At 44.1% G+C, this 72,089-nt stretch overlaps 1 protein-coding gene and 1 long non-coding RNA gene across 3 annotated transcripts; both read right to left on the bottom strand.

Annotated features, from left to right (window-relative positions):
* Positions 1-27,297: 27,297 nt before the first annotated feature.
* Positions 27,298-29,622, bottom strand: LOC141166244 (uncharacterized). The gene is made up of 2 exons (XR_012251269.1): positions 28,365-29,622; positions 27,298-28,281 (listed from the first exon to the last, which is right to left on the bottom strand). It is a non-coding gene; the product is annotated as an uncharacterized lncRNA (long non-coding RNA).
* A 1,407-nt stretch (positions 29,623-31,029) lies between these two features.
* LOC141166287 (TIR domain-containing adapter molecule 1-like) lies at positions 31,030-37,971 on the bottom strand. 2 transcript variants are annotated; one of them, XM_073652955.1, is made up of 2 exons: positions 37,565-37,730; positions 31,030-32,533 (listed from the first exon to the last, which is right to left on the bottom strand). In XM_073652955.1, exon 2 carries the CDS (start codon positions 32,415-32,417, stop codon positions 31,125-31,127), a length of 1,293 nt encoding a protein of 430 aa, XP_073509056.1. In that variant the 5' UTR covers positions 32,418-32,533; positions 37,565-37,730; the 3' UTR covers positions 31,030-31,124. The 2 variants fall into 2 exon arrangements, with proteins under 2 accessions (XP_073509056.1, XP_073508976.1); XM_073652875.1 differs by lacking the exon at positions 37,565-37,730 and adding an exon at positions 37,855-37,971 and having other exon boundaries at positions 31,031-32,533.
* Positions 37,972-72,089: the final 34,118 nt, after the last annotated feature.

Below are 72,089 nucleotides of genomic sequence, written 5' to 3' on the forward strand. Positions count from 1 at the left end.
TTTTTTTTCCAACCACCGGGACCTAGCAGAGACAACGCAGGACGCCAGAGAGGAGGTAAGTAACGGCGCTTACCTCCCCTTGCGCCTGGAATGCTGCGATCGACTTGGATCACAGCAATTTGGGGGTTAATGTGCTGGGAGCAGTGTGGGGCCACTCCTAGCGGCAATGAATGAAAAACTGGTGCTGCAGATTGTGGAGCCACGTCCTTTGCACCTCATATGTAACAATCCAGAAATCAGTAAGAGCTTGAACTTCTATCATTGACTCCTTTTACCTCTTGGCCTATATACTATATATATACATATATATATATATATATAAATATATGTACAGTTATATCAAAAAGTTTGGGCACCCCTATTAATCTTAAGCTTAATGTTTTATAAAAATTGATGTTTCTGCAACAGCTATTTCAGTTTGATATATGTAATAACTGTTGGACACAGTAATGTTTCTGCCTTGAAATGAGGTTTATTGTACTAACAGAAAATGTGCAATCTGCATTCAAACAAAATTTGACAGGTGCATAAGTATGGGCACCTCACCAGAAAAGTGACATTAATATTTAGTAGATCCTCCTTTTGCAAAAATAACAGCCTCTAGTCGCTTCCTGTAGCTTTTAATGAGTTCCTGGATCCTGGATGAAGGTATTTTTGACCATTCCTCTTTACAAAACAATTCCAGTTCAGTAAAGTTTGATGGTTGCCGAGCATGGACAGCCCTCTTCAAATGATCCCACAGATGTTCAATGATATTCAGGTCTGGGGACTGGGATGGCCATTCCAGAACATTGTAATTGTTCCTCTGCATGAATGCCTGAGTAGATTTGGAGCGGTGTTTTGGATCATTGTCTTGCTGAAAGATCCATCCCCTGCGTAACTTCAACTTAATCACTGATTCTTGAACATTATTGTCAAGAATCTGCTGATACTGAGTGGAATCCATGTGTCCCTCAACTTTAACAAGATTCCCGGTGCCGGCATTGGCCACACACCCCCAAAGCATGATGGAACCTCCACCAAATTTTACTGTGGGTAGCAAGTGTTTTTCTTGGAATGCTGTGTTTTTTTGCCGCCATGCATAACGCCTTTTTGTATGACCAAACAACTCAATCTTGGTTTCATCAGTCCACAGGATCTTCTTCCAAAAAGAAATTGGCTTCTCCAAATGTGTTTTTGCATACCACAGCCGACTCTGTTTGTGGCGTGCTTGCAGAAACGGCTTCTTTCGCATCACTCTCCCATACAGCTTCTCCTTGTGCAAAGTGCGTTGTATAGTTGACCGATGCACAGTGACACCATCTGCAGCAAGTTGATGCTGCAGCTCTCTGGAGGTGGCCTGAGGATTGTCCTTGACTGATCTCACCATTCTTCTTCTCTGCCTTTCTGATGTTTTTCTTGGCCTGCTACTTCTGGCCTTAACAAGAACTGTCCCTGTGTTCTTCCATTTCCTTACGATGTTCCTCACAGTGGAAACTGACAGGTTAAATCTCTGAGACAGCTTTTTGTATCCTTCCCCTGAACAACTATGTTGAATAATCTTTGTTTTCAGATCATTTGACAGTTGTTTTGAGGAGCCCATGATGCCACTCTTCAGAGGAGATTCAAACAGGAGAACAACTTGCAAGTGGCCACTTTAAGTAGCTTTTTTCATGATTGCATACACCTGGCTATGAAGTTCAAAGCTCAATGAGGTTACAAAACCAAAAAAAGTGCTTTAGTAAGTCAGTAAAAAGTAGGTAGGAGTATTTAAAACAAGAAAATGATAAGGGTGCCCATACTTATGCACCTGTCAAATTTTGTTTGAATGCAGATTGCACATTTTCTGTTAGTACAATAAACCTCATTTCAAGGCAGAAACATTACTGTGTCCAACAGTTATTACATATATCAAACTGAAATAGCTGTTGCAAAAACACCAATTTTAAGAAAACATTAAGCTTAAGATTAATAGTGGTGCCCAAACTTTTTCATATAACTGTATATATATGTATATATACATACATACATTGTAAGATTGCATCCGGACAGGTCGTGGACGGGAGGTCTGTGTCCCCGAGGTGCCAAGCTTCAGTGATGTAGGACTAGGAAAAAACAGGCTCCAGCACACATAGTGCTGAGAGGTGTCTAATGGGCCCAGATTAGGGGGTCGGGTTTTACGAGCAGATGAAAGAGCTGGGGGATCAGCTGCTCACTTACCTCCAGTCAAGGTCTTTTTAAGGCCTGATTTAAGACAGCTGCGTCTGTCTCAGTCAGTCTGTGTGTTGAGAAAGGTGAGCAAACCTTGCATGTGCTGCACAGACTCTGCTGGAGGGAGAGAAAAGCACTTCATTTAAATGGCTGAGATCGTGCTGTATGGGCTATTTATTTTGAGTTTTGTTCAGTAATATCTTTTTGTGCCAGAAAGAGGCTGTTATGTTTTGTTTTCCTGGCTGATTTATGGACATTTAATAAACCATCAGTTAGTTTTGCAACCTGCAGGCTGCATTCCTGTGTGAACCTGTGTCTACCCCAGAGCTGATCCTTCACAAATTGGTGGAGAATGCGGGCACAAATCCCAAGGGCCAGTGTGGCTGCTATAAGAAACCGTATATGTCCTGGGTGAAGGCCGCCAGCCAGAAAGGTTCATCCGGCAGCATGGAGGAGCTGAAAAGACAACTGGTGCAGGCGAATATGCTACAGCAGCAAGCTCAACAGGAGACCAACAAATTGTTGATACAGCAATTCCAGCTTCAACAGCAACAAATGCAGCAGCGACAGCAGCAGGAACAGATGACGCTCCTGGCAGAGGCCGTCCATGTCAGAGAAGCCGCACCACCTCCAGGCCGAAGCGACGAGACCCAGGTGAGGAAAACCGTGAGAGGGGCGTTGCAAAAGATGACTCCGGGGGATGACGTCGAGGCCGTGTTTGAGAGGGTGGGGGACCGTGAGAGAATACCACCGGAGCAGTGGGCAGAGGTTCTAGCACCATATCTGAAAGGGGAACCACAGAAGGCGTATTTTGATTTGGCCCTGCAGAACGCTAAGGAGTATAGAAAACTTGAGGCTGAGCGTAACTCTGGCAATCAGAGCTCAACGAGTTCACCTCTGGGACTTCCACATGGACAAATCTCCTCGGTCACAAAATGTTTGACCTTCTGCACCTAGTCCAGAAGTGGCTGCAGCCAGAGACTTGTTCCCCAGCCCAGATGGTCGAGAGAGTGGTCATGGATCGATTTATCCACTCTCTGCTGAAGCCAATTCTGTCCTGGGTTGCCCAGAGAGATCCCGAAAATGCGGACGACCTTGTGGGCCTAGTGGAGAGGTACCGGGCAGCAGAGCGGTCCCTGAATGGTCAAGCGGGGGTTAGGTCACCTTTCTGGGGTTCGTAAAGGGGGGATGGTTCCCAAAAGAAGGGGACTAAATCCTCACTGGGTGGGCGTCCAAAGTCCCAGAAGGCCGTTGAATCACAGCTGGGTAATCAGTCCCATTTCATCCTCTGTTGGAGGTGTCATGCCTCTGGCCAAATAGCCGCCTGGTGTCCCATGAACTCTGAACCAATGGACTGCAACATTGGCCGGCGTTGCTCCTATTTTGCCTACCCCGCCTGCAGCGCGGTTCCTCAACATGGCGAGAGACCTCAAGCATGCTCAGTGTCAGTAAACAGGTTGCAAGTGTCTGGACTGTTGGACTCAGGAAGTTTGGTGACCCTGATAAGGGCCACAATCCCTCATCGGCTGGTGAAGGTGTTGGGGGTCCGGTGTATCCATGGGGACGCTAAAAACTATCCTTTGGCCCGGGTGGATGTAAACACGGACTGTGGCACCACAGCTCAGAAAGTGGGGGTCGTTAAAGGCTTGTTGCACCCGGACGGGACTGTGCATTATTTTGGGATATGTGGGGGAAAGCAGTGACACCTGGTTGCTCGGACGACAGCCAGATCACCTCTAAGGAAACCTCGCCGCAGACCATAGTAGACGAGTTTCCCATGTGTGTGCTTGTTGGCGATGAGGCTGAGGCAGCATCCCCTGAGGCCAATATCCCTGAGCTGGAGGTGTCCGAGGGAAATTTTGGAACTGCACAACTCAGGGATTTAACTCTTAAAGGAGCATGTTACAGTGTTAAATGGGATGCCTCAAGATCCGGGGGCCGATGGTCGGTTCCCTCATTTTGCTGTGAATGGGGATTTGCTGTATAGAGTAACCAAGCCAAGGGGTGAGGTAATAGAGCAGTTGCTGGTGCCAGGGCCATATAGATGCAGGGTGTTAGACATGGCGCATTGCCATGTGTTGGGTGGTCACCTGGGCGCAGATAAGACCCAGGAACGGATCCTCCAGAGATTCTACTGGCCAGGATGCTACAGAGAAATAATGAGATATTGTTGTTCCTACCCCACATGTCAGCTAACTTCCCCGGTGGCCCACTTCCGCAGTGCCCTAGTGCCGCTACCTGTCATCGAGGTCCCATTCGAACGCATAGTGATGGATCTAGTGGGGCCCCTGGTCAAGTCCACCCGAGGGCATCAGTATATCCTGGTGATATTAGATTATGCTACACGGTATCCAGAGGCCGCACCACTATGAACTCTTCCGACAGGTATATAGCCCGGGAGTTGGTCCATATATTTTCCAGAAAGGGGTTGCCTAAGGAGATTCTAACGGACCAAGGGACTCCATTTATGTTGAAGGTCATGAGGGAATTGTGCAAGACACTGCAAATTGCACAACTGAGAACCTCCGTGTACCATCCCCAAACGCATGGATTGATTGAGAGGTTTTTACAAAACCTTTAAGGCCATGTTGAGAAAGCAGTGAAGGATGGCCGAGACTGGGACTGCTTGCTTCCATATGTTGTTCTCCATCGGGGAAGTCCCCCAAGCTTCCACAAGCTTCTCCCCATTTGAACTACTCTATGGCCGACACCCTCGAGGACTCCTGGATGTGGCAAAAGAGTCCTGGGAAGCTGAGTCCACTCCCTATAGGAGCGTGGTGGAGAACATTGCCCAGATGCAAGAGAGGATTGCCAATGTGATGCCCATTGTGAAGGAGCACCTCCTCAAGGCATAAGAGGCACAGTCCAGGGTGTATAATAGGTCAGCCAAGTTGAGACAGTTCAACCCAGGAGATAGAGTACTTCTGCTAGTGTGCAGAGTGGAGAGAAAGTTTATGGCCAAGTGGCAGGGCCCCTATGAGGTGGTAGAGAAAGTTGGGGAAGTCAACTATAAAATCCACCAACCGGGGAAGAGGAACCCCTACCAAATTTACCATATTAACCTGATTAAATCATGGCAGGACAGAGAACCTGTGGAAGCTCCTTAGCTGGTGGCTGAGGCTGATGCCAACATGAAAGAGGTCAAGGTGGCAGAGTCGCTTTCGTGTGCCCAAAAGCAACAGTGCAAAGAGTTGATACATCGGAATAGAAACCTATTCTCAGTGCTACTCAGGTCATAGAGCATGGGGGTCTTGCGGAGCCTCATGTCCGGGTAAACTTGAAGCCATATCGGATTCCCGAAGCCCGCCGAGAGGTGATCTCAAAAGAGGTGAAGCGGATGCTTAGCCTGGGAGTCATTAAAGAGTCCAAGAGTGGCTGGTCCAGTCCCATAATCTTAGTGCCGAAACCAGATGTAAAATGGAGGTTTTACAAAGACTATAGGAAGATGAACGAGGTCTCAAAGTTTGACGGCTACCCAATGCCTAGGGTAGATGAGCTCATTGAAAGGCTAGGTCCCACTCGGTACATCACCACCCTGGACCTCACTAAAGGATACTGGCAAATTCCCCTGTCTAAAGAGGCCAAGGAGAAGACGGACTTCTCAATGCCAGACAGATGTAATCAGTTCGTCAGGATGCCGGTTTGGTTGCAGGGAGCTCTGGCCACTTTCCAGAGAGCCATGGACCAGATCTTAGCACCCCACAAAAAGTATGCAGCGGCCTACCTAGATGACATTGTAATATTCAGCCAGGACTGGGAAAGTCATCTTGGCAAAGTTCAGGCCATACTTGACGCCCTAAGGAAGGCGGGCTTTACCATCAACCCAAAGAAATGTGCTATGGGAATGGAGGAAGCAAAGTATCTGGGCTACATGGTTGGTAGAGGGGAAATAAAACCACAGATAAATAAGGTTGAGGCGATCCTGAACTGGCCACGTACCACTCGAAGAAGGTCAGGGCATTTCTAGGAATTGTGGGCTACTATAGAAGATTTGTCCCTAACTTTGCCCTGATAGCAGCCCCGCTGACAGATCTTCTGAAAGGGACGAAGTCAGCTATGGCTAAGTGGTCCCCGGAAGCTGAAGCGGCCTTCCAGGAATTAAAACTGGTCCTCTGTAAACAGAAAGTCTTGGTGGCGCTCAACTTCTCCAAAGAGTTCGTAACGGGCATGTCAGAAGTGACAGACAGTCGCCCTGCAGTTGGTTGCAGATCTCCACGTTTGGCATTACAGACATCTTCATAGAGGCTGTCTCTAGGACCCAGCGGCTACCTTCCTCTGGCTAATTAACACCCTGCCTGGGTGTATAAATACCTGCTGTGTTTCAGAGGGAGGTGCCGGCGATATTTATTACTACTTGTAGAGGCTTAGCAAGAGCAGTATTTCGTCCTCTCTGGACCTTGAGGACGTATGCACATTTGTCTGGAGTCGTCTAAAGCTAAGCAATTTCACCGTTTGTGTACCCTTGTTGTCTATAGTGTTTAGTGGAGATCAATTAGTGCTCATCTCCTCCCTTCCCTAGCCATAGCCATATGTCAGGGAAAGACAGGGTGAGGCACGCGTGCGGCGATTGGTGAAGAGCCAATACAGGGACGTTAGGGGAGACAGGGTGATGCTAAATCAACCTAGGAGGTCTCCACTTCCCCCCTTTCCCTAGAGTCTGGGCTCCCTTTCCCTCTTCCCTTTGTGTTGCACTAAGTCTTTCCCACACCTTGCGTGACATTATCGCCGGCCAAGCAGATTTTGAAAAGTTAAAAAAAATCTGATACTTTGTTTTTTTTATCCCCTCTGTGTTTTTGGGCGTGGACTTTTTTTTCTTTCTCCCTTGGTATGGGTACTCATGGTCTTGCTTGCTGTGCTTTAGCTGAACCTACTTTCATCTTTGCCATTGACTCGGCGCCACTTGCACAAAAAGCATTTACTCAGATTGCACATTATGTAAAACTGAGGGTAAGGTCAGTTCATTGTGAAATAATCCCTTGCTATGTCCTGGACAATCTTCCCACACCGAGCACTCGCTCCCAGCAGTGTAATGAGCTGCCAGGACCTTCGGTGATGTCAGAGATCAGCTGATCGGTCACGTGAGCGATCAGCTGATCCTCACTTGACCTCCCCGTGGGAACATTCTCAAGAATCTTCAGCTGATCAACCACAGTGACCTCCTGCACCAGCATGTATACTGACAGGTGTGATTTTAAACTCCTGTCAGTATACACTGATGACTTCTACAGCAGTGACATCAGTGATTGCTGATGTCACTGCTGTAGAAGTGACCCGGATCACCGTGGGACAATCATTGGCGGTACGTGGACTGCGTAGTTGAAGGATGACACATCAGGGATTTAGTTTTTTGTTATTTAAATTTTTTTCAGAAGATCGATGGCTTCGCGGACAGAGGGTAATAAAAAAAAAAAATTTATTCTAGCCGTGTTTTTTATTGAAAAAGCGGCAACCATTTTACTACACAGATAGACGCCCTCCATTACTAACCTGGGCTTCACGTCAGCTGCCAATACAAGGCTGACGTGAACCCCAACCCCACTCACCACCGCTACAGGGCAGTGGGAGGAGCGGAGGCTAAGTGCCAGATTTGGCGCATCTTATGGAAGCACCATTTCTGGGGCTGCTGAGGGGTGATATTAATAGCTGTGGATGGGGCTAGTATTCATGGCCCCTTCCCTGGCTATTAATATCAGCTGTCTGTTTAGCCTTTGCTGGTTACATTTTATAAGGGGACCCCACATCAATTTTTTTTAGGGGTCCCCCTGTAATCTAGCCAGTAAAGGCTAAACAAACAACTGTGGGCTGATATTAATAGCCAGGGAATATTGTTGGCTAATGGCCCCTTCCCCGGCTACTAATATCAGCCCCCAGCAGTCGGCTTTCCCTCTGCTGGTTATAAAAATGAAACCCACACCATTTTTTTTTTAATTTTAGGCTCTGTGCCCACAATACGAATGTAGCAGCGCTTTGGACGCATATTTTTGCTGTGTCCAAAAAGTTGCATTCTATTGTTCACTGAACCATGCGGATTTACCGCATTCTATACATTCTACATTCTAGTGGTCAAATTTCTGTTGCGGAGACTAGTAACTCCGCAAGAGAATTTGACATGCTGTGGTACTGAAAGACAGCCTCTGATGCACGCATAGTGGACATGGGATTTCTTGAGATCCCATCCACTATGCTGTAACATCTGGACACTGCAGGTATAAACACGGAGCTTCAAACCTGCAGTGGCTCCTGATCGTGGCCATGTACCCAAACTCACCTGCAGCCTGTCAATTTCTGTAGCAGACACGCCAGTCTGCACTGCAGATTTTGACCCATTGAAGTGTCATTATATGCGTTGGATTCTGTTACGCACACGCCCGGACTGACTGGCGTGAGCATGATTAGTGATCCCACTGGACTATGAACCAAGGAGTGCCTGGAGGGGCATAACTAAGTATCAACTCGGTCCGACCAAGGTCACACGGCGGCTCAGTCAACTCTGTGAACCAGGGAGGAACAAAGCAGAGGGACTAGATGCTACTCCAGGTCAGACCCCGATCACAGCTGTTGACCCACACCGGGGAATGCAGGAACAGGCAGGTTAGGCTGGTATACAGACAGGTGGATACTGGCAGGCACGGCTGGCATGCAGACCGGTGGGTATTAGCAGACACGGCTGGTATGCAGACAGGTGGACACTGGCAGGCACGGATGGCATGCAGACAGGTGGGCACTGGCAGGCGCAGCCAAAAGTATTGGCACTGTTTGAAAAATCATGTGATGCTTCTCTAATTCGTGTAATTAACAGAACCTGTAACTTATCTGTGGCACCTAACAGGTGTTGGCAATAACTAAATCACACTTGCAGCCAGTTAACATGGATTAAAGTTGACTCAACCTCTGTCATGTGTCCTTGTGTGTACCACATTGAGCATGGAGAAAAGAAAGAAGACCAAAGAACTGTCTGAGGACTTGAGAAACCAAATTGTGAGGAAGCATGAGCAATCTCAAGGCTACAAGTCCATCTCCAAAGACCTGAATGTTCCTGTGTCTTCCGTGCGCAGTGTCATCAAGAAGTTTAAAGCCCATGGCACTGTGGCTAACCTCCCTAGATGTGGACGGAAAAGAAAAATTGACAAGAGATTTCCACCAACATTGTGCGGATGGTGGATAAAGAACCTTGACTAACATCCAAACAAGTTCAAGCTGCCCTGCAGTCCGAGGGTTCAACAGTATCAACCCATACTATCCGTCGGCGTCTGAATGAAAAGGGACTGTATGGTAGGATACCCAGGAAAACCCCACTTCTTACCCCGAGACATAAAAAAGCCAGGCTGGAGTTTGCCAAAACTTACCTGAGAAAGCCTAAAACGTTTTGGAAGAATGTTCTCTGGTCAGATGAGACAAAAGTAGAGCTTTTTGGGAAAAAGCATCAACATAGAGTGTACAAGAAAAAAAAAGAGGCATTCAAAGAAAAGAACACGGTCCCTACAGTCAAACATGGCGGAGGTTCCCTGATGTTTTGGGGTTGCTTTGCAGCCTCTGGCACTGGACTGCTTGACCGTGTGCATGGCATTATGAAGTCTGAAGACTACCAACAAATTTTGCAGCATAATGTAGGGCCCAGTGTGAGAAAGCTGCGTCTCCCTCAGAGGTCATGGGTCTTCCAGCAGGACAATGACCCAAAACACACTTCCAAAAGCACTATAAAATGGTTTGAGAGAAAGCACTGGAGACTTCTAAGGTGGCCAGCAATGAGTCCAGACCTGAATCCCATAGAACACCTGTGGAGAGATCTCAAAATGGCAGTTTGGAGAAGGCACCCTTCAAATATCAGGGACCTGGAGCAGTTTGCCAAAGAAGAATGGTCTATAATTCCAGCAGAGCATTGTAAGAAACTCATTGATGGTTACCGGAAGCGGTTTTCGCAGTTATTTTGGCTAAAGGTTGTGCAACCAAGTATTAGGCTGAGGGTGCCAATACTTTCGTCTGGCCCATTTTTGGAGTTTTGTGTGAAATGATCAGTGATTTGATTTTTGCTTCATTCTCTTATATATAAAAAAAACGTATTTTTCGGACTATAAGACGCATTTCTTTCCTCCAAAATTTTGGAGGAAAGTGGGGGGTGCATCTTATAGTCCAAATACTATATACATGGCTGTGCGTGGGTGTGGGGGAGCGGAAGCGGGGGATCAGCGTGGCACAGGAGGCAGCAGCCTATGCTGTGCCCGCTACTAAAGAAAATTAATATTCCCTGCTCCCCACGCCCATGGGCATGGAGAGCAATGAATATTCATTTTTCTTAACAGCCAGCACACTGGAGCCGCAGCGCGGCTCCTGCTGCCGCTCTTCAGTCTGTGTGCCCGCTATTAAAGCTCATGAATATTCCCTACAACCCACTCCCATGGGTTGTAGTGAATATCCATGGTCTTTAATAGCAGGCACACTGACAGCAGAGCGGCAGCAGGAGCCGCACTGCGGTACAGTGTGCTGGCTATTGAACAGACTGAATGGTCACTGCTCCCCACGCACAGAGTCCCGGCGTGGGGAGCAGTGACTATTCCAGCACAGCGTCTCACACTCTGTGAGGGCGCATGGCAGGGACGCCATGCGCGCACTGCCATGCGCGGCTCACACAGTGAGAGTGTCGGCAACAGAGCGGGACAGCGCTGGAGGAGAGAGGAGGTGAGTATGATTGTTTATTTTTTTTGTGGGCAGCGCAATGGGGGCTCAGAGGGTGCAATGCATACCAGGTTGGGGGCTCAAGGGGTGTCATGCATACCAGGATGGGGGCTCAGAGGGTGCCATGCATACCAGGATGGGGGCTCAAGTAGTGCCATGCATACCAGGATGGGGGCTCAAGGGGTGCCATGCATATCAGGATGGGGGTTCAAGGGGTGTCATGCATACCAGGATGGGGGCTCAAGGGGTGCCATGCATACCAGGATGGGGGCTCAAGGGGAGCCATGCATACCAGGAAGGGGGCTCAAGGGGTGCCATGCATACCAGGATGGGGGCTCAGAGGGTGCCATGCATACCAGGATGGGGGCTCAAGGGGTGCCATGCATACCAGGAAGGGGGCTGAGGGTGCCATGCATACCAGGATGGGGGCTCAAGGGGTGTCATGCATACCAGGATGGGGGCTCAGAGGGTGCCATGCATACCAGGATGGGGGCTCAAGTAGTGCCATGCATACCAGGATGGGGGCTCAAGGGGTGCCATGCATATCTGGGGGGGTTCAAGGGGTGTCATGCATACCAGGATGGGGGCTCAAGGGGTGCCATGCATACCAGGATGGGGGCTCAAGGGGAGCCATGCATACCAGGAAGGGGGCTCAAGGGGTGCCATGCATACCAGGATGGGGGCTCAGAGGGTGCCATGCATACCAGGAAGGGGGCTGAGGGTGCCATGCATACCAGGATGGGGGCTCAAGGGGCGCCATGCATACCAGGATGGGGGCTCAAGAAGTGCCATGCATACCAGTATGGGGGCTCAAGGGGTGCCATGAATACCAGGATGGGAGCTCAAGGGGTGCCATGCATACCAGGATGGGGGCTCAAGGGGTGCCATGCATACCATTATGGGGGCTCAAGGGGTGCCATGCATACCAGGATGGGGGATCAAGGGGTGCCATGAATACTAGAATGGGGATCAGGGGGTGATATGCATACCAGGAAGGGGGATCAAGGGGTGCCATGCATACAAGAAAGGGGGATCAAGAAGTGCCATGCATACCAGGATGGGGGCCCAAGGGGTGTCATGCATACCAGGATGGGGGATCAAGGGGTACCATGCATACCAGGATGGGGATGGGGGCCACATATACCAGGAAGGAGGGGCCATATATACCAGGATGGAGGATATTAACAGAATTGGGGGACATTACCCCAATACCAGTGTCAGCAGCAGACCCCCTCCCCCATATCAGGGCATCATGACCACATTTTTTGCTTACATTTTTTTTTCTTATTTTCCTCCTCTAAAACCTAGGTGCGTCTTATAGTCCGGTGCATCTTATAGTCCGAAAAATACGGTATATAATATATATATATATATATATATATATATATATATATATATATATATATAGTACAGACCAAAAGTTTGGACACACCTTCTCATTTAAAGATTTTTCTGTATTTTCATGACAATGAAAATTGTACATTCACACTGAAGGCATCAAAACTATGAATTAAGACATGTGGAATTATATACTTAACAAAAAAGTGTGAAACAACTGAAAATATGTCTTATATTCTAGGTTCTTCAAAGTAGCCACCTTTTGCTTTGATGACTGCTTTTGCACACTCTTGGCATTCTCTTGATGAGCTTCAAGTGGTAGTCACCGGAAATGGTCTTCCAACAATCTTGAAGGAGTTCCCAGAGATGCTTAGCACTTGTTGGCCCTTTTGCCTTCACTCTGAGGTCCAGCTTACCCCAAACCATCTCGATTGGGTTCAGGTCTGGTGACTGTGGAGGCCAGGTCATCTGGCGTAGCACCCCATCACTCTCCCCCTTGGTCAAATAGCCCTTACACAGCCTGGAGGTGTGTTTGGGGTCATTGTCCTGTTGAAAAATAAATGATGGTCCAACTAAACGCAAACCTGATGAAATAGCATGCCGCTGCAAGATGCTGTTGTAGCCATGCTGGTTCAGTATGCCTTCAATTTTGAATAAATCCCCAACAGTGTCACCAGCAAAGCACCCCCACACCATCACACCTCCTCCATGCTTCACGGTGGGAACCAGGCATGTAGAGTCCATACGTTCACCTTTTCTGCGTCGCACAAAGACACGGTGGTTGGAACCAAAGATCTCAAATTTGGACTCATCAGACCAAAGCCCAGATTTCCACTGGTCTAATGTCCATTCCTTGTGTTCTTTAGCCCAAACAAGTCTCTTCTGCTTGTTGCCTGTCCTTAGCAGTGGTTTCCTAGCAGCTATTTTACCATGAAGGCCTGCTGCACAAAGTCTCCTCTTAACAGTTGTTGAACAGATGTGTCTGCTGCTAGAACTCTGTGTGGCATTGACCTGGTCTCTAATCTGAGCTGCTTTTAACCTGCGATTTCTGAGGCTCGTGACTTGGATCAACTTATCCTCAGAAGCAGAGGTGACTCTTGGTCTTCCTTTCCTGGGGCGGTCCTCATGTGAGACAGTTTCTTTGTAGCATTTGACGGTTTTTGCAACTGCACTTGGGGACACTTTCAAAGTTTTCCCAATTTTTCGGACTGACTGACCTTCATTTCTTAAAGTAATGATGGCCACTCGTTTTTCTTTACTTAGCTGCTTTTTTCTTGCCATAATACAAATTCTAACAGTCTATTCAGTAGAACTATCAGCTGTGTATCCACCAGACTTCTGCACAACACAACTGATGGTCCCAACCCCATTTATAAGGCAAGAAATCCCACTTATTAAACCTGACAGGGCACACCTGTGAAGTGAAAACCATTTCCGGTGACTACCACTTGAAGCTCATCAAGAGAATGCCAAGAGTGTGCAAAGCAGTCATCAAAGCAAAAGGTGGCTACTTTGAAAAACCTAGAATATAAGACATATTTTCAGTTGTTTCACACTTTTTTGTTAAGTATATAATTCCACATGTGTTAATTCATAGTTTTGATGCCTTCAGCGTAAATGTACAATTTTCATAGTCATGAAAATACAGAAAAATCTTTAAATGAGAAGGTGTGTCCAAACTTTTGGTCTGTACTGTATATATATATATATATATATATATATATTATACACACTGCTCAAAAAATTAAAGGGAATGCTAAAATACCACTCCTAGGATACCGGTGTTTCTCACAAAGTTAGAATATCATCAAAAAGTTAATTTATTTCAGTTCTTCAATGCAAAAAGTGAAATTCATATTACATAGAGTCATTACAAACAGAGTGATCTATTTCAAGTGTTTATTTCTGTTAATGTTGATGATTATGGCTTACAGCCAATGAAAACACAATAATCATTATCTCAGTAAATTAGAATATTTTATAACACCAGCTTGAAAAATGATTTTAAAATCTGAAATGTTGGCCTACTGAAATGTATGTTTAGTAAATACAGTCAATACTTGATCGGGGCTCCTTTTGCATCAATTACTGCATCAATATGGCGTGGCATGGAGGCTATCAGCCTGTGGCACTGCTGAGGTGTTATGGAAGCCCAGGTTGCTTTGATAGCAGCCTTCAGCTGGTCTGCATTGTTGGGTCTGGTGTCTCTCATCTTCCTCTTGACAATATCCCATAGATTCTCTATGGGGTTAAGGTCAAGCGAGTTTGCTGGCCAATCAAGCACAGTGATACTGTTGTTTTTAAACCAGGTATTGGTACTTTTGGCAGTGTGGACAGGTGTCAAGTGCTGCTGGAGAATGAAATTTCCATCTCCAAAAAGCTTGTCGGCAGAGGGAAGCATGAAGTGCTCTAAAATTTCCTGGTAGACGGCTGCGCTGACTTTGGTCTTGATAAACCACAGTGGACCTACACCAGCAGATGATATGGCTCCCCAAACCATCACTGATTGTGGAAACTTCACACTAGACCTCAAACTGCTTGGATTGTGTGCCTCTCCACTCTTCCTCCAGACTCTGGGACCTTGATTTCCAAATGAAATGCAAAATTTACTTTCATCTGAAAACAACACCTTGGACCACTGAGCAATAGTCCAGGTCTTTTTTTCCTTGGCCCAGGTAAGACGCTTCTGGCATTGTCTATTGGTCATGAGTGGCTTGACACAAGGAATGCGACACTTGTAGCACATGTCCTGGATACGTCTGTGTGTGGTGGATCTTGAAACAATGACTCCAGCAGCAGTCCACTCCTTGTGAATCTCCCCCAAATTTTTGAATGGCTTTTTCTTAACAATCCTTTCAAGGATGCGGTTATCCTGGTTGCTTGTGCACCTTTTTCTACCACACTTTTTCCTTCCACTCAACTTTCCATTAATATGCTTGGATATAGCACTCTGTGAACAGCCAGCTTCTTTAGCAATGACCTTTTGTGGCTTTCCCTCCTTGTGAAGTGTGTAAATGACTGCCTTCTGGACATCTGTCAAGTCAGCAATCTTCCCCATGATTGTGGAACCTACTGAAACAGACTAAGGTACCTTTGCATGTGTTTTTTGTTAATTATTCTAATTTACTGAAATATTGACTTTTGTAAGCCATAATCATCAACATTAACCTAAATTAACACTTGAAATAGAGCACTCTGTTTGCAATGATTCTAATATATTAGTTTCACTTTTTGTATTGAAGAACTGAAATAAATTAACATTTTGATGTTATTCTAATTTTGTGAGAAGCACCTGTATCACTGAATGAAATGTTCCAGTTGCAAATCTTTATTCCTTACAAAGTGGAATGCATTGAGAACAATAAAACATAAAAATGATTAATGTAAATCAAAATTAATATCCCATGGAAGTCTGGATTTGGAATGATACTCAAAATCAAAGTGGAAAATCAAATTACAGGCTGATCCAACTGCAGTCTAAATGCCTCAAGACAATGATGCTCAGTAGTGTGTATGACCTCCCTACAACGCCTGGGCATGCTCCTGATGAGGCGGCGGATGTTCTCCTGAGGGATCTCTTCCCAGGCCTGGATTAAAGCATCAGTCAACTCCTGGAAAGTCTGTGATGCAATGTGGCTTTGGTGTATGGAATGAGACACTATGTCCCAGATGATCTCGATTGGATTCTGGTCCTGGGAACGGACAGGCCAGTGCAAATCATCAATGCCTTCATCTTGCAGGAACTGCTGACACACTTCAGCCACATGAGGCCTAGCATTGTCATGCATCAGAAGGAACCCAGGGCCCACTGCACCTGCATAAGGTCTCACAATGGGTCTGAGGATCTCATCCCGGTGCCAAATGGCACTCAGTGTACCCCTGGCTAGCACATGGAGGGCTGTGCGGCCCTCCAAAGAAATGCCTCCCCACGCCATTACTGACCCACTGCCAAACCGGTCATGCTGGAAAATGTAGCAGGCAGAACGTTCTCCACAGTGTGTCCAGACTATGACATGTCTGTCACGTGTGCTCGGTGTGAACCTGCTCTCATCCGTGAAGAGCACAGGGCCCCAATGTCGAATCTGCCAATATTGGTATCCTCTGCCAAATGGCAACCGCCCTGCATGGTGTTGGGCTGTAAACACAACATCCACTTGTGGACGTACGGCCCTCATGGAGTCTGACAGTTTGAGCAGACACATGGATATTAGTGGCCTTCTGGAGGTAATTTTGCAGGGCTCTGGCACTGTTCTTCCTTGTGCAAAGGAGGAGATAGCGATCCTGCTCCTGAGTTGTTGCCCTCCTACGGCCCCCTCCACGTTTCCTGGTGTACTGGCTTGTCTCCTGGTACAGTATCTCCCTCATGCACTGGACACTGTGCTGACAGACACAGCTACCCTTCTTGCAACAGCTCTCATTGATGTGCCATCCTGGATGAGCTGCCCTACTTGAGCTACTTCTGTGGGCTGTAGACACCACCTCATGCTACGGTACCTCTAGCGGTGACAGCAATGACAAAATGCAAAAGTGACAAAAACAAAAGCATAAAAGGATGAGAACAGGGAAATGGTCTGTGGTCACCACCTGCAGAACCACTCCTTTTATAGGGGTTGTCTTGCTAATTGCCTATCATTTCTACCAGTTGTCTGTTCCATTTGCACAACAGCAGGAGAAATTGATTCACAATCAGTGTTGCTTCATAACTGGCAGGTTTATTTCGCACAGTAAAACAAGTTAAAGATGAAATCATCTCATCTCCAGAAGGCCTAAAGTTAAAGATGACACACATTCTTTGTATTTTAGGCAAAAATATAGTCATTCTTTAAATTTTAAAAATTACAAAAAGGAGATTTGTGTGCTCAGATAACTTCGACCAAAGTTTCAGACCTTAATTAGCATGTTAGGGTTATGGCTTGTTCACTATCATCGTTAGGAAACGCCAGGTGATGCAAATTTCCTAGCTTTATAAAAAAAACAGCATCCTCTAACCCCGCCCACAGCCCAGCATCCACTGCGGGGAGCAGTCATTGACTCATGCCGGGGGTCACGTGGTGCCTGTGAGTGGTCAGCGATAGAGCCGCTCACAGGCAATAAAGACAACTAAAGTATTTGCAATAACACTTATTGGCACAGGTTAAATACATTGGGTGGCATTGGGGCCATTCTAAAAAGTAGTGGACAACTTCTTTTAGAAATGGCAGTTAACAGGAACAGTGGAGGTCAAGATAAGTTCTGGAAGGCCAAGCAAAATGTCAGTGAGAAATGCTCATGGTGGGTGTGTGTGTGTATATATAATATATATTAGGAAGCAACACTGATTGACAATCAATTTCACATGCTGTTGTGCAAATGGAATAGACAATAAATAGAAATTATTGCCAATTATGAAGACACACTCAATAAAAGGAGTGGTTCTGCAGGTGGGGACCACAGACCACATCTCAGTACCCATGCTTTCTGACTGATGTTTTGGTCACTTTTGAATGTTGGTTGTGCTTTCACACTCGTGGTAGCATGAGACGAACTCTACAACCCACAGAAGTTGCTCAGGTAGTGTAGCTCATCCAGGATGGCACATCAATGCGAGCTGTGGCAAGAGGGTTAGCTGTGTCTGTCAGCGTAGTGTCCAGAGGCTGGATGCGCTACCAGGAGACAGGCCAGTACACCAGGAGATGTGGAGGGGGCCGCAGGAGGGCAACAACCCAGCAGCAGGACCGCTACCTCCGCCTTTGTGCAAGGAGGAACAGGAAGAGCACTGCCAGAGCCCTGCAAAATGACCTTCAGCAGGCCACAAATGTGCATGTGTCTGCACAAACGGTTAGAAACTGACTCCATGAGGATGGTATGAGGGCCCAACGTCCACAGATGGGGGTTGTGCTCACAGCCCAACACGGTGCAGGATGCTTGGCATTTGCCACAGAACACCAGCACTGGCAAAAGTCGCCACTGGCGCCCTACGCTCTTCACCTCCATCTGGGACATCATGTCTCGCTCCATCCACCACAGACTGTCCAGGAGTTGGCGGATGCTTTAGTCCGGGTCTGGGAGGAGATCCCACAGGAGACCATCCGTAACCTCATCAGGAGCATGCCCAGGCGTTGTGGGGAGGTCATACAGGCACATGGAGGCCACACACAATACTGAGCCTCATTTTGACTTGTTTTAAGGACATTACATCAAAGTTGGATCAGCCTGTAGTGTGTTTTTCCACTTTAATTTTGGGGGTGACTCCAAATCCAGGCCTCCATTGGTTAATACATTTGATTTCCATTGATGATTTTTGTGATTTTGTTGTCAGCACATTCAACTTTGTACAGAATAAAGTATTCAATGAGAATATTTAATTCATTCAGAACTAGGATGTGTTATTTGAGTGTTCCCTTTATTTTTTTAAGCAGTGTATATACAGTAGATATATAGATATCTATAATATAACCTGGGATGTGTCCTTCTGTCCGAAGCCTCTATAGACTGAATATGGTCATATGGTCAGAATGGCGCTATGCCGACAATATGTCCAGGACAAGATTGAGAGAAAGAGAGAGACAAATTTGTGAGTACATCCCCATATTATCAGTACATTATATATACAGCAGTCAGCATAAGTGTGTACACCCCCCTATATTCTCAGCACGTTATACATACAGCGTTCAGCCTGAGTACACCCCTCTGTATTCTCAGTACATTATATATACCGAGCTCAGTGTGAGTGCACCCCCTGTATTCTCAGTACGTTACATCTACAGCGGTCAGTGTGAGAACACCCCCTGTATTCTCAGAACATTATATAAACAGCGCTCAGCATAAGTGAGTACATCCCCTTGTATTCTCAGTACATTATACAGTGGGTACAGAAAGTATTCAGACCCCTTTAAATTTTTCACTATGTTTCATTGAAGCCATTTGGTAAATTCTAAAAAGTTCATTTTTTTCTCATTAAAGTACACTCTGCACCTCATCTTGACTGAAAAAAAACAGAAATGTAGAAATTTTTCCAAATTTATTAAAAATGAAAAACTGAAATCTCACGGTCATAAGTATTCAGATCCTTTGCTCAATATTGAGTAGAAGCACCCTTTTGAGCTAGTACAGCCATGAGTCTTCTTGGGAATGATGCACCAAGTTTTTCACACCTGGATTTGGGGATCCTCTGCCATTCTTCCTTGCAGACCCTCTCCACTTACGTCACGTTGGATGGTGAACGTTGGTGGACAGCCATTTTCAGTTCTCTCCAGAGATGCTCAATTGGGTTTAGGTCAGGCCTCTGGCTGGGCCAGTCAAGAATGGTCACAGAGTTGTTCTGAAGCCACTCCTTTCTTATTTTAGCTGTGTGCTTAGGGTCATTGTCTTGTTGGAAGGTGAACCTTCGGCCAAGTCTGAGGTCCAGAGCACTCTGCAACAGGTTTTCATCCAGGATATCTCTGTACTTGGCCGCATTCATGTTTCCTTCAATTGCAACCAGTCATCCTGTCCTTGCAGCTGAAAAACACCCCCATAGTATGATGCTGCCACCACCATGTTTCACTGTTGGGATTGTATTAGGCAGGTGATGAGGAGTGCCTGGTTTTCTCCACACATACCGCTTAGAATTATCACCAAAAAGTTCTATCTTTGTCTCATCAGACCAGAGAATCTTGTTTTTCTTAGTCTGGGAGTCCTTCATGTGTTTTTGAGCGAACTCTATGCAGGCTTTCATATGTCTTGCACTGAGGAGAGGCTTCCGTCGGGTCACTCTGCCATAAAGTCCCAACTGGTGGAGGGCTGCAGTGATAGTTGACTTTGTGGAACTTTCTCCCATCTCCCTACTGCATCTTTGGAGCTCAGCCACATTGATCTTGGGGTTCTTCTTTACCTCTCTCACCCAGGCTCTTCTCCCATGATTGCTCAGTTTGGCTGGATAGCCAGGTCTAGGAAGACTTCTGGTGGTCCCAAACTTCTTCCATTTAAGGATTATGGAGGCCACTGTGCTCTTAGGAACCTTGAGTAATGCACAAATTCTTTTGTAACCTTGGCCAGATCTGTGCCTTGCCACAATTCTGTCTCTGAGCTCCTTGGCCAGTTCCTTTGAGCTCATGATTCTCATTTGGTCTGATATGCACTGTGAGGTCTTATATAGACAGGTGTGTGCCTTTCCAAATCAAGTCCTATCAGTTTAATTAAACAACGCTGGACTCCAATGAAGGAGTAGAACCATCTCAAGGATCACAAGGAAATGGACAGCATGTGACCTAAATTTGAGTGTCTGAGCAAAGGGTCTGAATACTTATGACCATGTGATATTTCGGGTGTTTTTTTTTTTTTTTTTAATTTGCAAAAATGTCTACATTTCTGGTTATTTTCAGTCAAGATGGTGTGCAGAGTGTACTTTAATGAGGAAAAAATGAACTTTTTAGAATTTACCGAATGGCTGCAATGAAACAAAGAGTGAAAAATTTAAAGGGGTCTGAATACTTTCTGTACCCACTGTACATACAGTGCTCAGCGTGAGTAGACCGCACTGTATTCTCAGTATGTTATACATACAGCAGTCAGCATAAGTGAGTACACCCCCCTGTATTCTCAGTACATTATACATACAGCGCTCAGTGTGAGTACCCCCACGTATTCTCAGTACGTTATACAAACAGCGCTCAGTGTGAGTATCCCCCTGTATTCTCAGTACGTTATACATACAGCGCTCAGCGTGAGTACACCCCCCCGTATTCTCAGTACATTATATATACAGCGCTCAGCATAAGTGAGTAGAACCCCCTGTATTGTCAGTACATTATACAAACAGCACTGAGCGTGAGTACACTTCCCTGTATTCTCAATACATTATACAAACAGCGCTCAGTCTGAGTACAACCCCCTGTATTCTCAGTATGTTATATATACAGCACTCAGCATCAGTGAGTACACCCCCCTGTATTCTCAGTGCATCTCATATATGCTGGACGAAGTCGGGATGGGTGGTGCAAGCGCAGTGAGGCGCCGGAGTCAGCACGTGTGCATACCACACTACGGCGCCATTTTATTGAAGACACTGTATAAGCGAATTCACAGACAATGTCTTTACCCCCTTAGCAACCTTGGGTTTTTCAGTTTTTGCTCCCCTTCTTCCCAGAGCCATAGCCTTTTTATTTTTCGGTCAATATGGCCATGTGAGGGCTTATTTTTTACGGGGCAAGTTGTACTTTTAAACGCCATCACTGGTTTTACCATATCGTGTACTGGAAAACGGGAAGAAAAATTCCAAGAACGGTGAAATTGCAAAAAAAATGCAATTCCACGATTGTTTTTTTTTTTAACACGTTCACTGAATTCTAAAACTGATCTGCGATTATTATTTTCCAGGTCATTACAAGTTTGTAGACACCAAAGATGTATAGGTTATTTTTTATTTAAGTGGTGAAAAAAAATACAAAGTTTGCTTAAAAAAAAAAAAAAAAAATGCGCCATTTTCCGAGACCTGCAGCGATGTTTTGGTCGCCCGTTATTGCATTTTATTGCAATGTTGCGAAGACCATAAAAAACGTAATTCTGGCGTTTAGAATTTTTTTCTCGTTGCGCTGTTTATCGATCGGACTAATTATTTTCTTATTTTGATAGATCAGGCGATTCTGAACGCGGCGATACCAAATATGTGTATCTGAGTTTTTTTTAAATTATTTTATTTTGAATGGGGCGAAACGGGGGGTGATTTAAACTTTTAGATTTTTTAAATATTTTTAAAAACATTTTTTTTACACATTTTGCTTGCTTCTATAGTCTCCATAGGACACTAGAAGCAGCAGTTTTCTGATTGCTTCTACTGCATACAAGCAATGAGCAGATCGCCTGTATGAAGTAGAAATGCTCACTGGCTATGAGCGCCGACCACTGGGTGGCGTTCATAGCAAGTGAGACATGACAACCACAGAGGTCTGCTGCAGACCCCGGGTTGTCATGCCAACCCATTGGTGACTCACGATCATGTTTCAGGGTCACAGATGGGCGGGGCCTAGGACGCACTTCCCAGAAGTGCGAGTTAAATGCCGCTGTAAGAGATTGACAGCGGCATTTAACTGGTTAACAGCCACGGGTGGATAGCGATTCCACCTGCGGCTGTTGCAGGCACATGTCAGTTGTAAGAATCAGCTGACATGTGCCCGGTTCAGTACGGGCTCAGTGCCGGAGCCCGCGCTGAATCGGGGGTGATAGCCTATAGCGTACTAATACATCATAGGCTATTAAGGGGTTAAAGAAAATGGCACAAGATAACGCAGTATGCTCAAATGCTGACTCCGGCGCCATTAATAAAATTAAAAATGTACCAATAAAAATGCTCGCCACCCAGGTGTAGAACGGGTTCAATAGCTAGTATTATATAAATATTATGCACAATTCTAGTATAATATTATATGTTGTATTATTATGTGATACTAATGATATCACCTGCCCAATATCTGCAAAAGGGGCTTATAGACATGAGCCTCAAATGTTTGTTTCTGAGATGTTTTATAGAGTCTTTGATTTATGTCCTCGTGTCCTTCAACCCCAGGATTATCTCTTCTATGTGATGGACTACATGGCCGTAGGAGACCTCAATCATCTCATTAAGAACAAGGCCCCATTTGACATTGAGAACACCAGGTAAGATTATACAATATACAATAGTTATAGAACGACTCTGCCTCACATATACACTTGTTTGGCCGGGAAGATTGATGGCGTCAAATATGGTAGTCACTGTCATCCACCTGGCAAGCAATACGCAAGACCAGCGTTAGGGGAAATAGACTGGGCAATTGCTCAGGGCCCCCAAGCATCAACAGCAGGAGCTACACTGATAATAGCTTTATCAGTGTAGCTTCCGACCATTGGTGACATCACGATCATGTGACCAGTCATGTGACCGTGATGTCACTACAGGTCTTGTACTCTGCGGGACTTCAGGACCTTTGGTGACATCACAGTAATTTGACCTGCACTCTGCGGGAGTTGGAAGAACAAAGAGATGAATTGGTGATAAGTCCTCTGTTGTATCGATCTGTGTGTGTGGTTGAGCCTAGAATGTATGGGCTCCTGGTGGTATATGTTAGTGGGGATATCACAATGTATGGGTTCCTGGTGGTAGTATGATGTCAGGGTGTAACTTTTTTTAGTGTTCTCATTTTAACATTGGAGGTTTATATTATTATATTTCAAGTTTAAATTGCATGCCACCATGTGTTAGCGTTATGTACTTTTACCTTATTTATTTGCATTGACACTTGACCTCACAATGCTAGTGTGTAACCCTTTTCTCTCCTTTTTTAGCTATTTAACCCCTTTACGACATGTCGGAAGGTGTATGGAGCGAGCTCATGGGCCAGCTCTAATCAACAGGTGATGGCTGTGTGTTACAGCCAGGACCTGTCTTTAACAATCACAGGTGAAGCAGAGCTCCGCCACGATTTTTAGGCTAAGTGCCCACGTTGCGGAACTGAAGCATATTTTTTACGCTTCTCCCTGGCGGGAAAATCGCATGCGGATTTTACATGCGGTTTTCCCGCCAGGTAGAAGCGTTTGTGAGGTGTCTTTGCAGCGTCTTTGCATGCATTTCCGCATGCGGGTTATCAAGCACTTCTCCAAGTGATTAAAGCATCACTTGGAAAAGTGCTTGACAACTTGTTCACACTATATAAATCCATGCAACCGGCATGGATTTATATAGTGTGACCAAGTAATAGTTAAAAAAAAAAGAATCAGAATAGTAAAAATAAAAAAATAAAGTTTATACTCACCTTCCGATGCATTCTCTGCCCCGTCCGGACTCTTGAGCGGCTCACGCTGTTGTGTGCAGGACCTGCGGTGAAGTCATTGAGTCATGTGATGGGTCACATGACTCAATGACGTGGCAGGTCCTTCACACAACAGCGCAACGGAGGGAAAATATCAGAAGATAAGTATAAACTTTATTTTATTCTTTTTTTTACAGCTTCTTTGGTACCCAGGTCTGGATGAGAGTCTCCTCTCATCCAGACTTGGGTACCATCCGCACATTGATTCCGCTGCGCTTCCGCAAAATTAATGAACATGCTGCGGATTTTTGACTGCAGCATATACGCTGCGGAAAAATCCGCAGCATGGGCATTGACATTGCGGAATGCCATTGGGGACCATGGGGTGCGGATATACATGCGTTTTACAAGCGTTTACGCTGCGGAAATTCCGCAGCATATACGCTTGTAATACGCAACGTGGGCACGCAGCCTTAGCCTATTAAATGCCGCTGTGATGGGAGGGGGGGGGATGTCATCCATGCGCAGATTGGCTCGCTCGTGACTTGATCGCAGGACCTCAATGGATTGATATGACAGCTGGGGGCTTGTTGAAGACCTTTGTGCTTGTCATTACTGAGCTCCCTTGAAACCCTGCCTGTGGCTACGCTTCAAAGGAGACCGTCATTTTCACTATATACAGCAATGCTGTGGCATCGCTATAATATAGCACAAGCTATCAGACTATAACAGCTTCAAGTTCCCTTAAGAACAATGAAAAGTAAAAAAAAATGTTTTAAAAGGTAAAAAAAGTTCAAATCACCCACCTTTTCCCCCATTAAAAACAAAGGCAATAAAAAAAATTCACATATGTGGTATCACCGAGTTCAGAAAAGTATGATCTATCAATATATAAAAATAATTAGCCCAATCGGTAAACACCGTAAATTAAGAAAAATTCAGGAATGGCAAAATTACGTTTTTTGGTCACTGCAATACTACAAAAAAATTTAACTTGCGATCAAAACATCATATCTATCCCAATATGATATCAATAAAAAGTCATCTTGCCCTGCAAACAATAAGCCGTCTCACAGTTCCATCAACTGAAAAATCAAAATGTTAAGGGTCTTGGAAAATGGCAACACAGCCCCAGATTTTTTTTCTGCAAACCTCAATGTTCTTTTCACCACTAAAATAATAAAAAATCTGGACGCTTGGCATCGCCGTAATCATACTGATGAACAGAATCATTGCAAGGTTATTTGCACCACAAAATGTACACCATAAAAACAATTCCCAAAAATCAATGTCAGAATTGCATTTTTTTTTCACAATCTCTCCCTACTTGGAATATTTTTCTCACTTTTTCCAGTACACTGTGTGGTAAAATGAATGGTGTCATTCAAAAGTACAACTCGTCCGTAAACAAAAAACAAAAAACCCTCATATGTCTATGCGGACAGAAAGATAAAAAAGTTATGGCTCTGGGCATAAAGGGAGGAAAAAACGAAAATGTAAAAACAGAAATTGGCTGCTTCGTGAAGGGGTTAAACTCTATCAGTTAAACATACATGTCTAACAAATAAAGTAGCACTCTGTAGCGCTATAGCATTTAGCATACAAACATGAAATTTGAATTGAATTACTGGTCTTACAATAGGAAAAATTGAGAATAATTAGTGCATAAATTGGCCAATTCATTTGTTCCCGGCAGCCACGATAAGGCAATTCTCTCTGCTGGGAACCTATCACAAAAGACGTGTGTACGGGTGTTTACAAAGAGTAGCCATCTCCATATATAACTAATAAATAAAGTAGTACTCTGTAGAGCTATAGCATGCAAACCTGAAATATATGTAATTTGAATTGCATCCATCCCTCAGCCTCTGGCGGGTTTTAATCACCCCAGGATCCTACCTTCCCATATAAATGTAGGCTTCAGCCTAAGAGAGGATGCACACTAGATAGGTTTCCAGGATAGAGAATTGCCTTATTGAGGCTACCGGGTACACATGATTTGGCCAATTTCTGCACTAAGTATTCTCATTTTTTCCTATTTTCTAGAGCAGTAATTCAATTCAAATTTCATATTTGCATGCTATAGCTCTACAGAGTGCTACTTTATTTGTTAGTTATATGTGGAGATGGCTACTCTTAATAAGTACCTGTACACATCAGTTTTCTGTTAGGAAGTGACGGTCAGTCATTTGTTTACTTTTCACGTAATTTGTGATAGAAAAATTTGGCACTCCAAAATTACATTCAATTTGTATTTTATTTGTGTAGGAAATCCACAGTAAATACAATAATTTCGGTCTTGATATTTGTAAACATACATGCCTGGCATGAGGAAGACATTTGTCCAATGTACGCAGAGCACTGTATTTATTTAATAAAATCTTATGTAGATATTAACTCACTGTCGGTCATGCTAAGCAGCGCTTAGATCACCTGCTTTTCATGGTTTTTAAACTATTTATCTGATACATAGTGGTTCCTGCATGGGACCATCATCTGGTACAAGCTACAGCTGATTCCTTCCATCTCTGATTTTGAGATAAGGTTGTGTCTGGTATATACACATTCCTCCAAGGTGAGTATTCTACCATATACTTCTTCTGTCAGCCCTCACCATCTCCATTTTTTAAAGGGGTTGTCCAATCTTAAACCAGGGCTGTGGAGTCGGTAACCCAAACCTCCAACTCCGATTCCTCAATTTCCATGACACCAACTCCCTCATACATGGCTCATGTTTAAGTGATGAATTTACTGTAGCACAGATTCACCTCAACTAAATGTCTAGACTCTTAGATCAGGAATAAGACAGACATTTATAGGACATTTCATAACTTTCCCAAATTCTTATGAAAAAATATTCCCCACAAACTGCATTGAACTATTGTACCCAATTTATTCTATATTTTAGGAGTTGGAGTTGGTCCATTTTATACCCACTCCAATTCCGACTCCACCAAAATGGACCCGACTCCGACTCCACAGCCCTGCCTTAAACTACAAGTCTGTAGTCACTCTATGTAACTGCAGACCTGGGAAACCTCACATCGCAACATACTGCGCGCTGTGAGGATTCTCTGGGAGTGGAGGTGACTGCAAGTATGTGATATGTATTACACATGACTCCTCAAACGAAATGTCACAGAAAGTACAATATAGAAACACATTTAGGGATTAGCAGAATAGGGAAAAGTGTAGGGTGTTGTGTAATAAAGCAAATTACAAAAGTGGTTAGGGTGTAAGGATAGTAAGTAAATACATTTTAGGTGCCGGTCCACCCCTTTAATATCTCAATGTTTGCTCTCCTTTTATGTATTTTATTTGACATTTTCTGTACTTCTTAGGGGGAACACAATTTACATTATCATAGGCATTTTATTATAAAATTATTGCTCTACATTTCAATAAAAACAACAATTAAGATAATAGAACATGTTCAGCAAAGATTAACATTGAAAATCAATCTACTCAGATCTGTTCTTCTTGACAATCCACCTATCCGGACTGGGAGAGGAAAAACTCTGCGAGAATCCGTCATCCAATTGAGGCAACTGTACTTCTTGGCTATGAGTCTGGGTTGCCTCCTATTGGTAACATTGTATGCTCTTTATCAAACATGAGGGGCTCCTTGTACAGAAGGAAGTTACGCAGAACACCACAAGTCCATATGACACCATCAACCATCTCTGTTTTAAGCTGAATTGTTCTCTTAAAAATCCTCAATTTTCTAGCCATAATCCCAAAGGCACACTCCATGCGTCGTGCTCTGGTCAACCTGTAGTTGTAAATATGCCTGCTGTAGTTTAGTGCATGCCTTGAGTAATGCTTTTTAAATTGTTGCCACACATCCGAAATGCCTCATCCCCAACATTAAGAAATGGCATCTTAGGTCCATTTGTACCAGGAAAAGCCTTTGGTGCTGATAGTCCAAAATCCCCAAAATAAAGCCTGCGACCCATGGCTGAAGTTTTAAAGGTCCGGTAGTCATTTGTTCGCCAATAGGCCCCAATATTCACAGCAATAAAACGATACTGTGCATCCATTATGGCCATCAAAAGAACAGAGAAATATTTCTTATTCTTATTGATCTGGTACTCTGGTTAAATGCAAATGTGCTTTCCATCTACAGCACCAACACCGTTTGGAAATTGGGTTATTTCCCAAAACTTGTCAGCAATTTCTTTTCTTTCCATTGCTGCCTGCAGGGATGTTGAACATATTCATCATGAAGATCATCCCACAGAGTCTTGCAAGTGTCCTGCACTGTTTGAAAATGTAGATTTTTCATGTTGGTACTAGTAATGCAGCGAGGAATAACTTTCTCCCATTGCTAAAAAATCTGTGCATTGTGTGAAAATAAATAGGTAACAATTAAACAAAGAAAACATAGACTGACACAACATTTTAATTTGGGAACCTTACCTTAAGGTCAGGATTAAACGCTCTTCTGGTGCGACACTACATCTATCTTACAGTGTCCAAATGTTGAATCCATCGGTGATATATGATGCAGCAGGTTATCAAAGTTGGCAAAAGACATCAAGTAATCCTTAAACTTTGCTGGGTGAAGATGAAGTTCATGGTACAGGGTGGTGTACACACCAGGGGGCATCCTGGCAGCCGCCATTGGGTGAATCCAAGTTCATCTTTGTTTACGATGCTCTCTCGCCTCCCGCCTCCATTTCTCCTTCAGTAATATCAAGTTCAACATAATCGATGCGGCTAGGATTTTACGAGCTGTACAAAATGCTATCTGGACCCGTTGAATTGTTGGTTAGATGCAAAACAGCCGTTGTCCTACTGGTGACCTGCTCCCCTGCATCCATGTTTTAACTTGTCTAAATAAAGAGTGCCCACCTGTTCATCTTTTCCTCGATTTTACAAAGACTTTGTCTCTTTTGGGTGGAGCACCTGTCAATCCCGAAGCCAGTAAGCTGCAATCAGTTCCACAGGTTTGAGTGGTGCCAGTGATTTTCTTACATTTTTACAAAACGGTATTATACTCTTTAAAAGATTGCTCACATATTCAAGTGTGTCCTGTTGTCACTTTCTGATATATTTATACGATTTGGTTAAAGACAGATTCCTTAAAAGCATATTGAAATGAACAGAAAAAAGGAATCTTTTTTACAAGCCATTCGATTTAAATGCTAACAGATCTGTTAAAATGCGTTCATTTGCAGTTAGTTTTTAACAGATCCGGTTTAAATGTAGGATTTACTGGACATGTGAATAGAGCCAAAAGGTTGTGCTCTGGTTTCAGCATTTCATTTGTAAACCCGCCTGATGAAGGAGCCTCCGTGCTCTTAAAGCTGGCGAATATAATTTTTTTGATAAGCCAATAAAGGTATCACTCCTATAATACTTTTGTCTTTTTGGGCATAAAAAATATTTACAAAGATAAGCCATCAAATTTAAATGGCTAGATAACCCCTTATCAATGGAAAATATTTCCCAGAAAGTCTGTTAGTGGCACCATGGAAAATACAGGATGCTTCCCGGTGTAACTATAATTTAACTGAAGTAAAATTGTGAGTAGTTTACAGTCAAGTCGGGATTGCTAGAAGTGAAAAAATTAAAAAAAATCAGTTTATACAGTACAGACCAAAAGTTTGGACACATCTTCTCATTTAAAGATTTTTCTGTATTTTCATGACTTTAAAAATTGTACATTCACACTGAAGGCATCAAAACTATGAATTAACACATGTGGAATTATATACTTAACAAAAAAGTGTGAAACAACTGAAAATATGTCTTATATTCTAGGTTCTTCAAAGTAGCCACCTTTTGCTTTGATGACTGCTTTGCACACTCTTGGCATTCTCTTGATGAGCTTCAAGAGGTAGTCACCGGAAATGGTCTTCCAACAATCTTGAAGGAGTTCTCAGAGATGCTTAGCACTTGTTGGCCCTTTTGCCTTCACTCTGCAGTCCAGCTCACCCCAAACCATCTCGATTGGGTTCAGGTCTGGTGACTGTGGAGGCCAGGTCATCTGGCGTATCACCCCATCACTCTCTTTCTTGGTCAAATAGCCCTTACACAGCCTGGAGGTGTGTTTGGGGTCATTGTCCTGTTGAAAAATAAATGATGGTCTAACTAAACGCAAACCGGATGGAATAGCATGCCGCTGCAAGATGCTGTGGTAGCCATGCTGGTTCAGTATGCCTTCAATTTTGAATAAATCCCCAACAGTGTCACCAGCAAAGCACCCCCACACCATCACACCTCCTCCTCCATGCTTCACGGTGGGAACCAGGCATGTAGAGCCCATCCGTTCACCTTTTCTGCGTCGCACAAAGACACGGTGGTTGGAACCAAAGATCTCAAATTTGGACTCATCAGACCAAAGCACAGATTTACACTGGTCTAATGTCCATTCCTTGTGTTCTTCAGCCCAAACAAGTCTCTTCTGCCTGTTGCCTGTCCTTAGCAGTGGTTTACTAGCAGTTGTTGTAGAGATGTGTCTGCTGCTAGAACTCTGTGTGGCATTGACCTGGTCTCTAATTTGAGTTGCTGTTAACCTGCGATTTCTGAGGCTGGTGACTCGGATAAACTTATCCTCAGAAGCAGAGGTGACTCTTGGTCTTCCTTTCCTGGGGCGGTCCTCATGTGAGCCAGTTTCTTTGTAGCGCTTGATGGTTTTTGCAACTGCACTTGGGGACACTTTCAAAGTTTTCCCAATTTTTCGGATTGACTGACCTTCATTTCTTAAAGTAATGATGGCCACTCGTTTTTCTTTACTTAGCTGCTTTTTTCTTGCCATAATACAAATTCTAACAGTCTATTCAGTAGGACTATCAGCTGTGTATCCACCTGACTTCTGCACAACACAACTGATGGTCCCAACCCCATTTATAAGGCAAGAAATCCCACTTATTAAACCTGACAGGGCACACCTGTGAAGTGAAAACCATTTCCGGTGACTACTTCTTGAAGCTCATCAAGAGAATGCCAAGAGTGTGCAAAGCAGTCATCAAAGCAAAAGGTGGCTACATATTTTCAGTTGTTTCACACTTTTTTGTTAAGTATATAATTCCACATGTGTTAATCCATAGTTTTGATGCCTTCAGTGTGAATGTACAATTTTCAAAGTCATGAAAATACAGAAAAATCTTTAAATGAGAAGGTGTGTCCAAATTTTTGGTCTGTACTGTATGTCAGATTTTTCAATACCTAAAGTTAGCTTTGAAAATCCCTGTGACATCCTTGATCATATTCCGTCTGTGGCACATTTGTAGTTTGCTGAACATTCATGCTATTTTGGTTGCCTATCTGAACATTAGTTGCATTGTTTATTTGAATAACTTGTCCCGGGATTAGTTGCTGTAGCATATTGGATAGCAATGTTGATATATCCACTGTGAAATGTTGTTGCATTGCATGAGCGTTAGATACTTCTTTAGCATCTTCTACATTCCTTTTTAATGCTCTTAAATGCTGTTCTCGTTGCCAGCGTCCTTGTTGTCTTCTGATTATATCCCGTTTGAATGTGTTCCTCACTTGTTTCTCAAAGAGATGGGATTTCTCATTCAGTGGAATTAATGATTTAAGAGTCAAAGGTATTTTACCTACTGGTGTTTTAAATCTTGGAATAAAAGGAATGATAGTGCCTGATTTATTTGCATCTTCAATTGAGTTCATAAGAACTGTATTGGTCTGAAACTCACCCCACTTGGATAGAAAACCAGTAGTGAGCAGAAGAACAATATAGGCAGAATTTTCCACTGCATCTTCTAGACATTTGAGAGGACTTACTCCTGCAGTCTCAAATCCTTCACAAAACGTTGTGCCTTCTCCAATTTCAAGCTTGTTTAGTATTTCACATACCCTCCCAGCTTCATCTTGATCTTCTGGGACATGCAGTATGACAAAGCTGAAAAACTTGGTTTCCGAGAAGGCAGTTGGAGATGGCGTTACAAATTCCGGAGGCTTGAAATCAATGTTTAAAAAAGGAGAACATGAAAAATTGTTCTCATTATGGGATGATGTTCTATAAAGGGGCTCAGTGTATGAATTTCTAGGCAGACAGGGGTCAATATTAGGGTCTTCTAGGGGTGGTGACACTTCCTGTTCTTGCTCCTTAACTTGCGCATCTCCTTTGTTTTCGGAAGTATGCATCTCTTTCCCCATCCTTTTTATCTCAGCAATAGTGTTTGATGCTGATCCAGTCTGACTTGCGGTATGCGAAAGCTCAGATGCATCCAAAGGAAGTGACCTGCAATTTGATTCTTCATTCTGAAGGTTAGAATTCATTATGAAAGTCTGCATGGCTGGCACTCTGCTCTGACTCTTGTGCTGTTCCTGTGTTACAAAACCTCTTGTCGGGGATTGACTAATTTGCAACGGATTGGATTGAAGAGACAGAGAAGTAATGTCTGATGATCTGCCAATTGAAATCCCATTAGTAGATAAGTCAGAACATAAAGTGTGGGGTTCATCTTGAAAGTCTACATTTGGATTGTTCTTCAACATGTTTGGCGTTTCGGTAATTTACTTCATTAAACATTGTTTATATTCCAGAGCTTCCCCAAAATGTTAGCTGGAATGCTACATCACAGGAACTCCTTACAGTACATAGTGCCTTCAACCTAAGTAATAAAAAGAGAAAAACAGGAAGTGTTTATGCACTGATGTTCTGTAATACATGTTCAAAAAAAGGCCAAACCAAATTAAAAAAAACCCTTTCCCACTGGAAGCTTCCTGCGCTAAAATAGCCAGTACATATTTTTTGCACATACTGGTCTTATTAACCTACAGAGAATTGCACAAACTGGAGTACTATATTCACAGTTGTTAAAAAATACAATGTTTTATTTTGTTAAACAATTACAATAACCCCTTTACCCCCGAGGGTGGTTTGCACCTTAATGACCAGGCCAATTTTTACAATTCTGACCACTGTCACTTTATGAAGTAATTACTCTGGAACGCTTCAACGGATCCCACTGATTCTGAGACTGTTTTTTCATGACATATTGTACTTCATGATAGTGGTAAAATTTCTTCGATGTCACTGGCGTTTATTTGTGATAAAATCTGAAATTTGAATTTCCATGCTCTTAAATCAGAGAGATATGTCACACAAAATAGTTAATAAATAACATTTCCCACATGTCTATTTCACATCAGCACAATTTTGGAACCAGCATTTATTTTTTTGTTAGGAAGTTATAAGGGTTAAAAGTTGACCAGCGATTTCTCATTTTTCCAACAAAATTTGCAAAACCATTTTTTTAGGGACCACATCACATTTGAAGTCACTTTGAGGGGTCTTTATGACAGAAAATACCCAAAAGTGACACCATTCTAAAAACTGCACCCCTCAAGGTGCTCAAAACCACATTCAAGAACTTTATTAACCCTTCAGGTGTTTCACAGGAATTTTTAATTTTTGGAATGTGGAAGAAAAAAATTAACATTTTTTTCACAAAAATGTTACTTTAGACCAATTTTTTTTATTTTTGCAATAGTAACAGGAAAAAATGGACCCCAAAATCTGTTGCGCAATTTCTCCTGAGTACACCAATACTCCATATGTTGGGAAAATACAGTGTTTGGGCACTCGGCAGAGTTCAGAAGGGAAGGAGCACTGTGTGACTTTTTAAATGCAAAATGGTCTGGAATCGAGAGCGGACGCCATGTCGCGTTTGGAGAGCCCCTGATGTGCCTAAATAGTGGAACCCCCCCACAAGTGACATCATTTTGGAAACTACAACCCTCAAGGATTTTATTAAGGGGTATAGTGAACATTTTGAACCCAGAGGTAGGACACAGAATTTGTTTACATTAGGTCATCATATTGAATAAGTTGTCATTAGTCTTCAGCGCAAGTGCTTGCTACTTGAGTTCGGTTACTCAGGTATGCACCATGTATGCTTGTGCATGGCAGGCAATCCCCGCAAGGTTTATTGTGGCTGTATAACAGCCACGTAACATATGGGGCGGAGACTCTAGCATGTCACTCCAGCACCCACGATACTCAGTGCATATCCGAACACCCGATGCAAACTCAAGTAGCGAGCACTTGCGCTCAACACTGGTCGCCATATCGTCATCCTTTTTTTTTTACTTTTGAAAAAATCCCAACCCAACCCTAACACAACCCTAACCCTAGAGTTTATTTTTTACACCGTTCCTCATGCAGTATAAGTGATTAGACGAGTGTATTCTTTGGGTCGGTGCGATTACAGCGATACCAGAATCATATCGGGTTTTTATGTTTGGCAGCTGTCACACACTAAGACGCATTTTTTTGCAATCATTTTTCCGTATTTCGGCTGACAGAGTCATGTAAGGGCTTGTTTTGTTTTGTTTTTTATGCTGTTCCGCATGTGGTAAAATTGATAAGGCAGCTTTATTCTTCGGGTCAGTACGTTTACAGTGATACTACATTTATATAGTTTATTATGTTTTTGGCGCTTTTACACAAACTATTTTATAAAAAAAAATATTTTTTTTGTATCGCTTTATTCTAAGAGCTATAACTTTTTTATTTTTCGGCTGATGGAGCTGTATTGCGGCATGTTTTTTTGCAGGACAAGATGACGTTTTCAGCGGTACCATTTTTATATACATTAGTCTTTTTGATCCCGTTTTATTCCACTTTTTGTTAGGCGGTATGATGATAAAGCACCATTTTTTGCGTTGTGTGTTTAATTTTGTATGGTGCTCACTAAAGGGGTTAACTAGTGGGACAGTTTTATAGGTCAGGTCGTTCCGGACACGGTGATGCCAACTATGTGTACTTATTATTGTTTTTTTTCATTACAGTGTACCCATAAATAAATATTCATAGGTGTGTGTGTGTGTGTGTGTGTGTGTGTGTGTGTGTGTGTGTGTGTTTTTTCACTTAGTCCCACTATGGGACTTTCACTTTCTGCAGTCTGATCACAGTTAAAAAGTCACAGAAGTAAATCCAGCTCACCACCTGCAGTTCCACACTTCTGGAGCATGGATAGCACCTGGGCAGGGCGCAACATCCAATAGAGAAAGCAGAAAAATCCAGCTCACAAATGAAGTCCAAAAAGGTGCATTTTATTTTCCAAAGTACATGAAGCAAAGATTAAAATTGTGTGTTCACAAAAAAGAGAATACAGGCATCTTCTGATGCGTTTCGAGAGGCAAGCGCTCTTTGTCAAGAGTTCTTCTGTGTGGGCTCGATCGCCTGTGCATAATAATACGCACCTGGTCTATGAGGCACAGGGATGTATTATTACTCACAATGTCAGAAAGGGGTTAAAGGGACAAAAAATATTAATTTTTTAAAAAAAGTTTAGTTTTTCTATAGGTAAATACTTACATACTCCATAAAATAATTCAGGAATATATTTTCCTGTAATGGTCTTTTTAGACTTTCTTTACACATATAATTTTGTACTTGGAAGGAAGTAAACACTGCAATCCGCAAAGTAGCCTTTACGTCCCTATACACATGATATTGTCAGGATCAAGTCTAATGTGTGTGAGGGTCTGTAGACTCTCCAACAGATGATTTTGGGGAAGAGAAGGATCCAATATATCAAACTTCAGACTGGCGAGCCTTTTGCTCTCTGGGAATATGCAAATTGCCTCTTCAGAGAGGAAGAGGACTAGAACTCTATTGCCACCTATAGGACGTAGCAATATAAAAGTCAATATTGACTCTTTAATGAGCCTTATCATATGACTTAGGGTAAAAGCAAAACCAGTATTTCAATTGTGCTGCCCCTCTTGAATTTTACAAAAAATATAGCCTTCCCCAAATCCAAATTTTTTTGTGATTCATTTCTGGCGAATCCAGCAAAATGGTAGCCAAATGCCATTTTAATGTTTTCCTGTGAGCTAGGAAATAGGGTATATGAGATAGACCTGAGGAAGGCGTTGAACCAACTCTGAAAACTGTTGTTTCAATAAATTGTTTTCATCCAATAGCGGTGTCATTATTGGCAGCACCTGGACACCACCACGGATCCTTCTCCTATAGCTTGTATTATCCTCTCCACCCAGGCGGCTGGGAGTGCAGCTGCAGGAGCAGCAGACATCCAGTGTATGGTTTCAAACCTGTAACGGAGTTGTGCCGCACACAAGGTGAGCGACTCTCATTCCATCACTCTCGCAATTATTCTGCATTTTTACACAGTGAAAGCCTCTTTTCTGTGCTAGGAATAGGTTCAAAAAAATGATACTCAACTTGTCGCTCACCGTTCCTGCCCCCGTAGCTGCCATGTCTCCCTTTTTTTTTTTTTCAGGTGTGCTGATGGACATCCTTTTGCCTTCGCCGGCACTTCTGTTGCCAACTAGACCAGACCTTTGTGACTATTGTCATGATGTTCTGGTGTCAGGACTTTACAACATGCATTGCGGGTGTCAACAGAGGCGTTGGTGAAGACTTGTAAGATAACATCCTTCGCCACACCAGATGAAAAGATGATACTAGAAGACATCCACAGGGAGAGATCAGATGACTGTTTTTTTTATCTTTTTGAGAGTCCTCAGTGGTTGATACCTTTTAATGGCTAACTGAAAAGATGGTGACAGATTGCAAGCTTTCCAGATTACTCAGGTCTCTTCATCAGGCATAGTATACCACAAAATCTGAAGAGACACACGTTTTTTTTCCCATAACTCTGTTTATTATGTTCTGTGGACTCGAGAGACCCCGAAGCATAATAAATCACACTGAATGTGAATCTAATTTACTGGACATACGAGAGAAATGCCAATTTCAGGTTGCTGTAGATTTGATCATTAGTTCCTGTTAATCTGCCTAAGTATGGATGACTAAAGTGAGAAATGGATGCTACTAATACCCCTGGTAACAGCTGTTATCACAGGGAACGTCGTGTCTGGAAGCCATTCCCCCTGTAGTGACCACTGCAAAGAAATGCAGAATGTCAATAGCGGCCACGATGTGAAGGGAAGCGGTTGGTAAGATCACCCACCACATCTGAGTTAAGGGCATGCAGGGACTTGATTTGAACGCCTAAATCCATTGACACCTGTATATCATCTGTTGCTGCCTTTCCAGGAAAATCAGAGTTAGCACCTCGTTTGCATGTGAATTATACAGTACAGACCAAAAGTTTGGACACACCTTCTCATTTAAAGATTTTTCTGTATTTTCATGACTATGAAAATTGTACATTCACACTGAAGGCATCAAAACTATGAATTAACACATGTGGAATTATATACTTAACAAAAACGTGTGAAAGAACTGAAAATATGTCTTATATTCTAGGTTCTTCAAAGTAGCCACCTTTTGCTTTGATGACTGCTTTGCACACTCTTGGCACTGGGCGTGAGAGAGCACTTCCCAAGCCTCCGCCTCCCAGAGGTTGCTTGCATACCTAGCAACAGCCTCTTTCCCTTGGCTGATAGCCCAATGTCTGTGGGTGTAGTCAGGAGCCAGGCAAGGAAATCAGCCAATGAGGTGATAGAGGCTGGTGATGGGTGGGAAACAAGCTCAGGGGGCAGTGGCTGGGGAAGTGCCCAGAGCACTTAACACCTAATTTGCATCTGCATGAAAACATTGATTTTTCGGAAATGCAACAGCAGATAGAAGATATAAAGGTGTGGATGAATGTAGGCTTTCATAGACCTGCATGCCCTTGTGTGCCGTTTGGTAAGATGGATCTTACCGCGATTCCCTACATGCACAGGTCACAGCCACCACAGTAAAGCCATCATCCTTCCCGAACTCCACCAGCCCTGACAGGGGGCTTAGCCCTATAAGAGAGCGTAGGTCCACTATGGGTGCGACCTCTACGTCAGTCCTCACTGTGCGGATATACTGCACGTCCTAACATGGCGGCTGAGGCGGAAGTGAAGCACCAGTACCCACAGGACTGACCGGAGCAGCGAGGACAGTGCGCCCCTGCACGTCTCCCCAAGCCCTACATCGTTGATAGAGAAAAGAACTAATCCTTACTTCAGATGACAGGGGAGCGCAGCGGACGGAAGCAGCGGCACGCTGACGTCACTGCAGTCACCTGACCGGGCGTCACTGCAATCACGTGACGCTGCACGGGGTAGAGCCCGCACTGCCGCTAGTACAGAGCTGTGTGCCAGTAGCGTGAGCCGGCAGGACAGGCTGGGATGCGCGAGCTTCCGCCTGACATAGCGCTGTTAGCATAGTATGGCTCCTAGGGAAGCAGCTACTACCTCACACACTAATGAAGCCATAAAGCCCAGTACACTAGGCAGACTGAGAGCCTGTCCTTTCTCCCTGCATGCCATAGCCCTATTCCATAGTCATGTAGTGAAAGATGGCTCATGTGTGGTAAGGTGCAGGGTTAGCACCCGACCCTGGAGCTAAGGGCTTATATAGTCCACTACTTAGGCTAAGTGCCCACGATGCAGAAATGCTGCAGATTTTTTCCGCATCTCCCTGGCAGGAAAAACAAATGCGGATTGTACATGCGTTTTTCCTGCCAGGTAGAAGCATCACTTGGAAAAGTGCTTGACAACTTGTTCAGAATGGTAAAATAAACTTTATACTCACCTTCTGATGCATTCTCTGCCCCGTCCGGAGTCTTGAGCGGCTCACGCTGTTGTGTGCAGGACCTGCGGTGACGTCATTGAGTCATGTGGTGGGTCACATGACTCAATGACGTGGCAGGTCCTTCTGACAACAGCGCGACGGAGGGAAAACATCAGAAGATAAGTATAAACTTTATTTTATTCTTTTTTTTACAGGTTCTTTGGTACCCAGGTCTGGATGAGAGTCTCCTCTCATCCAGACTTGGGTACCATCCGCACATTGATTCCGCTGCGCTTCCGCAAAATTAATGAACATGCTGCGGATTTTTGACCGCAGCATATACGCTGCGGAAAAATCCGCAGCATGGGCATTGACATTGCGGAATGCCATTGGGGACCATGGGGTGCGGATATACATGCGTTTTTCAAGCGTTTACGCTGCGGAAATTCCGCAGCATATACGCTTGAAAAACGCTACGTGGGCACACAGCCTATCAAGCGCTTTTGCAGGCGATTTTAGGCTATGTGCCCACGTTGCATTTATGAAGCAGAAAATTTCTGCTGCATAAATGCAAGTCCTCTCCCGGAAAAACGCATGCGGAATTCCGCACGCGTTTATCGCGCGTTTATCACGCGTTTTCCACACGCGGAATTGCCTTGCGTTTTTTATGCATTGGACAAAGGCAATTCCGCTTGCGGAAACGCAAAATGAAATGACATGCTGTGGATTTTTGAACGCGGCATAAACGCTGTGGAAAAATCCGCAGCATGTGCATAGAACTTGCGGAATCCCATTGGGGACCATGGGGTGCGGATATACATGCGTTTTTCAAGCGTTTACGCTGCGGAAATTCCGCAGCATATACGCTTGAAAAATGCTACGTGGGCACACAGCCTAAGCATCACTTGTAAAAGTGCTTGACAACTTGGTCACACTATATAAATCCATGCAACCGGCATATATAGTGTGACCAAGTTAGTTTAAAAAAAGAAGAAGAAGAAGAATGGTAAAAAAAATAAAGATGATACTCACCTCCAATGTCCTCCTGGTGTTTCCTCCGCTGTGTTCGTTGTCTTGGGCGGCTCGCGGTGGTGTGAAGGACCTGCGGTGACGTCATTGAGTCATGTGACAGGTCACATGACTCAATGACGTCATGGCAGGTCCTTCACAACACCGCGACCCATACAGCAGACCAGACAGAGGGGAAAAAACCCCGGGGGACATCGGAAGGTAAGTATAATCTTTATTTTTTATTTTAAATTCTTTTTTTTACAGTTTCTATGGCACCTGGGTCTGGATGAGAGTCTCCTCTCCTCCAGACCTGGGTACCATCTGCACATTGAACCGTGTGATATCCGCTTGTGCAGATGCAGTGATGCAGATGTCACGCGGTCCAATGCAAGTCAATGGCGGCGATTACGCCGCATGTCCGCAAAATTAATGCACATGCTGCGGATTTTTCCACAATGATAATGTGGAAATTTCCACAGCATGTGCACATTGGGGCACGTATCACCAAGCGTTTTCGCCGCGGAAATTCCACGGCAAAAACACTTGAAAATCGCATAGTTGGCACACACAGCCTTATGTATTTTTTTCCCCTTTTTTTTTTTGGGGGGGGGGGGGTTGCCATCATATTAACTTTTTTCTATATATATATATATATATATATATATATATACAGTACAGACCAAAACTTTGGACACACCTTCTCTTTTAAAGATTTTTCTGTATTTTCAGGAGTATGAAAATTGTACATTCACACTGAAGGCATCAAAACTATGAATTAACACATGTGGAATTATATGCTTAACAAAAAAGTGTGAAACAACTGAAAATATGTCTTATATTCTAGGTTCTTCAAAGTAGCCACCTTTTGCTTTGATGACTGCTTTGCACACTCTTGGCATTCTCTTGATGAGCTTCAAGAGGTAGTCACCGGAAATGGTCTTCCAACAATCTTGAAGGAGTTCCCAGAGATGCTTAGCACTTGTTGGCCCTTTTGCATTCACTCTGCGGTCCAGCTCACCCCAAACCATCTCGATTGGGTTCAGGTCTGGTGACTGTGGAGGCCAGGTCATCTGGCGTAGCCCCCCATCACTCTCCTCCTAGGTCAAATAGCCCTTACACAGCCTGGAGGTGTGTTTGGGGTCATTGTCCTGTTGAAAAATAAATGATGGTTCAACTAAACGCAAACCGGATGGAATAGCATGCCGCTGCAAGATGTTGTGGTAGCCATGCTGGTTCAGTATGCCTTCGATTTTGAATAAATCCCCAACAGTGTCACCAGCAAAGCACCCCCACACCATCACACCTCCTCCTCCATGCTTCACGGTGGGAACCAGGCATGTAGAGTCCATCCTCTCACCTTTTCTGCGTCGCACAAAGACACGGTGGTTGGAACCAAAGATCTCAAATTTGGACTCATCAGACCAAAGCACAGATTTCCACTGGTCTAATGTCCATTCCTTGTGTTATTTAGCCCAAACAAGTCTCTTCTGCTTGTTGCCTGTCCTTAGCAGTGGTTTCCTAGCAGCTATTTTACCATGAAGGCCTGCTGAACAAAGTCTCCTCTTACCAGCTGTTGTAGAGATGTGTCTGCTGCTAGAACTCTGTGTGGCATTGACCTGGTCTCTAATCTGAGCTGCTGTTAACCTGCGATTTCTGAGGCTGGTGACTCGGATAAACTTATCCTCAGAAGCAGAGGTGACTCTTGGTCTTCCTTTCCTGGGGCGGTCCTCATGTGAGCCAGTTTCTTTGTAGCGCTTGATGGTTTTTGCAACTGCACTTGGAGACACTTTCAAAGTTTTCCCAATTTTTCGGACTGACTGACCTTCATCTCTTAAAGTAATGATGGCCACTCGTTTTTCTTTACTTAGCTGCTTTTTTCTTGCTATAATACAAATTCTAACAGTCTGTTCAGTGGGACTATCATGTGTGTATCCTTCAGACTTCTGCACAACACAACTGATGGTCCCAACCCCATTTATAAGGCAAGAAATCCCACTTATTAAACCTGACAGGGCACACCTGTGAAGTGAAAACCATTTCCGGTGACTACTTCTTGAAGTTCATCAAGAGAATGCCAAGAGTGTGCAAAGTAGTCATCAAAACAAAAGGTGGCTACTTTGAAGAACCTAGAATATAAGACATATTTTCAGTTGTTTCACACTTTTTTTGTTAAGTATATAATTCCACATGTGTTAATTCATAGTTTTGATGCCTTCAGTGTGAATGTACAATTTTCATAGTCATGAAAATACAGAAAAATCTTTAAAATGAGAAGGTGTGTCCAAACTTTTGGTCTGTACTATATATATATATATTTTTTTTTTTACTGCCCCCAAAATAATTTATTTTACTGTCCTTTTTTTTTGTTTTTTTTTCATTGGTGGCCAGTGGCTACCTAGAAAAAAAAATAGTCCTTACATTACCTGTCCCCGCCGATCGCCACCTAAAATAAAATTAAAAATAAAAAAATACACCTATACTCACCTATACACCTAATTCCCCAAAGCCATCGATCTCCTGTAATAAAAAATAAAATAAAAAACCACAACCTTATCTTTACCCCTCCGTAGTAGTCCACGAGTGTCCCACGAAGATCTCCAGTTTAGAGCGACCACATAAAATGTGACCGCTCTAAACGAGCGCCGCCGCTACAATGACGGGACCGTAAAGTGGCCCCGTCATTGCATAAGCGAGTTAACCGGAGTTCAGGCAGCGCTGCTCCGGTGACCTCCTTTACGGCCCCGGTGACCGTGATAAATTCCCACGGTACAGCAGGGCCGTAAATGAGGTCACCGGAGCTGCGCTGACTGAATGCACTCCGGTGACCTCAGTCAGGGGCTCACGCTGCTGGGAGCTGATGTTTTCCCGGCAGCGTACGCTGACATGAACCCAACCACTATTACCCCCTGCCACCGCACCAGGGCAGCGTCGAAGAGCGAGGCTGGCGCACAAATATGATGCGCCAAATCTGGGGCAGCTGAGGGCTGATATTATAGCCTGGTAGGGGGCCTATAACCATGGCCCCTTTCTAGGCTATTAATATCAGGTCGCAGCTGTCCGCCTAGCCTTTGCTGGCTTCAATTTATAGGGGGACCCCACGTTTCTTTTTTGTGGTGGTCCCCCTGTATAATGGCCAGTAAAGGCTAAGCTTACTGCTACGGCCTGGTATTAATAGCAAGGGAAGGGGCCATGATTATTGGCTACTTCCCAGACTATAACATCAGCCCTCTACCGTCTGCTTTCCCTCTGCTAGTTATTAAAATTATACGAGAGCCCACTTTTTTTTTTTTTTTTTTAATTATTTATTGAAATGAAAGATTATTGGACATCATATGTAGGTTCATTCACTGAAAGCTCCTGCATACGCTGTAAGGCCAATTTCTCACGTCCACATATCCACGTTACTGCAGATATGTGTGACCGAGCATGCTTCAGAATGGGTCTATGAGTGGAAAATGTCATCACCACTCGTCCTGGAGATTCAGACGTGTGAAAGAGCCGTACAATATAGGTGAGGGGTTGCGGTGTGTTTGTGTGTGTGTGTGCGTGTGTGGGCGCATGTATACACACATAGATATCTCCATATGTATTGCGTGTGTGTATGTATTTTTTTTTTAATTTTTTACTCTTTTATTCCACCCTTTTTTTAAAGAAAATATATTCACAAACGTTATATTATTCACTCTAGATTGAAAAATATCCCGAAATCTGTGACAGAGCAAGTGATCTATATAAAGATAAACAGAAGAAAAAGGACGCCTGGGCCTCTGTGTTGAGGGAAATCTATCCCCAGTGGGTGGATGCGGAACCACATGCCCAAGATGAAATTAGTAAGTTTTGATTTTTGCATTTATTTTTACAATATTTTTATATCTATTTGTAATTGCATTTTTGTTGTTAAAGCAGTACATAAATTGTTTTTTGTTTTGTTATTGCAGTGTCTGATATAAAAAGCCGTTGGCGATCGGTCACCAACCGGCTGGTGAAGTATCACCAGTCGGTGAAAAGTGGCGCATCGCCACGGAAACGAAAGGTTCCATTTGCGGACGAGCTGTCCTTTATGCTAAGCAGCAGGAGTTTGCGGAGGTAATTTCCCAATAAATATTATTAATTGAAATGTTTACAAAAATGTTGTATTTACATTACTTTTTACCTTTTATTTTATACAGAACTGAAGGCAACATCAGGGCCCCAACACCAGGTCCACAAGAGGACACAACTACTGATCATGCAGCGGAGGAATCCGAGGACTTGTTTCAGATTTCCTCGCCGGATCGATCAGCTTGTGCGTCCACTTCAACGTCTGTTTGGGCCGCTGCCGGTTGTCCCGCACCTTCTTGTTCAACTCCAGCGGACGTCGTGCCGGGTTTGGGTACTTCTGCTCCCGCTACAAGCGCTGCCGGTAGCTCTACTGGTGATGTGTCGAGGCCCACTGGGAGGGGGTCTGCTTCTGCTCGTCCCGTGGCATCGAGAAGGGCGGCCCAAAAAAAGTCAAAAAGCCACGAGGGTGCGACTAGTGTGTTTAAAGCCCTCACTAATCATACCCTCAGTCTTGTGGACAGGACATCACAGGAAGATGACCTGGATAAATTTGGGTTATCCATAGCTGGCCGCAACAGATCCATGCCACGAGATAAGCAGAACATGTACATGACTGCAGCAAACGCTCTGGTCATGGCGATTGATGGCACATCAGTTATGCCCTCGCCCCCAGCCGTACTTCATGGGATATTTAATCTGTTCAATCCCAGTGGGCCTCCACCACCACCAGCAGCTGCAACCCAGCGTTTTGGGCAGGTTGCAGCATACCGGCCTGAAGATACGCAAGGCAATTATGCTCGACAACCGGCCCCTGGTGCATCATCAGTTCTCCAAGGACCATCACCAAACTCCAGATTTTCGCAAGAACTGTTTCCTGGGTACGGCTACGAACAAGAATTTCATAATGTTTAGTTCAATGATTTCACCCCTCCCTGTCATCATTTTTGGACCATAGCAAATACAGACAGCACCTGTAGGTCGTTAGATACACAATTTTTTAGAGAATGAGACAATGAGTTAACAAACACCTTTTCTTATGGTCACCTATACCAGGCTTCAGGCATAGGGGACTGTAAGCAAAGGTGTTTAGTTTTATATAATTAAACAACCTACAGGTGCTACCCGTATTTTATGGCCCTAAACTGATGACAGGTCTGCCGTACACAATGTGTCATTTATTCCCAAGTTATGGGCAATGTTTGTCCGAAAAAAATTTCTACAAGTTTGTTGTTTTTTGGTTTTAAAAAATGTAAAAAGTTTTTCTATATTATGTATTAAAAAAAAATTAGTTAAACTATTTGTATTCATTTTACTTTTCAAGTGTATGTGTCGTTGGATTGGGTTTAAATGAAAAAGTGTTACCCTGATCTGCGCTGACCATAGCGCAGGTCAGGGGAACTCTAAATTTTGAAAGTTATTCAGCTACTCTACGTGTGTGGTCGGCTGTATACAGTCGTTTTTAAATTAGAAATATACTTTGATATTTTTGTCCACAACTAAGTTTTGGATGGATACTACTCTCAACATTGTTCTTTGTTAGTGCTGCTCTTAGCGCAAGCAAATAACAATGGTGAGTGATGACTTTAGCAGACAGTACTTGGGAAGAGCGCTCTAGGTAGTAGCGCCAATTTCCAGGCACTGATACGTGTAGGTTGTTCACTTTAGTGTTGACGTATGGTCCTAAAACAATACGTAGAAGGTGACAATTGAAGAAATATTGGAGACAAGATTAAAAATTAAACAAAATTTATTTAATTTATTTTTTATGAAAAAAAAACAAAAAAAGGAAGTTCTTCTTTTATTGGTCATCAGATCTTCTCTGCTGGTCAGGCTGCTCAACACGAGCACAGGAGTATTGCCAGTGCACGGCACCTTGAGGACTCATGAAGTAGTCAGCGAAGGTTTCTCGCACCCTGGCACCAGAGTTGGATTCCCTGACCCGAGTTGACAACTGGAATTAATTCAGACAGCTGTGACTCCTCATATATGTCTGTGCTGTATTCACGAGCATAGTTGTGGAGTACACAGCATGCCTTAATTACATTGTCAACGGTCTCCGTATCCAACTGGATGGCAGTGTGAAAGATCCTCCACTGACTACACATGATTCCGAAGGTGCATTTGACACGCCCAGGGGATGGGGACGACTCGGCGCCCGGGCTTTTTTGTTTGATTTTGGGGGATGCCGCGGTGGCCGGCTCCCGGGGCCGTACCCTGGGGTCACTCTTAAAAAGCAAGGAATTGGGAAAGTTCGTGACGCTACCCGTGGTGTCTGGTGAGGATCACCAGTGCTGCTACATTCCTCTGAGGCTGGTGATCAGGCAGCTTATATGGTGCGGCTCCCCACAGGTGGAGCGGGGCCTCAGGACAGCGTAGGAGAAGGGATGCAGGACAGAGGGGACCCAGCCGGGTCAGAAGAAGAATAGGCACACACACGACAGTTCACTTCAGTACCTTTACTGGTGGTGTTTCAGGCACGATCCAGGGCACTGTAGGGTGAAGGGTGCATTTCAGGACTCTCCTCAGTGAGCGGGTGTGGGGCCTCCTGTTTCTTGCCTTTTCCTGATAAGTTTATGACCTGCCTGAAGCTAGGCCTAACTTGGTCTCTGTCTTGCACCTGCTGACCTGGTGGTAGGGCCTTCTGTTGGAGATCACACTCCCCAGTCTCTTGGGCCTCAGTGACTCCTGACCCTGGTATGACAGTCAGCTTTTGGTGTTCCTGAGACATGTAGTTCGCCAGGGGTTCCGGTTGTTTCTGCTGGTCCTAGAGATCCTTGCAGACACGGACCCGGTGTCCGGTTAATGGTCTTGTGGTGAGCTGGCTAAGCTCCTCTGTACCCTATGTAGCTCACTTACTCCACTTGCCTTCGGCCACGCTCGGGGCCCTCACTAGGCTTCACACTGGCAGTAGGCCTCGCTACTCTTCACCGCTCTTATGGCGTCAGCACGCCTTGGGCTCACTAACCTGAGCTCCTGAGTCTGGGCTGGGCTGACAACCCAGGTGGAGGTGTGTGTATGCTGTGAGGGCCTCTTGTGGAGGAATCCGTCCATGCACCCCTCTAGGATCTGTGGCACCAATGCACAGCAGGGCGCCACACATTCCACATATCTGCGTGCACAACTCAGCTGATAATTAAAAATCCTCCGCCGGTCATTCAGTGCCCTTCGTGGGTATGGGCGCAGCAGGTTGGTCTGTAAGGGAAATGCCTCATCCGATACCATCACAAAAGGAACTGGATGTGTGGAACCCGGCAAAGGTCTTGGGGCTGGGAGCGTTCCGCCATCTTGAAGAATTTGCAGCCCAATCTGTGATGATCTAAACACCCGAGAGTCCCCTGTACTGCCATAAGCACCAACGTCAATGGCAACAAATTTGTAATGTGCGTCAGCCACCGCCATCAGGACCACAGAAAAATACTTCTTATAATTAAAGAAGCGTGTTCCTGATCGTGGTGGCTGCTGAACTCTCACATGTTTGCCAACAACAGCACCTATGCAGTTGGGGAAATTGGCCACAGTTTGAAAGCCTGCAGCAACCTGCAGCCAAGTCTCCTCGGTTGGGGAAGGCATCACGATGGGCTACAACTTCTGCCAGATGACTGTACATGTGCACCTTACAATTCTGGAAATGGTGGATTTACCAACCCTAAATTGGAGGTGCAGTGATGTATAGCTCTCTCCTGTGGCCAAAAACCTGAAAAGGAAAAATATATAATTAGAAAAGCCACAAAAAGAAAAGAAATACAAGCCAACAGTAATTCTCCATTATTGATTACTCTGGAAAAAATTACGACTTTATTACAAAATACTATTCCAGCACTGAGCGCCTTTTTTTTTGGGGGGGGGGGGGTTGGTTACACATTTTGTAGTTGTTTTTTCATCTTTTGTTTGCTCTTTAGTTCACCCATCAATTCTATTCTGTTTTCATTTTGGGTCTGTGTTTGCCTACAATGTTTGCTCTAGAGTTCACACATCTGTGACCTTTTCAATCTGATCTCTCTGCATGGTGATATCATGGTCAAGCCAAAAATAGGTACACAAAGACAGACACAGTGGAGCCGTCACCACAGGGTGGCTAACAAAACCAGGTACACCTGACGGGAGGGGTGAGCTGCTGTGCCCATTCATGGGTGGTGGAACTACTGTCATTGTTCCTATGTGATTATTAAAATACAAAACCTCACAAGGGCTCTTTCACACGTCAGTTTCTCCGGTATGAGTGGTGACAGTTTCCAGACATACAGGAGACAAGAGACATAATGATTGCTATTAACTTTATTCTTAATTTTTACAGGTGGGGACACACTACTAACCCCTTCATCATGGTCCCTGCTGGTGCTGAGCACAGTGCCAGCAGAGAACCATGATGAGGGCAGTGTTCAGCACAGACTCCTGGGATAGCGATTGTAGTGCTGACTCCCAGAAGTCCGTCCATGTGATCCAGGTGCAGCACACGTAACGCACACAACTACAACACGGAAAACACACGGCACATGGGGAACGGATATCTCTGGAACATTTTTTTGGTAAGGTGCTGGAGATATGTGTACATGTGAAACCGGCCATGGATTGAGAACAATAAAATTACATTTTATGCTTAGTGATAGTTAATTAATCCAGGGATTTAATCTGACTGCCAGATTGGAGTCGGGAAGTGAATTTTTCCTCAATGATGTAAATTGGCCTATATCGCATGGTTTTTTTTTGCCTTCCCCTGGATCAACGCTGCGGAATAGCTGCAGTGCACAAGAAATAGGCTGAACTGGATGGACGCTTGTCTTTTTTCGGCCTTATAAACTATGTAACTATATATATAACTATGGATGATAAATGCAGAATTGGTGAGGTGTTTCTATTTTAAAAATTTATTATAGTCCTAAATTGGAGAAAAAAAACACGTGCTGAACAAGATAATGTGGAAATACTGAATCAATTATTCTGGCCATGGCAGCATATGTTGTTTAGATTTAAAAAATATATATATATATAACATTCAACTTACCACGAGGTGATGAGCAGCCTTTCCTCAGCAGAGATGGCCCTTCGCATTATGGTGTCACTGTAGTCCAGGTCAGGAGAAATAAGGCTTAGCAAACGCAGCAATGGTCAGACGGCAAAACTGCTGACATTTTTCTGGAAAACTTTAGTAAACAGAAAAAACAAAACACGGATTAAAATATAATTTTGTAATATGGCATACAAAACCTCCTTCAAAAAGAAAAAAGGTTCACACGGGTGACATTATACTTTATTCCCATATATCTTACCTCCTTAAATCCTGATAAAGAACATTGAAGTGGCCCTTGTCCACCCGCTCCTGCAAGATAGGGTGCACCCACATCTTTTTTGGTCTTCTTCTCCTCCTTAAACACTCCTATGGAACAATAATAGGCTAGTACACACTACATAAAAATAATGTAACCCAAAAAACCATCTACTTTATATTACCTGCTCAACGTAGTAGTGCAGGAGGTTTATGGCAGTCAGCAGCAAAAGGTTTATGCATGGTCTGCTGAGCCGCAGGGGCTGCAGTTCCTGTGGCATCCTGTCTATTGCAAAAACCAAAATGGTGAAGAGGGGTTGAACTAGGAAATTACATCAGAATTTTCCCTTTTTTTTTTTTTTTCCACTAACTTTATTTGTGCTCAAAAATGCTTGAAATATGCTTACAAAAATACAATTAAAATCCGCATGCAAAAACGCATCAAAAACGCACCTAAGGCTATGTGCTCACGATGCAGAAATGAAAAACATGTGGATTTTACATGCGTTTTTCCCGCCAGGTAGAAGCGTTTATCAAGCGTTTTTGCATGCATTTCTGCATGCGGGTTATCAAGCGCTTTTCCAAGCGATTTTAGCATCATTTGGAAAAGTGCTTGATAACTTGTTAACACTATATAAATCCATGTAACCGGCATGAATTTATAGTAGTGTGACCAAGTTAGTTAAAAAAAAAAGAATAAGAATGGTAAAAAATAAAGATTATACTTACCTTCCGATGTCCTCCCGGTGTTTTCTCCGCTGTGTCCGGTGTCTTGGGCGACTCGCGGTGGTGTGAAGGACCTGCGGTGACGTCATTGAGTCATGTGACAGGTCACATGACTCAATAACGTCATGGCAGGTCCTTCACAACACCGCGACCCATACAGCAGACCAGACGAAGGGGAGAAAACATCGGGAGAACATCGGAAGGTAAGTATAATCTTTATTTTTTATTTTGAATTCTTTTTTTTACAGTTTCTATGGTACCCAGGTCTGGAGGAGAGGAGACTCTCCTCCAGACCCGGGTACCATCCGCACATTGAACCGTGTGATATCCGCATGTGCAGATGCAGTGATGCGGATGTCACGCGGTCCAATGCAAGTCAATGGCGGCGATTATGCTGCGTGTCCGCAAAATTAATGGACATGCTGCGGATTTTTGAGCACAGCATAGATGCTGCGGAAAAATCGCAGCATGGGCATTGACATTGCGGCTTGTCATTGGGGACCATGGGGGGCGGATTACCAAGCGTTTCCCAAGATTTTACGCTGCGTAAATTCCGCAGCATAAACGCTTGGAAAATGATTCGTAGGCACGCAGCCTTAAAAACGCATGCGTTTTTCTGGCAAGGGAGATGCAGAAATGCTCAGGAAAATTTCTGCTTCATTTCTGCATCGTGGGCACATAGCCTTACAGCTATTATTAGTGACCTAGAATCCTTATCTGCAAAAACTGTGTCTATTGAAGAGATCACTGCCTCTTTGTCAGAGAGGGTCCTAGCCCTTGAAAAAGAAATTTCTCAGTCTCAATCCCACATACAGTCTCTCACAATGTCGTTAGATGACCAGGAGAACAGAGGGAGGCGAAATAACATTAGAGATCCCTGAAAGCATAAAATCTTCTGCAAAATTTAACTTCTGTTTTTAACCAAATTACCCAGAGACCCCTTGAGGCTACATGTACAATAGATAGAATACATAGGGTCTCCTGCCAGGGCCCTCTGGACCCCGTTAAACCTTGTGATGTCTTGTGCAGATTGCATTATTTTACTGATAAGGAGACTATACTTAGACAAGCTTGGTTTTATGGAAGAATTTCTAATAAGGGAGATGAAATTTGTTTGTTTCCTGACATTATTAGCCGCACTCTATATATGAGGAGACAACTCCAACCCGTCCTTCTTAAGATTAAAGACAGTGGGGCCACATATCGTGGGGGCATCCCTTTCACCTTATTGTAAGGAAAAATGGTTCATTTTACTTCTTGAAAAAAAAAAATGGAGGACCTTGATGGACTATTTAAATTTTTGTGAATCTTTACTTTTACTTTCCCGAATTGGCTTATCACAGACAGATACCTTTAACTTCCCCAAAGGAGGAAAAGGAAAGATCTTCAGAATTCCATGCCCACTCCAGATATTCAAAGATACAAAGAGGATTTCTCGAGAGATGTGTCTCCCTTCCGCTAATTACAACCCTAGGCGGGACTAATGGTAAACTATTGATCTGTTTCTTCTCTTACAGGACTGTTTCGCCTTAAGTAGTTTCCTTATAATCAGGGAGCTGTGTTGTGGACATAGGCCCTACTGTTGGGCTACCCCCTTCTATTAGATTCTGATACATTACAAACCTTGGAGGATATGTTTACTCACCTGTGACGGGTGTGTCAGAAGTGACAGACAGTCGCCCTGCAGTTGGTTGCAGGAGATCTCTACGTTTGGCATTGCAGACAACTTCTTAAAGGCAGTCTCTCTAGGACCCAGTGGCTACCTTCCTCTGGCTAATTAACTCTCTGGCCTGGGTGTATAAATACCTGCTGCTTGCTAGTGGTAGGTGCCGGCGATACTCACATTACCCTTTGTGAAGGCTCGGAGAAAGTGCATTACTTCATCCTCTCTGGAGCTATGAGGACGGGTGTTCATCTCTCTGAAGTCGACTAAAAGCTAAGCTATCTTCCCTTGTTTGTTCCCCCTTGTTGTCTTTAGTGGTCAGTGGGGATCGACTAGCACTCATCCCCCTCCCTTCCCTAGCCAGGGCCCAACGCCAGGAAAAGACAAGGCGAGGTTCGCGTGCTGCGATTGGTGAAGAGCCAATACAGGGACGTTAGAGGAAACAGGGTGATATTAGATCAGCCTAGGAGGTCTCCACTCCCCCCTTTCCCTTGAGTCTGGGCTCCCTTTCCCTCTTCCCTTTTTGCTGCACTAAGGCTATGTGCCCACGATGCAGAAATGCTCCGGATTTTTCCTGAGCGTTTCTGCATCTCCCTGGCAGAAAAAACGCATGTGGATTGTACATGCAGATTGTACATGCGTTTTCCTGCCAGGGACAAGCAGATGTGAAGCGTTCTTCACATGCATTTCCGCGTGCGGGTTGACAAGCGCTTTCCAAGCGATTTTAGCATCACTTGGAAAGTGCTTGTCAACTTGGTCACACTATATAAATCCATGGATTTATATAGTGTGACCCCCAAAGAATGGTTAAAAATAAAAAAATAAATCTATACTTACCTTCTGATGGCCCCCGCAGTCTTTATTCGCTCCGTCCTGGCTGCCGGCAGCTCGCGATGCACTACACTGAAGGACCTGCCGTCACATGACTATGACGTCAGCGCAGGTCCTTCAGTCCATCGCGAGCTGCCGGCATGGGAGGACGAGCGCAGCGGGGGCCATCAGAAGGTAAATATAACATTTATTTTTTATTTTATTCTTTTTTTCACAGGTTCTATTGTGCCCTGGTCCGGAAGAGAGTCTCCTCTCCTCCACACCCGGGTACCATCCGCACATTGAAACGCATGTAATCCGCATGTACAGATGCAGTGATGTGGAATTCATGAGTTCCAATGCAAGTCAATGGCGGCGAAAACGCAGCGCTTCTGCAAAATAATTGGTAATGCTGCATTTTTTTCCGCAATGATAATTCCGCGATGAAATTTCTGCAGCATGTGCATCACCGGCCGAGCACATTTTGAAAAGGAAAAAAAAACTAACACTTTGGTTTCTTTTTTGTGTGTGTGTTTTTTGGGTGTGTTTTTTTTTCCTTTCTCCTTGGTATGGGTTCAGTTGCAGAGCTCACAGAGCGGCTGCGCAGTCTGTCTCTGGAGGTGAATGACCTCCGCTGTGAGGTTCAGTAGCAGCATCAGCGGCTACAGGTCGCCAATGTGGGGGTCTCTGCAGGTAGGCCTGTCCAGCCTGAATCCAAGGTTGCCCTCCCGGACAGGTTTTCAGGAGGTAGGGATAAGTTTTTTGTATTCAAGGAGGCCTGCAAACTGTATTTTAAACTGCGTCCTCACTCCTCTGGATATGAGGAGCAACGGGTTGGAATTGTGATCTCTCTACTGCAGGGAGATCCTCAGTCGTGGGCGTTTTCTTTTCCGCAGGATTTGGTTTGTCTCCAGTCTGTAGAGGGGTTTTTCGGGGCTCTGGTCCTCATCTATGATGACCCTGATTCAGTCGCCTTGGCTCAGTCTAGGCTACATCGCCTTCAGCAGGGAAATCGGTCAGTGGACACGTACAGTTCTGAATTCCGTAGGTGGGCAACGGATTCCAAATGGAATGACTCAGCCCTTAGAAGTCAATTTTGTGAGGGTCTTACTGAAAGGTTGAAAGATGACTTGGCAGTATATGAAAGCCCTCAGTCCTTGGAGGCTGCCATGTCGTTGGCCATACATCTTGATAGACGCGTTCGGGATAGACGGGTGAGACCACCTTCTCCGGGCCTTCTTGTCGGGGTTGTGTACCTCTGCCGGGGGAGTGGTCTGGGGGTGAACCAGTACTGGGGGCGGTGGGGGAACTCATTCAGTTGGGGGTGTCTCTGCATCATACATTTACCCAGAGATTTGCAAGAAAAAAGGCTTATTTTTTTGTGGAAAAAGGGACATTTTGTTGGGACCTGTCCTTCAATTCCTAAACAGAAGGAGACTCAATTAGCTCTTGGTAGTCTGGAGTTGGATAAACAAGGGGTACATTTGTTGCCAACCTGCAGTTCCTGGATTGTCCTGACAGCAGAGGTGGTTCTACAGAGCAAAACCGAGAAAATGTCTGTGTTTGTTGACAGTGGAGCCGGAGTCAGCATGGTTGATGCTGAGTTTGTGAAAACTCATGGTCTTGCTTGCTGTATTTTAACTAAACCTATTTCCATCTTCGCCATCGACTTGGCGCCACTTGAACAGAAAGCATTTACTCAGATTGGACATAATTTAAAACTGAGGGTGGAGTCAGTTCATTGTGAAATAATCTCCTTTCTATGTCCTTGACAATCTTCCTACACCTATTGTTTTGGGTATTCCTTGGCTTGTTAAACATAATCCGTTGGTGAACTAGCGGACACAGTCAGGAAAGAACCCCTGTGCAAGAACAATATATGGGCCCTTTTTACTTTAATAGCTCATCAAAAGACACAATTCCACCTGGTTTGAAGATAAAAATGGGCCCCTCACCTCTTGGTGCACCAATGATATGTCCACCCCTGCGTTGGTGGATTGGCAAATCGGGGAGATTACTGCCATGAGAACTGTTTAGATATTTCTCTTGCTACTGTCTCTATGAAAATATTACCTGCTTTTCTGTCTGGATTTGAGGACGTTTTTTCTGAGAGGGGATGCCTCCTCATCGTGCATATGACTGTCCTATTAATCTGACCCCTGGAGCTAAACTACCGAAGTCAAGACTGTATAATCTTTCTGGCCCTGAGAGACAAACCATGAAGGATTTCATTGTGGAAAGTCTGGAGAAGGGACATATCAGACCCTCCTCTTTGCCTGTGGCGGCAGGGTTCTTCTTTGTGAAGAAAAAAGATGGCGGTCTACGTTCCTGTTTAGATTTCCGGGAATTAACTCAAATTACCATCCGTGATCCATACCCTCTTCCTTTGATTCTTGATTTGTTCAGCCAGGTTGTAGGAGCTAAGGTATTCTCCAAGTTAGATTTAAGGAGAGCCTACAATCTGGTTAGAATCAAGGAAGGGGACGAATGGAAAATAGTGTTCAATACCCCTGAAGGGCATTTCGAGAGTCTGGTTATGCCTTTCGGTTTGACCAATGCACCTGTGGCATTCCAGCATTTCATAAATTATATTTTCCATCATTTGGTGGGGAGGTTTGTGGTGGTCTATCTGGACGATATTTTGGTTTACTCACCTGATTTTGAGACACATCGGGGCATGTTAAGCAGGTGGTCCAGATATTAAGGGATAACAAACATTATGCCAAACTGTAAAAATGTGTTTTCGTTGTTCAGGAGGTACAGTTTTTGGGGTACTTGTTGCCATCTTTGGGTTTTCGGATGGATCTGGAGAAGATCCGGGAAGTCTTGATTGGGACCGTCCTGAGAACCTGAAGGCTCTACAACGTTTTCTGGGCTTTACTAATTTTTACCAGAAATTCATCCAAAATTACTCAGTAACTGTGAAACCCCTTACTGACATGACTAAGAAGGGGACTGATTTTTCCAAATAGTCGGATGCATCCCTCTAGGCTTTTTCTTCCTTAAAGAATCATTTTGCCACTGCACCTATACTCAGTCAACCCGATGTTTCCCAACCCTTTATTGTGGAGGTTGATGCTTCGGATGTGGTGGTTGGGGCTGTGTTGTCTCAAGGTTCGTCCCCTGGTAAATGGCGTCCATGCACCTTCTTTTCTAAAAAATTGTCTTCAGCTTAAAGAAATTATGACGTGGGTAATAGGGAACTTTCAGCGATCAAATTGGCTTTCGAAGAATGGTGATATTGGTTGGAGGGGGCTTCCATCCTATTACTGTTATTACTGACCATAAGAACTTGTCATATCTCCAGTCAGCTAAACGTCTTAACTCTAGGCAAGCCAGATGGTTCCTGTTTTTTATTAGGTTCAATTTTGTTGTCACTTTTCGTCCAAGGGTCAAAAATGTCAAGGCTGATGCTTTGTCCCGGAGCTTCCCTGGTTGTGGTAACCAGGGGCTGGCCGGCAAATTTTAGCCTGGGGGGCAAGCACACAACGGTGGCTCATGAGTCGCGGCTCATCAGTATCATATTTACCTTTGGTTGCTTCATAAATTAGAGATAACAAGGCTTTAAAAAAACGAGAACTGGTGTGTTATTGAGATGGCACACACCTGTGCAATTACAGATAGTTTGCTGTCTGTAAGTCTATGTTCACACATTGCGTTTTTTTTATGTAAATTTTGTGCTGCATTTTACAGTACCAGCAAAGTTGATGAGATTCCAGAAATCTCATGCACACACATTGTTTTTTGTTTCACCAATATTTTGTGCGTTGCATGTTTTTTTGCACAATAGAGCATGTCACTTCTTTCAGCGTTTTGCGTTTTTCACCCATTGGAAGTAATGGGTGGTGAAAAAACACACCAAAAAATGCAGGTATCAGGTTTTGCAGCGCTTTTTGTAACAAAACCTGATGAAATAGAATGAGATTTTTTTTTCACTGAATTTTATGTACATGCATAAGGAGACAAAAGAATAGTGAAAAAACCGCAACAAAACCGCAGCAAAAAAACAAGCAAAATCACGAACAAATCTTCCTGGCAAGAGATTAGGTTTGTGCTGCAGAAAAAAAACTGCTGAAAAAACACTTAGTGTGAACATAGCCCAACATGAATAAAACCACTTTTCTGTAGTATGCAGAGGCACCTAGGAGGGTGTAAAGGGGCTGTAGGAAACCTGTTTACATGCATTTAAAGGTGATTGGCAGGGTTTATAAGGTATAAAACTGGTGACAGGTTCTCTTTGTTTCTAGGAACCCTCATTCATATTTGACCACTGTAAATGGACTATAAAGAAGGTCATCCTCAAAACTCAATTTAAACTATTTAAACAGCCATAGAAGGACTTGGTCCCATATAAAGAAAATCAGACCTGTAGTGTAGATTTCACTTCTTTTTTTTTATTTCGTATGCAAATGAGGCCTCCTCAGTGTACTGTTGGTGTGACCAAGGGCTCACACACTGTTCCGCCCTCTCGATTAGCATGTCTCATACCTCCTCCTAGCTTGATTGACAGCACGCGTCTGCCCAGAGCGATCGCTACCTGAGTTGAATCCTTTTCCCTCCATGTCTGCATTGACACTGCAAGTGCCCAGCTTGTGCGCACACCACGTCAGTGCAGGTGTGTTTTCATCCCCCTCTCCCGTCTGCAGTTCCCATTCACTGCACTCAAGAATCATATAGTAGCGGGTGGTTGATGAAGAGAGAAGAGAGGGATGAGCGTGCATCTGCACTGACCCTGTGTGCACAGGGCCAGAGATTAAAGTCAGACAGCACTCGCTGTAGGTAAGTGAACTTTGTCAATCGAGCTAAGAAGAGGTGTTCAGCATGGTGATTGAGGGGGTGGAATAGTGCAATGAGCCATTGGCCATGCCAAGGGTGCACCGAGGAGCCCTCATTTACAAAAAAATCATTTTTTTCTGGAAAAACTAAAAAAGTGAAATCTATACAGCAGGTTTTATAGGGGCTATGTACCCTGTAGGAATTTAAACCAAAAAATAATGAGTACATAATGGCCCTAATAAGAACATCAAGAATGTCCATGCTAGTGCTCAAAATGCAATTCCGTTTATTAATTGGTTACATTGTGGACAGCTTATACAAATCTTGGAGGCAATAACGGGATAAACAAAGGATTTTTTGGTTTAAATTTGTATATGGAGCAGAAGGCCCTTCCTTAACTATGTTGATGTCCTGGTTGTGTCCTTTTATTTATTATAGTACTCTGTAGGAATGTATAAGTAGCTTAAATTGTGTTTTGGGGGTGGTAGATTTCCTTTAAGCAGGGTATATCTTTTTTTAAGTGTAGTAAAGCATGGTACGCTGTGCTTTTCTACACTTCTAAAATGTATTAAAAATAATACATGTACTTAGTGTAAAGGTGGTGAAAAAATCTAAGACTATTAATTGACAGTTTAAGAAGAGATCTATGATAATGTAAAACTTTTCATTAACTGTGACTTAATAGTCTTAGATTTTTTCTTTCCTATGCATTAATGAAATGTGATGTTTAAAGGGAATGTGTCACTCCCTGGGCGATATCAGACCTCTACTATGGACATACAGGGTATAGAAAAGTAAATCTATACTTACCTGTATGGCCCATAGCAGAGGTTTGATTGCAGAGAAAAGCACCTTAATCAGTTCTTTTTTCCACAGGCTTGGAGTCCGGGGGACACCAAGCAATCCCCGCCTATGTGCTTATTATTCCCCTAAATCTCCGCCTCTCTGCTTAATTATCATATCCCCCCTCCCCTGCATGTCACAGGGTCCTGTGACAGGCCCCGTGACGTGCACTGTGTTCCCTGACTTCCGGGCATGCGCATTAACGCCGCTCACATGGAGCTTCATCCCGGCCACGTCTCTCCATGCTCTGCGCCGCTGGTTTCTATTGCGCAGGCGTCGGGGAGTCACTGTCACTTCCCGGCGCCTGCGCAATAGATTCCTGTGGCACAGAGCACAGGCAGACGGGGCCGAGATGAAGCAAAGCGCGCTCTATGTGAGCGGCACTTTGCACATGCCTGGGAAGTCAGGGAGCACAGTGCACGTCATGGGGCCTGCCACAGGACCCTGTGACATGCAGGGGAGGGGGATATGATAATTAAGCAGAGAGGCGGGGATTTAGGGGAATAATAAGTAGATAGGCGGGGATTGCTCGGCATCCCCTGGACACCAAACCTGTGAAAAAAATAATTGATTAAAGTGCTTTTCTCTGCAATCAAACCTCTACTATGGGACCATACAGGTATGTACAGATTTAATTTTCTATACCCTGTATGCCCATAGTAGAGGTCTGATATCGCCCAGGGGGTGACACATTCCCTTTAAATTTGGGGACATATAGTTATAAAAACATAAGTATAGGTCTACTGCATCTGACCATTGTAGAATGACTCTGCAAAGCGGTAACTCTGAATAACCTGTCCTGTATGACATGATGTCTGTATATATAGTATAGGATATATAAGTCATATTATCCTGTATATATACCTCATGTCTGTGCACATAGTATACCACATACAGTATACAGGATAATATATGACTAGAATATGATAAAGTGTGAGGCACACATCAGACACCAGCTGCATATTATCCTGTATATAACATCTGATGTCTGTGTATATAGTATATTACATACAGTATATAGGATATATGTCAGTATATATTATAGTATGACTACAGACATCACACCAGCTGTACATAGTATATACATCCAGTATATATGAGAATGTGACAGGTGTATGATATACTGTGACTAAAGTCACCCAATGTCATGTATAGGATGTGACAGTTATATACTACACTATGACAACAGACATTTGATATTACACCAGCCAGATATTATCCTGTATATTACATCAGATGTTTGTACACATCCAGTACACAGGATCACTGGCGGACACAGACAGAAGAGGGTCCTTTTGCAGGAGCAATATATGGGCCCTTTACAGTCCAGTAGCTCATCATAATGCATAATTCCACATATTTTGGAAGTGGAAATGGGCCTCCTTACCTCTTGGGTCCCTGTGCGACTGCACATGTTGCACCAATGGTATGTCCGCCCCTGCACAGGGTAATATGTGACTGGTATATGATACACAGTGATACAGACATCAGATGTTACAGTTATATGAAAAAGTTTGGGCACCCCTATTAATCTTAAGCTTAATGTTTTATAAAAATTGGTGTTTTTGCAACAGCTATTTCAGTTTGATATATGTAATAACTGTTGGACACAGTAATGTTTCTGCCTTGAAATGAGGTTTATTGTACTAACAGAAAATGTGCAATCTGCATTCAAACAAAATTTGACAGGTGCATAAGTATGGGCACCTCACCAGAAAAGTGACATTAATATTTAGTAGATCCTCCTTTTGCAAAAATAACAGCCTCTAGTTGCTTCCTGTAGCTTTTAATGATTTCCTGGATCCTGGATGAAGGTATTTTTGACCATTCCTCGTTACAGAACAATTCCAGTTCAGTTAAGTTTGATGGTCGCCGAGCATGGACAGCCCTCTTCAAATGATCCCACAGATGTTCAATGATATTCAGGTCTGGGGACTGGGATGGCCATTCCAGAACATTGTAATTGTTCATCTGCATGAATGCCTGAGTAGATTTGGAGCGGTGTTTTGGATCATTGTCTTGCTGAAAGATCCATCCCCTGCGTAACTTCAACTTTGTCACTGATTCTTGAACATTATTGTCAAGAATCTGCTGATACTGAGTGGAATCCATGCGTCCCTCAACTTTAACAAGATTCCCGGTGCCGGCATTGGCCACACAGCCCCAAAGCATGATGGAACCTCCACCAAATTTTACTGTGGGTAGCAAGTGTTTTTCTTGGAATGCTGTGTTTTTTTGCCGCCATGCATAACGCCTTTTTGTATGACCAAACAACTCAATCTTGGTTTCATCAGTCCACAGGACCTTCTTCCAAAAAGAAATTGGCTTCTCCAAATGTGCTTTTGCATACCTCAGCCGACTCTGTTTGTGGCGTGCTTGCAGAAATGGCTTCTTTCGCATCACTCTCCCATACAGCTTCTCCTTGTGCAAAGTGCGTTGTATAGTTGACCGATGCACAGTGACACCATCTGCAGCAAGTTGATGCTGCAGCTCTCTGGAGGTGGTCTGAGGATTGTCCCTGACTGATCTCACCATTCTTCTTCTCTGTCTTTCTGATGTTTTTCTTGGCCTGCCACTTCTGACCTTAACAGGAACTGTCCCTGTGTTCTTCCATTTGCTTACTATGTTCCTCACAGTGGAAACTGACAGGTTAAATCTCTGAGACAGCTTTTTGTATCCTTCCCCTGAACAACTATGTTGAATAATCTTTCTTTTCAGATCATTTTACAGTTGTTTTGAGGAGCCCATGATGCCACTCTTCAGAGGAGATTCAAACAGGAGAACAACTTTCAAGTGGCCACTTTAAGTAGCTTTTCTCATGATTGCATACACCTGGCTATGAAGTTCAAAGCTCAATGAGGTTACAAAACCATAAAAAGTGCTTTAGTAAGTCAGTGAAAAGTAGGTAGGAGTATTTAAAACAAGAAAATGATAAGGGTGCCCATACTTATGCACCTGTCAAATTTTGTTTGAATGCAGATTGCACATTTTCTGTTAGTACAATAAACCTCATTTCAAGGCAGAAACATTACTGTGTCCAACAGTTATTACATATATCAAACTGAAACAGCTGTTGCAAAAACACCAATTATTATAAAACATTAAGCTTAAGATTAATAGGGGTGCCCAAACTTTTTCATATAACTGTATATAGTATACACATATTGTCATATATATGGGTGTGTACATATAACAATGTGTATACTGTATTACATCTATTGTCTGCAGTCACAGTATCTCGTATACCAGCACTGTATGTACTGTGCTGTGTGCACTGACATTAGATGGTATAATGGTTTAAGCACTGGACTGATCCTGCACCAGTTACATGACATCACACATTATAAAAGCTGGCTTTGTATATATAATCTATGAGTCCTGTAGCCAGGCCCGGCGTCAGTACCCTGCGCACCCGGGCAAGTGTTGGGGCCCTGAGCAGGCGGGGGGGGCCCACTCGCCGTCGGGCACTCCTGCGCGCTATGGGACCGTGAGCGGTGCGGTGCCGGAGCCAGCGCCCGCCACCCCCACTTGCTCAGGGCCCCGGCAGCCGGCGGCAAAATACTTACCTCTCCGCATCAGCTCCGATGTCTTCCGCGTCCTCTGACTGTGACATCTCAGGTCAGAGGGCACGGTGACTTCTTTCCACCACTCCCTCTGCTGAGCTTTCACAGGCAGCGCAGAGCGGGAAGACGCCGGCGCGGGTGGGGAGTCCGGAGCTGCGGTAGCAGGTGAGAAGTGAGGTGAGTATTTGTTTTTTTTTTCTTTATGTATGGACGCATGGGGCATTATATGATGGATGGGGGTGATGACATCCTGCATGGGGCATTATATGATGGGGGGGTGATGACATCCTGCATGGGGCATTATATGATGGGGGGAGTGACATCCTGCATTCCTGCATGGGGCATTATATGGGGGGAGTGACATCCTGCATGGTGCATTATATGTGGAAGAGTGACATCCTGCATGGGGCATTATATGGGAGGGAGTGACATCCTGCATGGGGCATTATATGGGAGGGGAAGTGGCATCCTGCATGGGGCATTATATGGGGGGGGGGTGATATCCTGCATGGGGCATTATATGGGGGGGGGAGTGACATCCTGCATGGGGCATTATATGGGGGGAGAGTGACATCCTGCATGGGGCATTATGTGTGTGGGGGGCACAGCCTGCATGGGGCATTATATGGGGGCCAGTATCCTGTATGGGGTGTTATAAGGGGACCAGTATCCTGTATGGAGCGTTATGTGAGGGCCAGTATTCTGTATGGAGCATTATATGGGGTCCATTATTCTGTATGGAGCATTATACGGGGTCCATTATTCTGTATGGAGCAATATATGGGGCCCATAATACTGTATAGAGGACTATGTGGTGCCCATAATACTGTATGGAGGACTAGACTGTACTACGGTCTGCACTGTGCGCTGTGAGGATATGGGGCCCATTATACTGTATGGAGCATTATATGGGGTCCATTATTCTGTATGGAGCATTATATGGGGTCCATTATTCTGTATGGAGTATTATATGGGGTCCATTATTTTGCAAGGAGCATTATATGGGGTCCATTATTCTGTATGGGGCAATATATGGGGCCCATTATACTGTATGGAGCATTATATGGGGTCCATTATTCTGTATGGAGCATTATACGGGGTCCATTATTCTGTATGGAGCAATATATGGGGCCCATAATACTGTATAGAGGACTATGTGGCGCCCATAATACTGTATAGAGGACTATGTGGTGCCCATAATACTGTATGGAGGACTATACTGTCCGGTCTGCACTGTGTGCTGTGAGGATTCATAGGTTTCTGAGCTATTGTGGAATTTACTATAGATATTGCTCATTTAATGTAAGAAGTGACATATTTGGCCTTGTACTATAACTATATTTCTCTGCTGTATCTGTGCATCATGAATCGTGGTATGTGTTAAAGGGGCCCACTGAGACTGTTTCGCCAGGGGCCCACAAAAACCCGGAGCCGGCCCTGCCTGTAGCCACAGGATCAGTCCTGTGCAGGGTCTGTATACTCATGTCTGCAGTGGCTGTATTATCTGGGGTAGTTTGAACCTTCATAGAGATCTGAGCCGATGACCTCAGACTGACAGCCCAACCTGCATGAAGGTGCAAACTGCTATAATAAAGTCCCCCTGATACTCAGCAGAGCGGCCATAAAGATCAGGATGCTGCCCTGGACTTGTGAGGGGTTATCAGGGCACAGCCGCTTCCTCTCTGTACAAATTGTGTAAATCTCCTGCCTCTCTCACATCACAGCGCCCAGACTTACCAGGATCCAGAGATGTCTGACCTCCCGCACTGCTCACAGGAAGGTCAGCGTGATTTGAGCAGTGTCTGCTCTGTGCTGCAGCCGCCCGGCCGGCACATGTACGCATAAGATACAGTGCAAACTGCAGCCTATAAATCAGCAGATGGCTGTGCGGCCCTGAACAACTGCTTGGGGACCAGCATGTGTCCCCCTGCCTCCCTTGCCTGTCCACCCTTGGTGGTAACCATGAGCACCCTGCCCCAATATTACAGAAAGGGGTAGTCATTTCGGCACTCTATCCTGAACTGGAGGGTGATGTGTTGGAGGCTCAGGGGGACGCCCCTGCCTCCTGCCCTTCAGGAAGGTTATTTGTACCATCTAATCTGCGCCGCAAAGTAATTAAGGAACATCATAACTCTGTGCTTGCTGGGCAACCAGGTGGTAAGGCAACCGCGGACCTCCTCTCGTCGTTTTTGGTGGCCGGGGTTGCATCGAGATGTGATTGAACACATATCTGCATGTAGTATTTGTGTTCTAAGGTTTCGCATACCCATCCGTCTGGCACTCTTCTTCCACTACCTATCCCTAGTGGGCCATGGACACTCTTGTCCATGGATTTTATTACTGACCTACCGGTTTCTGCAGGTAAAACGGTGGTTTTGGTGGTTGTAGATAGGTTCAGTAAAATGGTTCACTTCATATATTACCTGCACTTCCGAATGCCAAGACACTTGCTCAGAGTGTTCATAAATGAGATTGTGAAGCTTCACGGGGTTCCCTCCGATGTGGTGTCAGATTGGGGGACCCAGTTTGTTTTCAAGTTCTGGAAGGCATTCTTTTCTCGACTGGGGGTGTAGCTGTCCTTTTCCTTTGCCTTCCACCCTCAGTCGAATGGACAGAAGGACAATGTTAATCAGAATTGGGAGACCTACCTCAGGTGTTTCGTCTCTGAAAATCAGGAGGATTGGGCATCCTACTTACCGCTGGCAGAATTTGCCATTAATTGTCATCGTCAAGAATCCACTAGCAGGTCACCGTTCTTCGGTTATCACCTACAGTTTGGTACCTTTAGTGGGGGAGGAGCTTCGGGAGTTCCTGAGGCGGAACGGATTGCTTCGTCGCTCTCCTCAGTATGGCAGGGTGTTCTGAGTAATTTAAAGATCATGGGAGACAGGTATAAACATATGGCTGACAGAAAACGCTTGCCAGGTCTGAATCTGAATGTGAATAACTTTGTGTGGTTGTCGACCAAGATTGAAAGTTCCTTATTGGAAGCTGGGACCTAGGTTTGTTGGTCCCTATAAAATAACCGCCGTCATTAACCCAGCAGCGTTTCGTCTTGAACTTCCTCAGGCTTTTAAGGTCCACAATGTGTTCCACAGGTCCTTACTCAGGAAGTATTTGGAACCTCTTGAGCCCTCACCTCTACCACCGCCCCCAGTAATGGTTGATGGTAATCTGGAGTTCCAGATTTCGAGGATTGTAGATTCTCGTCTCCAACATCGTTCTCTACAATACTTGGTGCTCTGGAAGGGTTATGGTCCAGAGGAGAGGATATGGGTTTCAGCATCAGAGGTGAACGCTCCCAGGTTGGTTCGTTCATTCCACGCCTCTTATCCTGAGAAACCCGGTCCTGAGTCCACTCGTAGAGGAGGGGGTACTGTCACGGGTGTGTCAGATGTGACAAACAGTCGCGTTGGAGTTGGTTGCAGGAGATCTCTTCCTTTGGCATTGCAGACACTTTCTTAGAGGCTGTCTCTCTAGGACCCAGTAGCTACCTTCCTCTGGTTAATTAACACCCTGCTGTCTGCTAGAGGGAGGTGCCGGTGATACTCACATTACCCTTTGTGAAGGCTCGGAGTAAGTGCATTACTTCATCCTCTCTGGAGCTATGAGGATGGGTGTTCATCTCTCTGAAGTCGACTAAAAGCTAAGCTATCTTCACTTGTTTTTTCCCCCTTTTTGTCTTTAGTGGTCAGTGGGGATTAACTAGCGCTCATCCCCCTCCCTAGCCAGGGCACAACGCCAGGGAAAGACAGGGCGAGGTTCGCGTGCGGCGATTGGTGAAGAGCCAATAAGGGGACGTTGGTGGAGACAGGGTGATATTAGATCAGCCTAGGAGGTCTCCACTCCCCCCTTTCCCTAGATTCTGGGCTCCCTTTCCCTCTTACCTTTTGTGTTGCACTAAGTCTTTCCCACACCTTGCGTGACATCACCCCTTTAAAAGGCGACTCCAGTCATATAGACCCTATTTAAAATTTAGGGTGATTGGATCTTTGAGTCTACCTGATGGGTATTATCGGTCTTACCCAAGCTATCTGAAGGCTTACTATCTCTGAGTGAAAAGTAATTTTTCCTATTATTGTTGCTTATGTTATCTTTCTAAGTTATCTAACAATATCATTGATGTGGATGCTTTGAATAATAGATATATTACTGTTGTGCAGTTACCCACTGTTTTCTTATAACTTATACCTCTTCCCTGTTGTATGTCAACTTAGACCAGATCAGTCTGGATTTAGCCTTCCTATTATTCCCTTGGCCTGTATACTAAATCTCAAAACTTCCCAGTCCTCATGTTACTGAGATTGGTGCCTCCTTCCTTCTTCTAGAGGGGGGGATGTTTAGTTTAGCTTAACTTGGTTCGATTATAATTTGAATCCCATACCTATGCCTGGGTATGTATGGCTCCTCCCCATCGTTTTCTACGTTCCCCTTTATTCCCTACCTTCTATGGTATTATTCCTTTCCGGACTTTTCCCTGACTGCATAGAAACAAGAGTATGGTAAGTAGCTTGAGTTTATGTTTTGATGTGATTGCTGTACAGTGATGCCGGTCAGCTAGGAAAAGAAGATTTCTGTGAGAGAGGCTATGTGCTCACGATGCAGAAATGCTGCATATTTTTTCTGCTTGTCCCTGGCAGGAAAAACGCATGCGGATTGTACATGCGTTTTTCCTGCCAGGTAGAAGTGTTTTTGCATGCATTTCCGCATGCGGGTTATCAAGCGCTTTTCCAAGCGATTTTAGCATCACTTGGAAAGTGCTTGACAACTTGTCCACACTATATAAATCCATGCAACCGGCATGGATTTATAGCAGTGTGACCAAGTTAGTTAAAAAAAAAAGAATAAGAATGGTAAAAAATAAAGATTATACTTACCTTCTGATGTCCTCCCGGTGTTTTCTCTGCTGTGTCCGGTGTCTTGGGCGGCTCGCGGTAGTGTGAAGGACCTGCGGTGACGTCATTGAGTCATGTGTCAGGTCACATGACTCAATGACGTCATGGCTGGTCCTTCACAACACCACGACCCATACAGCAGACCAGACGGAGCGGAGAAAACACCGGGAGGACATCAGAAGCTAAGTATAATCTTTATTTTTTATTTTAAATTATTTTTTTAACAGGTTCTATGGTACCTGGGTCTGGAGGAGAGTCTCCTCTCCTCCAGGCCTGGGTACCATCCGCACATTGAACTGTGTGATATCCGCTTGTGCAGATGTAGTGATGCGGATGTCACACGGTCCAATGCAAGTCAATGGCGGCGATTTCGCTGCTTGTCTGCAAACTTAATGGACATGCTGCGTATTGTTCCGCAATGATAATCCGCAGCGGAAATTTCCGCAGCATGTGCACAGCACATGCGGACTATCATTGGGGACCACGGGGCACGTATTACCAAGCGTTTTTTAAGTGTTTTCGCTGCTGAAATTCCGTGGCAAAAACGCTTGAAAAACACATAGTGGGCACGCAGCCAGACTGACATGTGTCTGCATTCCTGTTCAATCAGTGAAGCAAACTTGTTCGCTGCTGATGCTGCTCCTCACACTCTGTCTCTCTTTCTCAGTTCTGTACTTGGAGATGAAAACGAAATACATACATACACTTTGTAAAGTTCTGCGGAATATGTTGGCATTATGAAAATAAAAATTATTATATTATACACTGTACTGTATGTTCAGACTCTATAAACAGATGTGCATATGTATCTGTGGAGTATTGTTGCCTCTATGTAGACAATATGCACATTTGTATGTACTTATACGGTGTGTAGGGAAATGTGTATATTTTGTGTGCGCACACGTGTATATATAAATATACAGTACAGACCAAAAGTTTGAACACACCTTCTCATTTAAATATTTTTCTGTATTTTCATGACTGTGAAAATTGTACATTCACACTGAAGGTATCAAAACTATGAATTAACACATGTGGAATTATATACTTAACAAAAAAGTGTGAAACAACTGAAAATATGTCTTATATTCTAGGTTCTTCAAAGTAGCCACCTTTTGCTTTGATGACTGCTTTGCACACTCTTGGCATTCTCTTGATGAGCTTCAAGAGGTAGTCACCGGAAATGGTTTTCACTTCACAGGTGTGCCCTGTCAGGTTTAATAAGTGGGATTTCTTGCCTTATAAATTGGGCTGGGACCATCAGTTGTGTTGTGCAGAAGTCAGGTGGATACACAGCTGATAGTCCTACTGAATAGACTGTTAGAATTTGTATTATGGCAAGAAAAAAGCAGCTAAGTAAAGAAAAACGAGTGGCCATCATTACTTTAAAAAATGAAGGTCAGTCAGTGTGAAAAATTGGGAAAACTTTGAAAGTGTCCCCAAGTGCAGTTGCAAAAACCATCAAGCACTACAAAGAAACTGGCTCACATGAGGACCGCCCCAGGAAAGGAAGACCAAGAGTCACCTCTGCTTCTGAGGATAAGTTTATCCGAGTCACCAGCCTCAGAAATCGCAGGTTAACAGCAACTCAGATTAGAGACCAGGTCAATGCCACACAGAGTTCTAGCAGCAGACACATCTCTACAACAACTGTTAAGAGGAAACTTTGTGCAGCAGGCCTTCATGGTAAAATAGCTGCTAGGAAACCACTGCTAAGGACAGGCAACAGGCAGAAGAGACTTGTTTGGGCTAAAGAACACAAGGAATGGACATTAGACCAGTGGAAATCTGTGCTTTGGTCTGATGAGTCCAAATTTGAGATCTTTGGTTCCAACCAGTTTCTATCCTTCCAGTAGACGGGCATGGCGTCAGGAGATGGAACAGGATCCTTGATGTGAACAACTGGCTGAGACGATGGTGCAGACAACAAGGATTTGGATTCCTGGACCACGGTGTGAATTACCTCTATGACGGACTCCTTGCCAGAGACGGACTACACCTCAACAAACCCAGGAAACACACATTCGCCAGGAGACTCGCAACACTCATCAGGAGGGCGTTAAACTAGAAGAAGAGGGGATGGGAAGAAAAATGCCGGACACGAACATGCAACCAGAGAACATACTAATGAAAGATATGAAGTGCGACAAAGAAGGTCCAAGACAAGATACTTGGAAGGGAGGTAAGAAAATTTCTAATACAATCCACAGGGAGAAGATTGGAACAAAACAAAATCATGTAAACTGCATTCTAGCAAATGCCAGGAGCCTGACAAACAAGATGGATGAACTGGAAGCAGAAATATCTACAGGTAACTATGACATAGTGGGAATAACCGAGACATGGTTAGATGAAAGCTATGACTGGGCAGTTAACTTACATGGTTACAGTCTGTTTAGAAGGGATCGAAGAAGTCGGAAAGGGGGTGGAGTCTGTCTATATGTAAAGACGTGTCTAAAGCCTACAATACGGGAGGATGTATGGGAGGGAAATGAGGAGGTCGAGTCCTTATGGGTGGAGATACATGGGGCAAAAAACAATAATAAAATTATCATAGGAGTCTGTTATAAACCACCAAATATAGCAGAAGCCACGGAAAGTCTATTAATGAGACAAATAGACGAAGTAGCAAAAAATAACGAGGTGATTATTATGGGGGACTTCAACTACCCCGACATAGACTGGGAAACTGAAAGCTGTAGATCTCAGAAAGGAAACAGGTTTCTGTCAATTATCAAAGACAATTATTTGTCACAACTTGTGCAGGAACCAACTAGAGGGACGGCCCTTTTAGACTTAATATTAACTAACAGGCCAGACAGAATAACTGAGGTGCAGGTCGGGGGGCACCTGGGAAATAGTGACCACAACATTATACAATTCCACATGTGCTTCAGTAGGGTGCCCAGCAAGGGAGTCACAAAAAGACTGAACTTCAGGAGGGCAAAGTTTGATCAGCTAAGAGATGCCCTTCACCTTATAGACTGGGATAGTATCTTTAGTAATAGGAGCACGGATAGAAAATGGGAAATTTTCAAAACAGTCCTACATAGTCACTGTAGAAGGTACATACCTTATGGGAATAAAAGGGCTAGGAATAGGAGGAAGCCAATGTGGCTAAATAAGGAAGTCAAGAGGGCAATGAAAAACAAAAAAAGGGCTTTCGGTAAACTTAAACATGAAGGCAGCGAGGAAGCGCTAATATCTTATAGGGAAAAAATCAAAATCTGTAAGAAACAAATAAGAATAGCAAAAGAGGAGACAGAGAGACTAATTGCCAAGGAAAGTAAAACGAATCCCAAACTGTTCTTTAACTATATAAACAGTAAAAGGATTAAAACTGATGGAGTTGGCCCATTGAAAAATAACCTTGGTAAAATCATAGAGGGCGATGAGGGTAAAGCAAACCTACTCAATAGCTTCTTCTCCACTGTTTTCACAAAAGAAAACAATTTATCGGAGGAAATGCAGAGTGATAAAGTAAACCCTCCGCTAAATATCACCCACCTAACCCAGGAGGAAGTTCAGAAACGCCTAAATAATATCAAAATAGACAAGTCACCAGGCCCAGATGGCATACACCCGCGGGTACTAAAAGAATTAAGTAATGTGATAGACAGACCGCTGTATCTTATATTCAAGCACTCTTTATGGATAGGGACTGTCCCACTAGACTGGCGCCAAGCAAATGTGGTACCAATATTCAAAAAGGGGTCTAAAAGTGACCCTGGGAACTATAGACCAGTCAGCTTAACGTCTGTTGTGGGTAAATTGTTTGAAGGATTTCTTAGAGATGCTATTGTAGAATATCTTAATGATAATAACTGTCTAACTCCATATCAACATGGATTCATGAGGGATCGCTCCTGCCAAACAAACCTGATCGCCTTCTACGAGGAGGTGAGCTCACAGCTGGAACGGGGAGAGTCAGTGGATGTTGTATACCTTGACTTCTCCAAAGCGTTTGATACCGTGCCACACAAAAGGTTGGTTTATAAAATGAGAATGCTTGGTCTGGGGGATAATGTGTGCAAGTGGGTAAATAGCTGGCTGAGTGATAGAAAGCAGAGGGTGGTTATCAATGGAGTAAGCTCAGGGTGTGTCAGGGTTACTAGCGGGGTGCCTCAAGGGTCTGTCTTGGGCCCTATATTATTTAATATATTTATTAATGATCTAGTGGAAGGATTGCATAGTAAAATAGCAATATTTGCAGATGATACTAAACTTTGTAAAGTAGTTAATACAGATGAGGATAGGGCACAGCTACAGGAGGATTTAGATAAATTGGGGAGTTGGGCCAAAAATGGCAAATGGGGTTCAATGCCGATAAATGTAAGGTCATGCACATGGGAAAGAAAAACAGCAGTCACCCATACATATTAAATGGGAAACCGTTGGGGAAATCTGACATGGAGAAGGACCTGGGCGTCTTGGTTAATAGCAAATTAAATTGGAGTGCCCAGTGTCAGGCAGCAGCTGCGAAGGCAAATAGAGTCATGGCATGCATCAGAAGAGGAATAGGGGCATATGATGAGAACATTGTTCTTCCTCTGTATAAAGCGCTGGTAAGGCCGCACTTAGAATATTGTGCACAGTTCTGGGCTCCGGTGCTCAGGAAAGACATATTGGAGCTAGAGGGGGTACAAAGGAGGGCGACTAAGGTAATAAAGGGAATGGAGGGCCTAGAATACCCAGAGAGGTTGTCAAAATTAGGCCTATTTACGTTGGAATAGAGAAGGCTTAGGGGAGACCTCATAAACATGTATAAATACATCAGGGGGCAGTACAGAGATCTCTCCCATGACCTGTTTATACCAAGGATGGTGACAAAGACGAGGGGGCACACTATGCGTCTGGAGGAAAGGAGGTTCCTGCACCAGCATAGAAGGGGATTTTTTACGGTCAGAGCCGTGAGACTCTGGAACTCTCTGGGAGAGGAAGTGGTGATGTCCAACTCACTTAATGAGTTCAAGAGAGGCCTGGACGCCTTTCTTGAGAACAATAAAATTACATCTTATGCTTAGTTAATTAATCCAGGGATTTAATCTGACTGCCAGATTGGTGTCGGGAAGTGAATTTTTCCTCAATGATGTAAATTGGCCTATACCGCATGGTTTTTTGTTGCCTTCCCCTGGATCAACGCTGCGGAATAGCTGCAGTGCACAAGAAATAGGCTGAACTGGATGGACGCTTGTCTTTTTTCGGCCTTATAAACTATGTAACTATGTAACTTATAAACTATGTAACCACCGTGTCTTTGTGCGACGCAGAAAAGGTGAACGGATGGACTCTACATGCCTGGTTCCCACCGTGAAGCATGGAGGAGCAGGTGTGATGGTGTGGGAGTGCTCTGTTGGTGACACTGTTGGGGATTTATTCAAAATTGAAGGCATACTGAACCAGCATCGCTACCACAGCATCTTGCAGCGGCATGCTATTCCATCCGGTTTGCGTTTAGCTGGACCATCATTTATTTTTCAACAGGACAATGACCCCAAACACACCTCCAGGCTGTGTAAGGGCTATTTGACCAAGAAGCAGAGTGATAGGGTGCTACGCCAGATGACCTGGCCTCCACAGTCACCAGACCTGAACCCAATCGAGATGGTTTGGGGTGAGCTGGATCGCAGAGTGAAGGCCAAAGGGCCAACAAGTGCTAAGCATCTCTGGTAACTCCTTCAAGATTGTTGGAAGATCATTTTCGGTGACTACCTACTGAAGCTAATCAAGAGAATGCAAAGAGTGTGCAAAGCAGTCATCAAAGCAAAAGGTGGTTACTTTGAAGAACCTACAATATAAGACATATTTTCAGTTGTTTCACACTTTTTTGTTAAGTATATAATTCCACATGTGTTAATTCATAGTTTTGATGCCTTCAGTGTGAATGTACAATTTTAATAGTCATGAAAATACAGAAAAATCTTTAAAAGAGAAGGTGTGTCCAAACTTTTGGTCTGTACTGTATATATAAATATCGTTGATGCTTCTATTTGTGTGCATGTTATATATATTGATGCATATATATATGGTTTTAAATGCATATGCCATTTTTATTATGATCTAAAACAAAATATCACTTGCTAATCACTTTT

Source organism: Phyllobates terribilis, unplaced genomic scaffold, assembly GCF_046119375.1.
Source record: "Phyllobates terribilis strain yellow unplaced genomic scaffold, ASM4611937v1 Scaffold_1__5_contigs__length_1240528914, whole genome shotgun sequence".
NCBI classification, from domain to species: Eukaryota; Metazoa; Chordata; class Amphibia; order Anura; family Dendrobatidae; genus Phyllobates; species Phyllobates terribilis.

Coding starts and splice junctions, on each gene's coding strand:
- LOC141166287 (XM_073652955.1), bottom strand. CDS start 32,417: ATGTTGAAGAACAATCCAAATGTAGACTTTCAAGATGAACCCCACACT.